The 72089-nt window shown below is 42.0% G+C and overlaps 1 long non-coding RNA gene across 1 annotated transcript; it reads left to right on the top strand.

Moving 5' to 3' along the window:
* Positions 1-35515: 35515 nt before the first annotated feature.
* Positions 35516-62393, top strand: LOC109906875 (uncharacterized). Its single transcript, XR_002257479.2, has 3 exons — positions 35516-35824; positions 61039-61135; positions 61225-62393. It is a non-coding gene; the product is annotated as an uncharacterized LOC109906875 (long non-coding RNA).
* Positions 62394-72089: the final 9696 nt, after the last annotated feature.

Here is a 72089-nt window from a genome sequence, read left to right as displayed (position 1 = left end):
TTGGATTGCTTGCGCTGTAAAGCATATTTTCTAAATCTGACACGACAGGTGGATTAACAAAAGGCTAAGCTGTGTTTTCCTAAGCTGTGTTTTCCTATATTGCACTTGTGATTTCATGAATATGAATATTTTTTGTAATATTATTTGAATGTGGCGCTATGCAATTCATCGGTTGTTGTTGACACTTATCACGCTAAAGGGATGGGTAGCGTCAAGAAGTTAAGAGCAATTAACATACTGTATCTCGTTTTTGACTTGCAGAACAGTTATTTAATCTCTCATCTCTCAGTGTTTTTTACTTTCTATTTTTTACTCTATTGATTAAAAGCTATTAACTTATTGTGGGACCGTAGCGTCCCACCTAGAAACTCCCGGTGAAATTGCAGAGCGTGAAATTCAAACGATTAACTTTCATAAAATCACAAGTTAATACATCAAGATAAAGCTTAACTTCTTCTTAATCCAGCCGCTGTATCAGATTTCAAAAAGGCTTTATGGCGAAAGCACACCATGCGATTATCTGAGGACAGCAACCCGCATACAAAAGCATGAAAAATATATTTCAACCAGGCAGGTGCGCCACGAAAGTCAGACATAGCGATATAATAAATGCCCTACCTTTGGTGATCTTCTTCTGTTGGCACTCCAAAAGGTCCCAGATACATCACAAATGGTCCTTTTGTTTGATAATGTTCTTCTTTATATCCATAAAAACTCAGTTTACCTGGTTCTCTTCAGTCAATAATCCACCTGTCACGTTCTGACCTTTATTTCCTTTGTTTTGTCTTTATTTAGTATAGTCAGGGCGTGAGTTGGGGTGGGCAGTCTATGTGTGTTTTTCTATGTTGGGGTTTTGAGTTCAGCCTAGTATGGTTCTCAATCAGAGGCCGGTGTCGTTAGTTGTCTCTGATTGAGAATCACACTTAGGTAGCCTGGGTTTCACTTTTGAGTTGTGGGTGTTTGTATCCGTGTGAGTGTTTGTTGCCACACGGTACTATTTCGGGTTTCGTTCGTTTCATTGTTTTGTAGTGTTCAGTTTATGTCTTTAAATAAACGTTATGGACACTTACCACACTGTGCATTGGTCCTCCGATCCTTCTCGCTACTCCTCCTCAGAAGAGGAGGAAGAAAGCCATTACACCACCCAGTTTCCCTCCATCAAAATGCATACAAAATGAATCCCAAGCGTTACTAATAAACTTTTCCAAACAAGTCAAACCAGATTTATAATCAAACCTTAGGTACCCTAATACGTAAATAAACAATAACATTTAAGACAGAGAATCGTTATTGTCTTTACTGGAGAAAAATACCAAAGACCGTGCTCTCTTCCACGCGTTTGGAAACACTACAGCCAAAATGGGAGCCACCTAGAAAAACTTCAATTTCTGGCTCATTTTTCCAAACACCAGCATGAAACTCGTTTTAAAGACTGTTGACATCTAGTGGAAGCCCTAGGAACTGCAATGTGGGAGGATTTTGCCTTATAATAAAAGTGACAGCCATTGGAAACAGTGGTAGGCTGAAAATAGTTTTTTTTCTGGGATGGTTTGTCCTCTGGGTTTCACCTGCTATATCAGTTCTGTTATACTCACAGACATAATTATATAGATATCCTGATGATGAGGAACAGGCAGTTTACTTTGGGCACGCTTTTCATCCAGACGTGAAAATACTGCCCCCTACCCAAGAGAGGTTAGCCTGTTTGTTTGGGTGTGTGTGTGTATATATATATATAAAACAATGGCCAGAGTTTTTTCTCCTAAATTACATACCCAAATCTAACTGCCTGTAGCTCAGGCCCTGAAGCAAGGATATGCATATTCTTGGTACCATTTGAAAGGAAACACTTTGAAGTGTTTGGGACTGTGAAAGGAATATAGGACAATATAACACTGGTCCGGTCTGGTTAAAGATAATGTAAAGAAAAAAACAATTGTTCTTTTGTGTTTTTTTGTACAATCATCTTTGAAATTGAAGAGAAAGGCCATAATGTATTATTCCAGCCGAAGTGCAATTTAGATTTTGGCCACGAGATGGCAGCAGTGTATTTGCAAAGTTTTAGACTGATCCAATGAACCATTGTATTTCTGGTAAAATAATTGTATCAAGACTGCCCAAATGTGCCTAATTTATTTGTTAATAATTTTTCATGTTCAAGATTGTGCACTCTCCTCAAACAATAGCATGGTATTATTTCACTGTAATAGCTACTGTAAATTGGAAGCTGCAGTTGGATTAACTAGAATTTAAGCTTTCTGCCAATATCAGATACATCTATGTCCTGGGAAAGTTTCTTGTTAATTACAACCTGTGGGGTGCACAAAGAGATGGTCTTGACCATGGAAACTCAAATACTATTTGCGAAGGACCGGTCACACAAATTTCCTAGGTGGCGATGGATAATGTAATTTAGCAGCATAGTAACAAACCCTCACCTCGCAACCCATTCGACCCCAAACTGTTTACACCCCTCTTGTTGGTGGAAAAACATTTGCAGTTTTAAAGCTAATTTGCCACAATTCTACACATTTTGCAAGGGGCAGAGATTTTCTTTGCCGATGTCCCCCTTTACAGCTAATTTCCTGCAATTCGATGCATTCTTCCATGTCTTATGTGTGTATATATGATACCAGGGGTCGAAGCCCAACCCCCCCCCCTGCCCGTATTGACCTTGGTCTGTGTCCGGATTCGTTCTGCGGTCTATCACTTGAGGGTCTAGCCCGCTTAGTGTTTGCCTAAAGGCATCCAAAGACTCTCAGACCATGAGAAACAAAATTATCTGGACTGATGAAACCAAGATTGAATTGTTTGGTCTGAATGCCAAGCATCACGTCTGGAGGCAACCTGGCACAATCCCTATGGTGAAGCATGGGGGTGGCAGCATAATGCTGTGGGATGTTTTTCAGTGGCAGGGACTGGGAGACTAGTCAGGATCGAGGGAAAGATGAACAGAGCAAAGTACAGAGAAATCCTTGATGAAAACTTGTTGCAGAGAGCTCAGGACCTCAGACTGGGGCAAAGGTTCAACTTCCAACTGGAAAATGACCATAGCCAAGCACATAGCCAAGACAACGCATGAGTGGTTTAGGGACAAGTCTCTGAATGTCCTTGAGAGGCCCAGCCAGAGCCCGGCGATGCTCCCCATCAAACCTGACAGAGCTTGAGAGGATCTGCAGAGAAGAACTAGCCTAATACAGGTGTGCCAAGCTTGTAGCGTCATACCCAAGAAGACTCGAGGCTGTAATTGCTGCCAAAGGTGCTTCAACAAAGAACTGAGTTCAGGGTTTGAATACTTATGTAAATGTGATATTTAAGTGTTTTATTTTTTATACATTTGCCAAACATTCTGAAAAGCTGTTTTTGCTTTGTCATTATGGGATATTGCGTGTAGAATGATGAGTGCAACAAATGATTTAATCAATTTTAGAATAAGGCTGTAACATAACACAATGTGGAAAAAGTCATGGGGACTGAATACTTTCTGAATGCACTGTGCTTAGCAATCATTTGGCGGTTGAGGTCCACATTGATGTGTTTGAAAAAGCTGAAAATGTTTTTGATTATAAATGTGAACTCTCGGGTTGCTAATGCATATAATGTCTGATATCTCAACTGATATCAAGAGGTCAGCTAGAAAAAGCATGTAAAATCAAACCACTCAACCACTCTGCCTATGTCCCCTGGTGAGCCCATGTCAGGCAATCTGTGAGAAGACTGATCCAATTCCCTGTTTTGTTTTTCAGTTTTGTTTGTTTGCTTCATGTCTACAAGCGTCCCTCTCAGTATAGGGCTTTCACTGTAGGAGGGACGACTCTGCCCTTGTTTTCACTTTCTGCTTGAGTGGAAATAATTCTAATTCTTCCTGTTTATTACTACGAAACAAACACATAAACAATCAGATCAACTCTTATGTGGTTGTCCTATGCTTGGGCTTTCTTTGTTGTGTCAAGGAGTTGGTATGAGTTAAGTTAAAGTTACATGACTACAGCATTAGAGATATGCTTTATGAAAAATAGTTACCCTGGGGGTAGTGTGTAATCATTGTCACACACTGTAGTGGAACACATGAAATAACGCCGACAGAGAGGCCTGTCTCAAGTCTAGTCCTTAGGAATCGTTGCAGTATTTTGTTTATTTATTTATTATTTCTTACATTTTTTGCCCAGACAATCTTAAGTGTTATTACATACAGCCGGGAAGTACCAGCACTACGATCAGGAATAGGACTTTCCAGAAGCGGATACTTTGTCCGAACCAGCCAGGGCATTTGAACTAATTCCAGAGGCTGACCCAAAACAATGCCGCCGGAGAAGAGGTAGACGGAGCGGTCTTCTGGTCACACCACCCAACGCTTCCGAGTATATTACTCATTAATGTCCAATCCCTTGATAACAAGGTAAATGAAAATAGGGCGAGGGTTGCTTTCCAGAGAGACATCATGGATTGTAACATACTGTTACACGGAAACATGGTTCTCTCAGAATATGCTATCGGAGTCGATACAGCCACCTGGATTCTTTGTGCATTGCACCGACAGGAATAAACATCTCTCTGGGAAGAAGAAGGGTGGGGGTGTATGTTTCATGATTAACAACTCATGGTGTAATTGTAAGAACATACAGGAACTCAAGTCCTTTTGTTCACCTGAACTAGAATTCCTCATAATCAAATGCCAACTGTATTATCTCCCAAGGGAGATATTCGGTTAATATCACAGCCTTGTTATCCCCCTCAAGCCGATTTCACAACAGCCCTCAAGGAACTTCACTGGACCTTATGCAAACTGGAAACCATATATGCTGACGCTGCATTTATTGTAGCTGGGATTTTAACAAAGCAAATTTGAGAACAAGGTTACCTAAATTATATCAGCTTATTGACTGTAGCACTCGCACTGGGAAAACACTGGATCACTGCTACTCTAACTTCCGCAATGCATACAAGGCCCTCCCCTGCCCTCCTTTCGGCACATCTGACCACGACTCAATTTTGCTCCTCCCTTCCTATAGGCAGAAACTCAAACAGGTTGTACCCGTGCTATTCAACGTTGGTCTGACCAATCAGAGTCCACTGAGGCTCCTGGACTTGGACATGTTCCAGGAGCCTCAGATGGTTCGCGCAATGGTTCGCGCAGATGGTTCGCGCAATGAAAGCGCGAACCATCTCATTTAACTGTGGAAACTGACTATGGCTGAATATGGCTGAATACAAGCAGTGTAGTTATTCCCTCGGCAAGGCAATCAAACAAGCAAAATGTCAGTATAGAGACAAAGTGGAGTCACAATTCAACGGCTCAGACACGAGACCTATGTGGCAGGGTCTACAGACAATCATGGACTACAATAGGAAAACCAGCGTCATTACGGACACCGACGTCTTGCTAAGAGAATTTTACGGATACAGGTATCCTGTGTGTGTGTGTGTGTGTGTATCCTGTGTTCTTTTCTCTCCTTCTCCCCTCACAGGTGAAAATCATCACTCCCCAATCAGTCACCAATCAATCAAACAAACACCATAACCAAAAACAATACTCACAGATGTGGACAAAGTGATATGGAGATGCTCAAACAAAGGATAGCTCAATACATAAAGAGAGAGATAGCGAGACATAGTAGGAGAGCGTGAAACGGAGAGCTCTACAGACATATGGCATTTACAGAGCGATTGATTGAGCTCTCTGTTTCACGCTCTCCTACTATGTCTCGCTATCTCTCACTCTTTATGTATTGAGCTATGAGTTATGTTACGGGTCTCGTTACCATCTCCCCTAGACTGTCGGGGCCAAAAGGGATCTGTCCGGGATGGGTAATTACTGACACCTATTCCGCTCATGCAGATTGTTGTAGTGGTATAGTTCAGTGTTGAGCGTTATAGCTGATGCAACATTAGTGTTTGTTATTTATGTTGGCTCGTAGGTGTAGTATTTAAAGATGGCTACATTTGATTTGAAGTCCTTTTTGGATAACCCTTCGTGGGAGGTTTTTGATAGATGTCGTAGAGTTGATTTAATGACCTTGGCTGACCAGTATTCGTTATTGATTCCGCAGAGTTTAGTTAAAGCTAAATGTTAAATGTTTTGTTGGAAGAGCAGGTGCTTGTGTTACCGCTGCCTGAGCCTACTACTCCTGTAGGGGATGTTGCTCCTCTAAGCCCGGTGGTGTCTGAGAATGAGGTAAGAATGCTGTTCATTGACCATAGCTCAGCATTCAACACCATAATAACCTCCAAGCTCATTATTAACTTGTTATGGCTGCAATCCCGATATCGGGATAAGTGTCATCAACAACCGCTGAATAGCATAGCGCTACATACAATAAATATTACTATAAATATTCATGAAATCACAAGTGCAACATAGGAAAACACAGCTTAGCCTTTTGTTAATCCACCTGTCGTGTCAGAATTAGAAATGATGCGTTTACAGCGAAAGCAATCCAAGCGTTTTGTGTAAGTTATTCGATCGCACGATAAAACATTAAGTACACTTAGCATCAGGTTGCTCGGTCACGAAAATCAGGAAAGCAATCAAATTAATCGTTTACCTTTGATCTTCGTCTCTTTTCACTTACGAGACTCCCAGTTACACAATAAATGTATATATTAGCAACTGCGACTGAGGAGCTGGCCATTTGAATGGGCACCTTTTCATCCAAGCTACTCAATACTAACCCTGCAGCCATAAAAAGTTAAGCTTGAGGCCCTTGGTCTCAACCCTGCCCTGTGCAATTGGGTCCTGGAGTTCCTGACGGGCTGCCCCCAGGTGGTGAAGGTAGGAAACAACATCTCTAGTTTGCTGATCCTCAACACTGGGGCTCCACAAGGGTGCTTACTCAGCCCACTTCTGTACTCCCTGTTCATCCACAACTGCGTCCAACTCAATCATCAAGTGTGCAGATGACACAACAGTAGTAGGCTTGATTACCAACAATGATGAGACAGCCCACAGGGAGGAGGTGAGGGCACTCGGAATGTGGTGTCAGGAAAATAACCTCTCTCACTCAACGTCAACAAAACAAAGGAGATTATTGTGGACTCCAGGAACCAGCAGAGGGCAAACACCCTCATCCACATCGACGGGACAGCAGTGGAGAAGGTGGAACGTTTTTTAATTTCCTCGGTGTACACATCACGGACTAACGGAATTGGTCCACCCACACAGACAGTGTGGTGAATATGTTTACATTTTTTATTTCACCTTTATTAAATTGGCTAGTTAGTTAAAACCCCTCTGGGATAGGGGGATGCAAATGTCCCACTTGGCCAATTGCCAGGGAAAATGCAGAGCGCCAGAATCAAATAAAATTATATAAAAATCAAACTTTCATTAAATCACACATGTAAGATACCAAATTTAAGCTACACTCGTGAATCCAGCCAACATGTCAGATTTCAAAAAGGCGTTTCAGCGAAAGCATAAGAAGCTATCTGATGAGAGCACAACAGTATACAAAGAGAGAAATAATATTTCAACCCTGCAGGCGCGACACAAAACGCAGAAATAAAATATAAATCATGGCTTACCTTTGACGAGCTTCTTTTGTTGGCACTCCAATATGTCCCATTAACATCACAAATAGTCCTTTTGTTCAATTAATTCTGTCTATATATATATATCCAAAATGTCCATTCATTTGGCGTGTTAGATCCAGAAAAACACTGGTTCCAACTTGCTCAACGTGACTACAAAACATCTCAACAGTTACCTGTAAACTTTACCAAAACATTTCAAACTACTTTTGTAATACAACTTTGGGTATTTTTTGAAGTAAATAATCAATAATATTGAAGACGGGATGATATGTGTTCAATACAGGAAGAAAACAAACTGACCCATGCATTCTGGTCATGCGCCTCTAACAAACAGTACACTTGAAGTGACCCTCATTTTGAACAGAGCTACTTCTTCATTACACAAAGGACAAACGTCAACCAATTTCTAAAGACTGGTGATATCCAGTGGAAGTGGTAGGAACTGCAAAGAAGGTCCCTTAGAAATCTGGATTCCCAAGGAAAATCCATTGAAAAGAGAGTGACCTAAAAATTAAAAAAAATCTTTATGTTTTTTCCTCTGGGTTTCGCCTGCAACATAAGTTATGTTATACTCACATACATTATTCAAACAGTTTTAGAAACTTCAGAGTGTTTTCTATCCAAATCTACTAATGATATGCATATCTTATCTTCTGGGGATGAGTAGCAGGCAGTTGAATTTGGGCTTGCATTTCATCTGGACGTGAAATTACGGCCCCCTGTCACCAAGAAGTTAAAGACAATTTAACAGACATAAGCCCATCAAATTGAGTGAACTGAGTTCTATCAGACAGATAGTTAGCAAACCATGCAACTGCGTGCTCCAAAAGACCTACACTCGACAATCTCTGCCTTAGTATAGCATGATCAACTGTATCAAAAGCCTTAGAGAGATCAATAAAAAGTGAGAGACAGTGCTGTTTTTGGTCAAGGGCTTCAGTGATATAATTTAATACCTTCATGGCTGCTGTAATTGTACTATGCTTCTTTCTGAAGCCCGAAAGGTACATTGAAAAAATAGTTCGTTTTTATTTACTATTTTAGCTGTTCACTTACAAGGGTTTCAAGTATTTTCACCAGGGGTGACAGCTTTGAGATAATTATTTAAAAAGAGTTGGATCTCCCCCTTTTAAAAATGGTAGGACAAATGCTGACTTCCAGATCTTTGGCATTTCATTACATTCCAGGGTTAGATTGAACAGATATTTAAGTGGTTCAGCTATGAAACATATTGGTGCACTGTCGGAACTAGAAGCACAAGCATTTCGCCACTCTCGCGATAACATCTGCTAACCGTGTACGAGACCAATAACATTCTCTTTGATTTAGTGAGATTATGCATCTGCCAATGCACTTCAGCCTGATGCAATGGGAAAAAAATGTGTCATTACTGGACACAGTTTGCCTCGCCAGTCACAAACGCAATTCCCAACATTAAATGTGATATTATGATTAAAGTAGGCTGGCCATCCTGATTACAACCAAGATGCATTGGTGATGCAGTGGCGTGCATGTAACCAATATGACCGGTTCCCAATAACCAGTGTACCTTTCCCTCTCAGCCTATGCTAATGTGACTGGTATTGGTTTATTAATGTGTGTGTCGTGGCTCTGTATCGCTGCATGGCTCGATGTGACAATGGGGGCTAACTAAATCTATCAGGCCTAATAAGTAACTGTGGTGAGTGTGATATCAACAACATCCACAGTCTTCTAGTAGGACAAGGCTGTCCAATGACATCAAGACACATCGGCTTCCTGTTAACATCAAGGATGAAAGCAAATAATGAAGTAGAGAGTAGAGTGGGGAGTGAAGGAGGCATAGAGAGAAGAGAGAAGGAAAGTAATTGTATCCTAACAGAGAGGAGGAGAAAGCGAGAACAACAAAGAAAAGGGGCAGATGTAGAGAAAAATAAAGAGAAATTACAGGAACACATCAAAATCGAGCTATTATGCTTTAGCTCTTCTTTTGACCAACAATACATATTACTCAACAACAGAACATTCACATTCCTTTGTTTGGCCTCTTTCTACATGCTTCTGACTTCTGTAAATACCACAGCTTTGCCTGGACACTATTCTCTCTGTTGGTTGGCTTATGATTTTATTAATAATTGGTGAGGGAGACCATTTCATTAAGGTCCATTTATAGGAATCATAATTCTTGTTGCTGAATGATGGTTGTTTTTTAATCATCACCATTATGCTATGAGGAATGAGCTCATTGGCTGTGTGACATTGTAATTTCCGAGATTTTAAGTGACACCTGGGATCTCACTGACCCTCCAAATGGTGCGATCTGGGGACAATAGATGACACTCAGTGACAGCTTGGACCCAGAGTAAAGATCTGATTGAAACATCCTCCTGACACATAAACCACCAGCGCCAATCTACTGGAAAAATACTATTATTCATTTGATTTTATTGTGTTGTTTATTTGTAAATTTCACTTTGTCATATTCCATTGCAAGGGGAAGGTGTTTTGCATTTGTGAAACCATTGTCGGAAAAGTGCTGTAGCTTTGGAACTGGTATATGCTGCTTTTTCAGCATGGATACTTTTATCAGGACCTTTGTGGTTTTCCTTTCACAGACTTTCATATAACTGACCAGAGGAAAAATAATCCTTAACAATCAACAGATTGGAATATGGAAATGTCAGACTTTAACTCTAAGGCAAAGCACTGTGAAAGGAGAGGAAGTGAATATTTGACTGTTTTGTTTCTTTCATAAGGCTTTCCTTTCCGGAATAGGATATCAGAATAGGCATGTGATCTTAATCTCTTTATTATCTTTGAAGGAATTTCACCAACAGGACTTCACAAATAAGCCTAATCTGAAGAAGATTATGGCATTCTGGCCGTGACTGATGGAACTTTGTCCTGTGTTTTTTTTGTCCTGTTTGCATATTCTGGTCTGATTATAAAGCCTGCTATGAACACAAAAGAACACAAGCATGCACACACACACCAAAACGTTAACGAACGTTAACGAACATATTTATTGGTAATTATGCAAAATATTTTTGTGCGTTCACTGTGAAAGTTAGTTATTGTTATATATATATTTCTTGACATGACCAAAAACTCAAGCATACCTTGATAGCTTTTTTTCTAATTTGGTATACAGAAACTAAAGGCCATTAGTAACTTGGTCATAACAATGGCATTGATTGGCCTATAGGGGGAGCTGTTATAAGCAATCTCGCTTAAACCCTCATATCTGTCGCCCCGTTTGAACTAGCGACTTGAAACTTTGTAAAGTGCCTTCAGAAAGTAGAGTGCCTGCAGAAAGAATTCACAGACCTGGACTTTTCCTACATTTTGTTGTCTTATAGCCTGCAGTTCAAATGTATAAAATTGAGATGTTCTGTCACTGACCACCACATATTACCCCATCATGTCAAAGTGGAATTATGTTTTTAAGTATTCAACCCCTTTGTTATGACAAGCCTAAAGAATTTCAGGAGTAAACATGTGCATAACAAGTCGCATAAAAAATTGCACGGAATAACTCTGTGTGCAATAATAGTGTTTAACATAATTTTTGAATGACTACCTCATCTCTGTACCCCACACATAGCATTATCTGTAATGTCCCTCAGTCAAGCAGTGAATTTCAAACACAGATTCAACTATAAAGACCAGGGAGGTTGTCCAGTGTCTCGCAAAGATTGGCACATATTGGTAGATTGGTAGATAGGTAAATAGGTAAATGACAGAGTGAAAAGAAGGAAGACTGTGCAGAATACAAAGCGTTATGTTTGGGTCAAATCCAACACATCACTAAGTACCACTTCTTATTTTCCAGCATGGTGCTAACTGCATCGTGTTATGGGTATGCTTGTCATTTGCAAGGACTAGGGAGTTTTTGGGGATAAATGTAATAGGCAAAATCTTAGTGGAAAACCTGGTTCAGTCTGCTTTCCAACAGACACTTGGAGACAAATTCATCTTTCAGCAGGACAATGACCTGCTTTGAATCAGGCTTTAACAACATAAATCAAGGGGTATGAATTATTTCTGAAGGCACTGTATGTACAGTGGGGAGAACAAGTATTTGATACACTGCCGATTTTGCAGGTTTTCCTACTTACAAAGCATGCAGAGGTCTGTAATTTGTATCATAGGTACACTTCAACTGTGAGAGACGGAATCTTAAACAAAAATCCAGAAAATCACATTGTATGATTTTTAAGTAAATAATTTGCATTTTATTGCATGACATAAGTATTTGATACATCATAAAAGCAGAACTTAATATTTGGTACAGAAACCTTTGTTTGCAATTACAGAGATCATACTTGTCCTGTAGTTCTTGACAAGGTTTGCACACACTGCGGCAGGGATTTTGGCCCACTCCTCCATACAGACCTTCTCCAGATCCTTATGGTTTCGGGGCTGTCGCAGGGCAAAATTGACTTTCAGCTCCCTCCAAAGATTTTCTATTGGGTTCAGGTCTGGAGACTGGCTAGGCCACTCCAGGACCTTGAGATGCTTCTTACAGAGCCACTCCCTATTTGCCCTGGCTGTGTGTTTCGGGTAATTGTCATGCTGGAAGACCCAGCCACGACCCATCTTCAATGCTCTTACTGAGGGAAGGAGGTTGTTGGCAAGATTTCCTCCCCTCAATACGATGCAGTCATCCTGTCCCCTTTGCAGAAAAGCATCCCCAAAGAATGATGTTTCCACCTCCCTGCTTCACGGTTGGGATGGTGTTCTTGGGGTTGTACTCATACTTCTTCTTCTTCCTCCAAACACGGCGAGTGGAGTTTAGACCAAAAAGCTATATTTTTGTCTCATCAGACCACATGACCTTCTCCCCTTCCTCCTCTGGATCATCCAGATGGTCATTGGCAAACTTCAGACGGGCCTGGACATGCGCTGGCTTGAGCAGGGGGACCTTGCGTGCGCTGCAGGATTTTAATCCATGACGGCGTAGTGTGTTACTAATGGTTTCCTTTGAGACTGTGGTCCCAGTTCTCTTCAGGTAATTGACCAGGTCCTACCGTGTAGTTCTGGGCTGATCCCTCACCTTCCTCATGATCATTGTTGCCCCACGAGGTGAGATCTTGCATGGAGCCCCAGATTGACCGTCATCTTGAACTTCTTCCATTTTCTAATAATTGCGCCAACAGTTGTTGCCTTCTCACCAAGCTGCTTGCCTATTGTCCTGTATCCCTTCCCAGCCTTGTGCAGGTCTACAATTTTATCCCTGATGTCCTTACACAGCTCACTGGTCTTGGCCATTGTGGAGAGGTTGGAGTCTGTTTGATTGAGTGTGTGGACAGGTGTCTTTTATACAGGTAACAAGTTCAAACAGGTGCAGTTAATACAGGTAATGAGTGGAGAACAGGAGGGCTTCTTAAGGAAAAACTAACAGGTCTGTGAGAGCCGGAATTCTTACTGGTTGGTAGGTGATAAAATACTTATGTCATGCAATAAAATGCAAATGAATTACTTAAAAATTATACAATGTGATTTTCTGGATTTTTGTTTAAGATTCTGTCTCTCTCAGTTGAAGTGTACCTTTGATAAAAAAATTACAGACCTCTACATGCTTTGTAAGTAGGAAAACCTTCAAAATCGGCAGTGTATCAAATACTTGTTCTCCCCACTATAGGTGTCTTTCCTGAAGCTGAACAAATTTGCCTGAGGGGCCCAATTATGTCCTTTGAAATTCTGGAAAATCTTTGACAAACTTATTTTCCGGAACGATAATAAGACACATTTCAGGATGTAGGCCTATGGTACATACTGCATCTTTCATAGTTTGAGAACAGCTAAGGGATTGGTTAAGAGATTGTAGAGTTATTGATACATCAAGAAATACAATTTTACATGTCCTTTTCAATCCTTTGTAAATCCACTCCACGATGCCCTATAAACTTGAAACTTTTCAGCGTTAGCAAGACAATGCCATTGACAGCTTAAAAAATAAGTTAACTATTAACAATTCACTTTTCCAAATTATTTCTCCTTAATTAAGGATTCACATGTGAGGCCATGTACTAAAAAAGAGTGAGTAGTCTAGTAAACAACCACAGAATTCACAACAAAAAGTGGTAAAAGTTGTAGCCTACAATAAGGAAAAATTTATCTAGTTCTTGGCCGATATCCTACTCTGACTTTGGTGCAGTTCATGTTGTTCTTCACATTACCATCTCTGGTAAACACACTATATCAAATGAAAACAACATATATTTGTCATAAGCACAGGATACAGAAGATGTCAACAGTACAGTGGACTGGTTGCATATTTGCATAGTAGAAATATCAAAAATAGAAAGTGTCCAGATAATAATATTAGATGATGCTTACCCAGACACACTTGTCTGGATTGATGGGTCATGTGAAATAAATGCCCCAGCCACTAAGTGAATGTGTGTTACGGATACAGGTATCCTGTGTCTGTGTGTGTGTGTATCCTATGTTTCTTTTCTCTCCTTCACCCCTCACAGGTGAAAATCATCACTCCCCAATCAGTCAACAATCAATCATCAATCAGAAGACACACCTCCTCCTATTTCCTACCCTATCACAGTTCCTTCCCCATGGTTTAAAAACCCCATCATTTGTTTGCTCTAGAGCTAGCTCAATATCTCTCTGTAAATGCCATATGTCTATAGGTCTCTGTGTTTCACTCTCGCTTTGTGTCTTAACCTCTCTTTTGTTTGAGCTCCTCATAGCACTTTGTCATCACCTGTGAGTATTGTTTTTGGGTATGGTGTTTGTTTGTTGCTGGTGGGAAAAGGGGGAAACCAAGACAAGTCGCCCATGGGCATACACTACCCGTAGGTGAACTTTGTTAAATACACTAGTTAGAACTGGGCGGACCACCCACTGTATTTTTGGTTAGTTAGTTAGCTGTTGCTAAAGTAGGCTAGTCTAGCTTAGGGGTGTTTTTGTATATGTATTGTTTCTTTCCTTGGGTCCAGCTCAGCCCCTTTTCCTGCTCCCCCCATTACTGTGTGTTTATAAATAAACTTTGAGTTTGATGGTAGATTTCAGTTGTCCTGGTTATTTCGTTCACACTTTTACTTTGTCACAATTATAATTTGCATGAGTTATGTTACGGGTCTCACTACCATCCCCCCTAGACTGTCGGGCCAAAAGGGATTCGTAACAATGGGTCTCTACAGAAGGTGTAAATGGTACAGTTACTTGCAATTTAGCAATACCTAAAATATAAAGTGTAAATATATATATATATATATTTTTTTTTTCATTAAAGTGTAAATTCCAGTAGTGAAATAACAGAATAATATACAGTATGTACAAGAACAATATCAATAACAATATTGGTGATAGACAAGGTAGTTATCTGCATGCATTAAGGGGTAAAGTGGCTGAGCAGCAGGATAACAAAAATGTATAGTAGCAATATATAGTATATTCGAAGACCCTGTTTCTGTCCTGCCCTCGACTTTGGTGCAGGGAATGTGATGTCCATCTCCTCTTTGTAGCAAAACTCCCTGATCTTCTCAAAAATATACGTCTGTCTAGTAGTGTCCAGTCCAGGCAGTGCTTGTACAGGTAAACCATCTATGGGAGGAAGGACGTCAGCGTTGCACAGCAGCTGAAACCTGGTCCTGATTTTAGTCCGAACGCTCCTTGGCGACAACCGCTCTAGAACATTGACGCAGTAAAATAGGAAAATAGACAAAAGAGAACCTTGCAACCTTGCATAACATAAATTACCCTCCCAAGTTTAGATAATTACATTTTTACCTTTAACTAGGCAAGTCAGTTAAGAACAAATTCTTATTTTCAATGACAGCCTAGGAACAGTGGGTTAACTGCTTATTCAGGGGCTGAATGACAGATTTGTCAGATTTGCCGCTCAGCAAGGAAGAAGCCACTGCTCCAAAACCGCCATGAAAAAGCCAGGTCTACGGTTTGCAACTGCACATGGGAACAAAGATCACACTTTTTTGAGAAATATCCTCTGGTCTGATGAAACAAAAACAGAACTGTTTGGCCATGATGACCAACGTTATTTTTTAAGGAAAAAGGGGGAGGCATGCAAACCGAAGAACACCATCCCAACAGTGAAGCATGGGGGTGGCAGCATCATGTTGTGGGGGTGCTTTGCTGCAAGAGGGACTGGTGCACTTCACAAAATAGATGACATGAGGACGGAAAATTATGTGGACATATTGAAGCAACATCTCAAGACATCAGTCATCAGGATGTTAAAGCTTGGTCGCAAATGGGTCTTCCAAATGGACTATGACCCCAAGCATACTTCCAAAGTTGTGGCAAAATGGCTTAAGGACAAAAAAGTCAAGGTATTGAAGTGGCCATCACAAAGCCCTGACCTCAGCCTACAAAAATTTGTGGGCAGAATTGAAAAAGCGGGTGTGATATAGGAGGCCTAAAAACCTGACTCAGTTACACCAGCTCTGTTAGGAACATTTAAATGAGATCTATCTAATGCTTGGATATTTTCATCCGAGCACTGTTTAATCTGGGTATAATCATTACAATTGTATTTATTGTTTTGTTGGAGATTAATCCAACATATAATTTGTTAACTTGTTGACAAATTAATAGGCTATTTACTGCATTGCAAAAGTGATATTGAATTGTGTTTGGTTGTCAATGCAACCAAATATCAACATTTGAAGGAGATGTATATTTTGTACCATTGATTTAGTCTGACTTTCATTCCAGTTTGCCTACGAATTAATAATTGATATGTTGGATTTATGTCTCCATCTCAAGTAAAAAAATAGGAATACATCTAATCAAACTTTAAAAGCAATTTAAATAAAGTTTGATTTGATGTAGTCCTATTCTATAATTTAGATTTTGGAGAAATTAATCCAACATATTCATTATTAGCATCAACCAAATCTTGAAAACTTAGGCCCAACGGGTTAGAATCCAAATCTAGAACCTTGTGTAGACACATGTACACATTTGTTCATATTCATTGCTAGTTACTGAGTTATTTTCCCAGTTAGCGGTCAGCAAACAGGGTTTGTATGGTCATGAAAAGTCGAGGGGGCCGTTGCTCGAGGAGAGAGATAGAGACATTGCAGCAGCAGGTAGGCTAGCCTATAAAATCAATCATGATGACTAAATAGCCAGTCCAGCTAGTTATCTCGGTAGTTTACTATTTAGTCATAAGCAGCATGTATTAGTCATTGTCCTGTCCTATGTTCTGCATCTGCCCTGTCCCTGTTTCATACCAACACTTTTCAAGCAGAGAATGTAATTGAGTTGATGCGCTGGCGAACCAGAGTGCGTCATTTGCAGTGAATACATCAAGTAGCCCAAATAGGCCTCCCAATGGACAGTTTTTGTTGGACATTACATTTACTGTTAACATGCCCATCTAGCAATAATATAATGTAAAGTGTTAGCAATCTAACTGATGTGTTTTGAGTTCTCACTTCCTCTGGTGAATTATAGAGCATTATACAGTACTGTAGCTTAGGCCAATATGCACAAAAATAATGTAGCAAAATGAAGCTTTTAAGAGCTGAAAAGGAATCTGATAATTCTGGTTCCTATTTTAACAAGTTGCTCATGGGTAAATCCATTTGAATTCAATCTCTGTTTGACAGCATCCCTTTTGAATTGATAAAAAACCTTCCATATATATTTCCCCATTGTAGAAGTGATCAGAAAAAAAAAAAAAAAATTAAGAGATAAAGGTGCTCAAAGTTAAACTAATTTATGTACCCCACCATACCATGACACATCCATCACTGGAAAATATAAACGGATGAGATTAATACCATTTAAAAGCTTATAAAACAGGGTTGTCAAACTTTTTTATAATGCATGTCATTTTTTACATCATTCTGGGATAATTAAAAATATATATAGCACAAAACACACATCACGGCAAGAGAGACAACAGAACACTGCATAAAGTGAGACCTAAGACAACAACATAGCAAGGCCGCAACACATGACAACACAACATGGTAACAACACAACATGGCAGCAGTACAACATGGTAGCAGCACAAAAAATGGTTCAAACATTATTGGGTAGAATAATAATATGGTACTGATTTTGTATGTCAACGTTATGTCCATATATGTCCTTAAATGTGGTGTGAATATAAGGTCACTGCAATCTTAGATGGCTGCACCACCCTAGTGGGTGGTGCAGCCACTATAGGAAAGATGTCATTGGTACCAGTGGCACCATAGGATGATAGAGCAATAACTATTGATAAAGTGGACTTTGTCTCATGCAAATGAATGTTCGATTTTACGTTTAAATTATGCAGACAAACAACATGAAATATTGTGATTAGTATATCTGTATAATCACATATTGTTGCCCTATTATGTTGTCTGAACATAGTGAAAAGTGGATATTTTATTTTGTAAAATGAGATACCGAATGTCTTGCCGCTTGCGCAGTCAACTTATTACAGCTGTGAGACTATTGAAGTGTTTTGGAATGCTAATGTAGAGTGTACCAAATGAGATTTAAATCGACATCATAATGCTTTCACTAATTGTCCAAAGGAAGAAGTTTCTACATGATAGAGTGCTTGCTTTGTTATCCAACTGGGACCACTCAAATATTTTTCCCACGGGATAGATGGGCCACACAATAACATTTTGCTTAGGGCCCCCAAAAGGCTCGGGCCGGCCCTGGGATCAAAGGTTGTTAACAGCCAACCATCCAATTTCACAGCGACTGCTTCTAACAGACCGAGGGGGACTCCTCCCACCCTATGTTCTGCATATCCTTAGAAACTGTTCTGAACTTAATCAAACCTTAATTAGCTCAATACTTTGGTGAAGGCAAGGCCCTGAAGGTAGCTGACCAAATACTTATTTTCCACCATAATTTGCAGATAAATTCATTAAAAATCCTACAATGTGATTTTCTGGATTTGTTTTTTCATTTTGTCTGTCATAGTTGAAGTGTACCTATAATGAAAATGACAGGCCTCTCTCATCTTCTTAAGTGGGAGAACTTGCACAATTGATGGCTGACTAAATACTTTTTTGCCCCACTGTATGTGCACAGTGGGGATGCTAGAGGGGAGGCATGGTGGATACATACTGAATGGCCTAACAAGACCTGTTGGGTGCATGGGTTTGGGGTTCTGTATGTACTCATGCACGTGCACATGTGAGTGTGTATGTGCAAGTGTGTGTATCCGTATGTTTTATATTTGCATGTGCTTTAGTGTTGTAAGGGTGTACCTCTGGGCACCAGAGAGGATAGTTTGTCCTCGGATATCCTCAGCACCAACTCACTTCAACCTTCAGCCAACTTTCAATCCACCTGCACCCCCTATACCCCTTCCCTCTCCCCATGGTCTGGGAAGGTCTGCACTGCAGTATCCAGGTGCTTGGCAGACATTCAGGCAGGAACGTTGTGGTATTTGTCTTGAATACCGTATGTTAACGGGTCACTCTCCCAGAAATTTCAACAGACCTATGCCAACTTAATGTTACTTTGACAGAGGGCACACACCTTGCCTTTTCAGCATTTTATCAAAGTCAATATGAAGTCATCTTACATGTGAGTACAGTGCCTTCGGAAAGTATTCACACTCCTTGACTTTTTATACATTTTTTTGTGTTACAGCCTGAATATAAAATTTATTAAATTGAGACTTGTTTTGTCACTGGCCTACACACACAAACACCATAAGTTCAAAGTTTTTACAAAATAAGGAACAATTTAAAGATGAAATGTCAATGAGTATTCAACCCCTTTGATATGGCAAGTGTAAATACGTTCAGGAGTAAACATTTGCTTGCAACAAGTCACATAATAAGTTGCATGGACTCACTCTGTGTGCAATACTATTGTTAAAAAAACATGAGCTGCCGCACACCCAGAATTTTTTTTTTGTGTGGAGGTGCTGACTAGAGGCGAGTAAACTATAAACTATCAAAATAAGGAAAGTTATACACTCTATGTATGAACTCCCAGCAATTTAATGGGTATTTACCAATGTTTTGGCATCACTGTGCCTTCCTCAGGGTAATGTTATGAATACTTGAACCAGGTTATATAGACTAACAGTGCAATTAGTGCAACCAATGACAATAGTGATGGGTGTGACTTAATTAAAATGAATTAGTGAAACTGTCAAAAAAAATTATATGGCAAATTAAATATATTACGCTATTGTTATCATATAGAAACATAATGGAATATTGTACATCATATTAGCATCAACATACATTGTTTCATTCAATTTCACATAATAATTTGGTATTTCATTTCAAATGTGTTACATTTAATCTTTTGGTTCAACCTTATTGTATAATGCGGATCATCAAACAGGGGGAACATATTAGGTGTACGCTAATAAGCTGTAGAAAGAACATATACATTTATAAGACTTGTTCATAAAGGAAAAATGTGTTCATAAGAAGGGCCTGAGATCAAAGTCAATATTCAGACCACTAGGGGTCAATGTTTTTAGATAGGATATCCAGTAAGCCTCCCTTTGTAGTAGTAGGATCTCATCTCCTTGGTAGAGCAACATGCTCAATGCCTGTGTATTTGAGGGAGGGGATTGAATGATTAGCTTCAACAAAGTGAGCTGCTACTGGATAGTCAGTGTTCTTACACCTGATTGGGCTGTGGTGTTCAGCTATGCTTTGTTTTAATTGTCTTTTCGCTTGTCCAACGTAGGCTTTTCCACATGAACAGGTGATGAGATAGATTACTCCCTTGGTCTTTCATGAGATGATAGCCCTAACAGGGATATTTCGACCTGTATGTGGGTGTCTTTATAGTGCTATTCCACTGTGGGCATGAGCCACATTTGTAGTTCCCATTTGGGATAGGTGTCAAGAGTGTAGGCTGAGTAGGCATGTCAGATCTCACCAAACTATCTCCAATATTGTGACCACACTTATAGACCACCAGTGGGGGTTCCTTGAAGAGGTGTTCAATTTTTTTGGTCTGATTGCAGAATATGCCAGTGCTTTTTCAGGAATGCTTTCATTTTTTCAGAACCCTTGGTGTACTTAGTGCAAAAGACGGTTGCATTGTTTTTCTTCTTTGGTTGAGTTTTTAGTAATTTCTCTCTTGGTTTTTGAGATATTTTCATTATTGCAGCATCAAGAGTTTTGTCCTTGTAGCCTCATTTTTTTGCTTTGCTGTCAAAATCTGACTGGTTGCCACAGATGTGTTTAACCCTGCATAACTGGCTATATGGTAGACCATTCTTGAGGGGAAGGGGATGCATACTATCCGCACATAGCAAGGCATTGCAATCTGTGGGCTTTGTGTATAAGTCTGTGTGTAATACATCATTCTCTTTGATAGTCCATAAGTCCAGGTAGTTTATTTTTCTCTCACCATTCTACATGGTGAATTTGAGGTATTCAGAGCTCTCGTTTAATAGAGTTTAGAATTAATTTAGCTCCTGCTGACTTCCTTCCCAAAGCACAAAGACATCATCTATGTATCTATTCCGTAGAAGTATTTTAGAAAGTACGGAGTGTGCCTCTGTTTTATAAAGGAGTGCTTCTTCAAATTGTCCCACATACATGTTTGCATAGTTAACAATAATATTGTTTAACATGATTTTTGAATGACTACCTCATCTCTGTACTCCACACATACAATTATCTGTAAGGTCCCTCAGTCTAACAGTGAATTTCAAACACAGATTCAACCACAAAGACCAGGGAGGTTTTCCAATGCCTCCAAAGAGGGCACCTATTGGTAGATACAATTCAATTGAAAAAGCAGACATTGAATATCCCTTTGTGCATGGTGAAGTTAATAATAGCACTTTGGATTTTGCATCAATAAACTCAGTCATTACAAAGATACAGGCGTCCTTCCTAACTCAGATGACAGAGAGGATGGAAACTGCTCAGGGATTTCACCATGAGGCCTATGGTGTCTTTAAAACAGTTACAGAGTTTAACGGCTGTGATAGGAGAAAACTGAGCATGAATCAACAACATTGTAGTAACTCCACAATACTAACCTAATTGACAGTGAAAAACATGCACTAAAGTAATGCTGCAAATAAAGTGGCAAAGCAATACATGTTTTGTCCTGAATACTAAGTGTTTTGTTTGAGGCAAATCCAAAACAACATATTGCTGAGTAACACTCTCCATATTTTCAACATGGGGTGGCTGTGTCATGTTATGGGTATGCTTGTAACCATTAAGGACTCTGGAATTCAGTCTGATTTCCACCAGACACTGGGTGATGAATTCACCTTTCAGCAGGACAATAACCTAAACACAATGCCAAATGTACACTGGAGTTGCTTACCAAGAAGATAGTGAATGTTCCTGAGTGGCCGAGTTACAGTTTTGACTTAAATCTACTTTAAAATCTATGACAAGAACTGAAAATGGTTGTCTAGCAACGATCAGCAACCAATTTGACAGAGTTTGAAGAATTTTGAAAAGAACATGGACAAGTGTTGTGCTCTCCAGGTGTGTAAAGCTCTTAGAGACTTACCCAGAAAGACTCACAGCTGTAATCACTGCCAAAGGTGCTTCTACAAAGTATTGATTCAGCGGAGTGAATACTTATGTAAATGAGATATCTGTATTTAATTTTCAATATATTTGTAAAAATGTCTAAAAACACGTTTTCACTTTGTCATTATAGGGTATTGTGTGTAGATGGGTGAGAAATAAAATACATTTAATCCATTTTTAATACAGGCTGTAATACAACAAAATGTGGAATAAGTCAAGGGGTAAGAATACTTTCTGAAGGCACTGTAAATAGCTAACATTTAACAATAGATTAATATATGGTAGCAGATTATGTCATACACTGCTAATAGACCTGTCTTCATATGCATCAAAGAGGAAAGAGAAAGTGGATAGGGGGTGCTTATATCTACTTTTCTTGCTCTTTAACAATCACTGATAAGAGAGAGAATTGAGAGAGAGCAATGGGGGTGTACAGAGAGAGAGAAGTGGGAGAGACTATTCCCTGTGGGAAGAATTGTCAGTTTCTCCATTGTTCATTTTAGGTGTGCTTAACAGACGTGAGGCCTTTCTTCCCCACCAAGGCTGTGTCAGCCTTCAAACAGCACAAGGGAGCAAAAAATAACATTTCCAGAGGCACCTCCAAAGGCACCTCATACTATGAGGGTTGAGAACTAATCGAACATACTGCCGCTTCTCAATACCAGACAGCACCGTATCTTAGAGACTGGACTGAATAACAAACAAGAAAAAAGGAACAAAATCTCATGTGCAATATTGACCAGTTGACATAAATTTGATATATGGATATGTGTTTGGAAGGGCCAAAAAGTAATAAAAAACTATTATGGTCTAGGCCTTTTGACCCGACAGGAGAAAATCCATGCCAACCCAATCTCTTTGTGGGTGTTATGATCCAGCGAATCGAATGGCATGTGAAATTAAATCAATGGAGTTACTTAACTCTGGAGCAGTGTCAATCCGGTGGGATTGGGGTGCCAGTGGATTTGGGCGGGTGTTCTCTACTACCTAAGAAGATTTAGGTCAAAAGTGCTAATGTGAATAGTTTGGTGAAGCATACTAAGGGAGGCACAGTCACTCTCATTTGAAAGCACATTAGAAGATTGTGTTGATCGTCGACTGTGATCAGGGAGACAGGATAATGTTCAACCTCTGAGGAAAAGGAAAGCTAACAAATTACAATCTTTCTATGGGTATTTCAGACATTTTGTTGATGTTTGTTCTTTTTGTTCATTTTCCAATTGAAGTACTATCCTGAAGGGAATCCTTAATTAACATAATGATCCCTGTAAACAGCTGTTACCATTGCATCCCCCACCTCTGTCATGATATGTCATATTTCACATATTTGCTATTTGATCATATCTTCTTCCATCTCTCAATGGATCAGTTGGGTAGTGTCTTTCAGCAAAGTGCTGAAATGGTGAAATAGCCCTTTCAATGACACTTATCGGCTTGACTAAGAAATGAAACAGACTCTCCAACCAACCATGTGGCATGTCTCTGAGAAATGTAGTGTTTCACCGTGTCAGTGGTGTGTCTCTGCAGACATGGCAATCAGCCTTTCAACAACAGATAACTCATATGTTGCTGCAAACAGCACAGAGGCCAGTCTCCATTCCTCCCATTGATTTGAAGTTCAGGGTTTTGATCTGATATGCCGTGCATTGGTAAGTGTGTGTGTTTGAGTGTGGGTGTGTGTGTGTTTGTCAGTCTGCATGTTCTAAAGAGCGACAGAGAACGTGATGTGTGGTACGTGATGTGTGTGTGTGTGTTAGGCGTAGGGGAGTGGAAAGCTGTCAGGATGCTGAAGTTTGTCATTTTTGCTGACAGGGGCGGCAAACTTTTTATAATTTCTAAGAAAACCAAGCCAGATTGTTGAATTATCAATTCACAGTGGGAAAGAAGGGAAGGAGATGGACGGTGGTGATGAATTGTGCAGTCAAGGCAGAGACAACTGAAGCTGGCCACGTTCACCAGAGGAAGTAGGGAAAAGGAGGTGATAAAATGTATGTTTTTTTTATACCCTCCTCGTGCCCATTCAATCAAACAGTCTCCATCTCAAGCCTGAATTTTTGTTCTTGAAGGCATTGATGTACAGTAAATTATTTCAGCATGATTACACATTTTTCAAGATTCATGTTTTATTGTACAAGTATGACTTTCTTGCAAACTCTAAACCCAACAATGTATTACCAGAAGAAAAAACACACAAGAAATAAGAATAAGAAATATAAAATACACAATAAAGTAAGTAAGCATAATATATACAGGAAGTATTTTTTTAAGTCAGTTCAAATACCTTATTTACATGTGCAAAGATACTGCAGTGATGGAGGTAGATATGTATTTGTGGTATGAGGTCGGGTAAGTTGACTAGGCAACAAGATATAAGATTAACATTAGCAGCAGCTTGCATGTGAGTGGGCGTGCGGGTGTGTAGAGTCAGTAAATATGTATCTGCATATAATCTGTGAGTGAGCAAATGATGGAGTGATTATTTGGGTGTGTGTGTGTGTTCGTGTGACAGTGTGTGTGTGTGCGTGTGTAGGGCCCTGTGAGTGTGCATACTGTAGGTCAATAAAGGTACAAGGTAAACTCAGTCCGTGTAGCTATTTTGTTAGCTATTTATCAGTCGTGTTGCTTGGGGATAGAAGCTGTTCAAGAACACGTTGGTGTCAGACTTGATGCCTTGCGGCAGTAGAGAAAATAGTTGATGGCTTCGGTGGTTGGGGTCTTTGACGATTTTGCTGTTTTTACAAGGTCACCATACTGTACTGTGGGCCTACCGCATCCTACATACATTACCTGTCAAAAGTTTGAACACACCTACTCATTCAAGAGTTTTTTTGTACTACTTTTCTTTTACTATTATCTACATTGTAGAATAATAGTGAAGACATTGTAACGGCGTTCTTCGTTTGTTGAAAGAGAGTCGGACCGAAATGCAGCGTGGTGGTTACTCATGATCTTTAATGAAGGAAAAGTGACGATACATGAAATAATGAAATAAATACAAAAAACAACAAACGGAACGTGAAACTTATTACAGCCTATCTGGTGAACACTACACAGAGACAGGAACAATCACCCACCAAAGACAAAGCGAAACTCAGGCTACCTAAATACGGTTCCCAATCAGAGGCAACGAGAAGCACCTGACTCTGATCGAGAACCGCCTCAGACAGCCAAGCCTACACTCGACACACCCCTAATCAACCACAATCCCAATGCCTACAAAACCCCCCAATACAACAACACAATAACCCATGTCACACCCTGGCCTGAACAAATAATTAAAGAAAACACAAAATACTAAGACCAAGGCGTGACAGAACCCCCCCCCCCAAGGTGCGGACTCCCGGACGCACCTCAAAACCATAGGGAGGGTCCGGGTGGGCGTCTGTCCATGGTGGCGGCTCCGGCTCGGGACGTGGACCCCACTCCATAAATGTCATAGTTCCTCCCCTTCGCGTCCTGGGATAATCCACCCTCGCCGCCGACCATGGCCCTAATATCCTCACCCAGAACCCCACAGAACTGAGGAGCAGCTCGTGACTGAGGGGCATCTCGGGACTGAGGGACAGCTCGGGACTGAGGGGCAGCTCGGGACTGAGGGGCAGCTCGGGACTGAGGCAGCTCGGGACTGAGGGGCAGCTCGGGACTGAGGGGCAGCTCGGGACTGAGGGGCAACCCGGAACTGAGGGGCAGCCCGGAACTGAGGGGCAGCCCAGAACTGAGGGGAAGCCCAGTACTGAGAGGAAGCCCAGTACTGAGATGAAGCTCAGGTAGGTAGTAGGCTCCGGTAGATCCTGGCAGGCTGGCGGATCTGGAAGATTCAGGTTGACTAGCAGATCTGGAAGATTCTGGTTGACTAGCAGATCTGGAAGATTCTGGTTGACTGGCGGATCTAGCTGCTCTATGCAGACTGACAGCTCTGACTGCTCCATGCAGGCTGACAGCTCCTTGCAGACTGGCAGCTCTTTGCAGACTGACAGCTCTGACTGCTCCATGCAGGCTGACAGCTCCATGCAGACTGACCGCTCCTTGCAGACTGACAGCTCCCTGCAGACTGACAGCTCCCTGCAGACTGGCAGCTCCTTGCAGACTGGCAGCTCTGACTGCTCCATGCAGACTGACAGCTCCTTGCAGACTGGCTGCTCCTTGCAGACTGGGAGCTCCTTGCAGACTGGCAGCTCCTTGCAGACTGGCAGCTCCTTGCAGACTGGCGGCTCCTTGCAGACTGACAGCTCCCTGCAGACTGGCAGCTCCTTGCAGACTGACAGCTCTGACTACTCCATGCAGGCTGACAGCTCCTTGCAGACTGACAGCTCCTTGCAGACTGGCAGCTCCTTGCAGACTGACAGCTCCTTGCAGACTGACAGCTCCCTGCAGACTGGCAGCTCCTTGCAGACTGACAGCACCCTGCAGACTGGCAGCTCCTTGCAGACTGACAGCTCCTTGCAGACTGACAGCTCCCTGCAGACTGGCAGCTCCTTGCAGACTGACAGCTCTGACTGCTCCATGCAGGCTGACAGCTCCTTGCAGACTGACAGCTCCTTGCAGACTGGCAGCTCCTTGCAGACTGGCAGCTCCTTGCAGACTGACAGCTCCCTGCAGACTGGCAGCTCCTTGCAGACTGACAGCTCTGACTGCTCCATGCAGGCTGACAGCTCCTTGAAGACTGACAGCTCCTTGCAGACTGGCAGCTCCTTGCAGACTGGCAGCTCTTTGCAGACTGACAGCTCCCTGCAGACTGGCAGGTCCTTGCAGACTGACAGCTCTGACTGCTCCATGCAGGCTGACAGCTCCTTGCAGACTGACAGCTCCTTGCAGACTGGCAGCTCCTTGCAGACTGGCAGCTCCTTGCAGACTGACAGCTCCCTGCAGACTGGCAGCTCCTTGCAGACGGACAGCTCTGACTGCTCCATGCAGGCTGACAGCTCCTTGAAGACCGACAGCTCCTTGCAGACTGGCAGCTCCTTGCAGACTGGCAGCTCCTTGCAGACTGACAGCTCCTTGCAGGCTGACAGCTCCCTGCAGACTGGCAGCTCCTTGCAGACTGACAGCAATGACTGCTCCATGCAGGCTGACAGCTCCTTGCAGACTGGCAGCTCCTTGCAGACTGGCAGCTCCTTGCAGACTGGCAGCTCCTTGCAGACTGACAGCTCCCTGCAGACTGGCAGCTCCTTGCAGACTGACAGCTCTGACTGCTCCATGCAGGCTGACAGCACCCTGCAGACTGGCAGCTCCTTGCAGACTGACAGCTCCTTGCAGACTGGCAGCTCCTTGTAGACTGACAGCTCTGACTGCTCCATGCAGGCTGACAGCACCCTGCAGACTGGCAGCTCAGGCTGCTTCAAACAGGCAGGAGGCTCCGGCAGCGCAGGAGAGGAGGAAAACGCTGGCTGCGCTGTACAGGCGGGAGACTCCGACAGCGCAGGAGAGGAGGAAAACGCTGGCTGCGCTGAACAGGCGGGAGACTCCGACAGCGCAGGAGGGAAGGAAGGCTCTGGCTGTGCTGAACAGGCGGGAGACTCCGACAGAGCAGGAGAGGCGAGGCGCACTGTAGGCCTGATGCGTGGTGCTGGCACTGGTGATACTGGAGCGAGGACACGCACAGGAAGCCTGGTGCGGGTAGCTGCTACCGGAGGACTGGTGTGTGGAGGTGGCACAGGATGTGCAAGGCTAGGGATGTGCACAGGAGGCCTGGTGCGTGAGGCTGGCACCAACTTCAACAGCCGACTAACACGCACCTCAGGATGAGTATGGAGCGCTAACTCAGGTGCCATCAAATCCCCGACACGATCCGTCGGACGAATATGATATCTATAGCACCAAGCTAGCAACTCCCTCATTACTCTCCACTCCACTTTCCCCATTAACTCCTTCATAGTCTCTGCTTCGCTCACCTCTAACACCGGCTCTGGTTCTGGTCTCCTCCTTGGCTCCTCACGATAAACAAGGAGAGTTGGCTCAGGTCCATCTCCTGACTCAGCCACTCTCCCTCTGAGCCCCCCCCCAATACATTTTTTGGGGTGACTCTCGGGTTTCGCTCTGCGCCGCCGTGTCTGTTTCTCCAACTCCATTCGCCTATAGCCTTCTTCGCACTGTTCTAGAGAATCCCATGCGGGCTCCTGCACTCTCTCTGGGTCGGCCGCCCACCTGTCGATTTCTTCCCACGTCGTATACTCCATGCCATTGCTGTCCATAACGTCCTCCTTTCGCTTTTCCTGCGGTCGCTGCCTGTTTCCACGCCGCTCAGTTCGTATGTGGTGGGTGATTCTGTAACGGCGTTCTTCGTTTGTTGAAAGAGAGTCGGACCGAAATGCAGCGTGGTTGTACTCATGATCTTTAATGAAGGAAAAGTGACGATACATGAAATAACGAAATAAATACAAAAAACAACAAACGGAACGTGAAACTTATTACAGCCTATCTGGTGAACACTACACAGAGACAGGAACAATCACCCACCAAAGACAAAGCGAAACTCAGGCTACCTAAATGCGGTTCCCAATCAGAGGCAACGAGAAGCACCTGACTCTGATCGAGAACCGCCTCAGGCAGCCAAGCCTACACTCGACACACCCCTAATCAACCACAATCCCAATGCCTACAAAAAAAACAATACGACAACACAATAACCCATGTCATACCCTGGCCTGAACAAATGAAAACACAAAATACTAAGACCAAGGCGTGACAGACATCAACATTATGAAATAACACATATGAAATGTAGTAACAAAAAAGTGTTAAACAAATCAAAATGTATTTAATATTTTAGATACTTCAAAGTATCCACCCTTTGCATTGAGAACAACTTTGCACAATCTTGGCATTCTCCCAACCAGCTTCAACTGGAATACTTTTCCAACAGTCTTGAAGGAGTTCCCACATATTTTATTATTATTTTGTACCTTTATTTAACCAGGTAGGCCAGTTGAGAACAAGTTTCTCTTTCTCTTTCTCTTTCTCTTTCTCTTTCTCTTCTTCTCTTCGTCAATAACACAAAATAAATGAAAAATAGAAAAATCTTTGTGTAGTGTGTGTAAATACAGAAGAGTAGGGAGGTAGGCAATAAATAGGCCATAGAGGCTAAAGTAATTACAATTTAGCATTAATACTGGAGTGATATATGTGCAGATGATGATGTGCAAGTAGAGATACTGGGGTGCAAATGAGCAAGAGGGAAGGTTAAGTAATAATATGGGGGTGAGGTAGGCAGGTGTGCTATTTACAGATTGGCTGTGTACAGGTACAGTAAGCTGCTCTGACAGCTGATGCTTAAAGTTAGAGAGGGAGATATAAGACTCCAGCTTCAGAGATTTTTTCAATTAATTCCAGTCATTGGCAGCAGAGCACTGGAAGGAAAGGTGGCCAAATGAAGTGTTGCCTTTTTGGATGGCTAGTGAAGTATACCTGCTGGAGCTGGGGTGTTGCTATGGTATATGCATATGCTGAGCACTTGTCTGCTTTTCATTCACTCTGCGGTCCAACTCATCACAAACCATCTCAAATGGGTTGAGGTCGGGTGATTGTGGAGGCCTTGTCATCTGACGCAGCACTCAATCAGTCTCCTTATTGATCAAATAACCTTAAGCAGTCTGCAGATGTGTTGGGTCATTGTGATGTTGAAAAACAAATGATAGTCCCACTAAGCACATACCAGATGGGATGGCATATCACTGCAGAATGCTGTGGTAGCCATGTTGGTTAAGTGTGCCTTGAATTCTAAGTAAATCCGTATTGACTGACCTTCATGTCTCAAAGTAATAGTAGACTCTCATTTCTCTTTGCTTATTTTAGCTGTTCTGGCCATAATATGGACGTATACCACCCCTACCTTGTCACAACACAACTGATTGGCTCAAATGCATTATCAAGGAAATTCCACATATTAACTTTTAACTTGGCACACCTGTTAATTGAAATGCATTCCAGGTGATTACCTCATGAAGCTGGTAGAGAGACTGCAAAGCGTGTACAAAGCTGTCATCAAGGCAAAGGGCTACTTTGAAGAATCTCAAATATAAAATATATTTTGATGTTTCACATTTTTTGTTACTACATGATTCCATATGTGTCATTTCATAGTGTTGATGTCTTCACTATTATTCTACAATGTAGAAAATAGTGAAAATAAAGAAAAACCGTTGAATGAGTAGGTGTGTCAAAACTTTTGACTGGTACTTTACATGTTGTTATTTGATTCATGTCATGCAAAATTGGACACGTCACAAAAATAGAGGCCCCACCTGCTCACCAATTTGGCAGATGATTCCGGAACTAATCAAATGAATCGGTGGATGATTCAGTCTACACATATGCTGAGCAAATCTTGGTGGAGCACATCTGCAAGCATCCTTTTTCTGTAAAATCACATCACGGAGAATCCCGTTAGGTTGAGTCTATGTTTACAGTAGGTCTAAGCTAATACACAGCGTCTATTCTGTAAACACATGTTCAAAAATAGCCTTCACAAAATCCCCAATTGGAAATGCTGATCATTTTAGCATCCACAATGTAATTATCAGAATGGGATTTCTCTCTTTCCTGTTTTTTAATCTAGTGATGCCTTTTTTTGTTTCCTGGAAAACTCTCCCAGGGCTTTCAAATAATTCCTTTTTTTCACAGTTACAAGGATTCTCTATCGTCTGCGTTAATCTGATTTATCCCCATTGTATCATCGGCCTTTGTGTGTATTGTCAGTTAATGAGTTGTGTACAGTGTGTATCTATAATATTCCTCTGTACAGACAGTTTTGCGATATTTCAAAGAGCATTTCTATGATTCAGCTTCTCCTGCACACTAACAAAGACACACTTAGACACATTTGCATTTGAGCTAATCCCAGATGTATAATCAATGCAGAAATACCCCGGCATCAGCAGTATGACGGAATGCAGCACCCCACAGCATACGAGAGCACTGAGCGAGACAACACACAAGGAATTAGAACCTTATTTAAAACAGTGGGGGGGTCACTGCGCTCTATGGATGATTCTGAAGACTCCACTTCAAAGACTCTTCCTTCTCTTCCCTTTTCTTTCCTTCCCTTTGCTTTTCTTGGCCCCAGCAGGGATAGGGAGGCTGCTGCCAAGGCTATGTCAAATGTATTTGTATCCTTGAATGCTAATGCTTTGTCTTTGGGAGCTAACTGTCTTGTGATGTATGGGAACTTCAAAATAGTCTCCCCCACTGTCAGAGTCCTGGTGATCCAGGAGGGACCTGAGGCATGTAGGTACACATGACACAAACGCACACACATGCCTGTGCACATGACACTCACACACACACACATACATACACACACAGACAAACACACACTAAAGAAATATACACACACATTCACAACACTTATTTTCATAGTGGTGTTGTTTTCCAAAATTCCCTAAGCTCCCGGGGGGGGGGGGGGGGGGGGACTACTATCTCTACGAGAGGAACCAAATGGAGATGGGAGTTTAGTGGGACAGAGAGCGTTAGGAACTACATAACACTTGCGGTTCACTGCCACTCTTCTTGGAGACAATTTCCTCACATAGCTGTCACAGCTGCTTGGTTTGCCTGACAGGTGGGCAGCAAGTCACGTCTCAGAGGTGACAGATTGGGTGGTATATGAGAGATGGGAAAGGCTGCTTTATGTTGACTTTATGCACTCAATGGTGAACATGCTTGTGAACAGCTGGTAGAGTGTGTAGGATTGCCATAGGTTCTTATAATCTTTAGCTTTGGTAGTGATGTTATATGTGTTTGAGTGTGTCGGATGACAATGGAAACATACAGTGCTACAGTGCCTTCAGAAAGTATTCACAGCCCTTGACTTTTTCCACATTTTGATGTGTTACAGCCTGAATTTAGCCTTTTACGGCTAGGGGTTCCGCTAGCGGAACGTTTCGACAACATCCGGTGAAATGGCAGAGCGCGAAATTCTAAAGAAATTATTTGAAATGTTTAACTTTCATACATTCACAAGTGCAATACACCAAATTAAAGCTTAACTTCTTGTAAATCTACCCATCGTGTCAGATTTCAAAAAGGCTTTACGGCAAAAGCAAACCCTATTATCTGAGGATGGCATCCCATCAAACAAACACATGACAATCATAATTCAACCTGCCAGGCGCGACACAAAAGTCAGAAATAACGATATAATTCATGCCTTACCTTTGAAGATCTTCTTCTGTTGGCACTCCAATATGTCCATTAAACATCATAAATGTCCTTTTGTTCGATTAATTCCGTCGTTATATCTCTAAAATGTCCATTTATTTCGCACGTTTGATAAAAAAAACACCGGTTCCAACTCGCGCAACATGACTACAAAATATCAAGTTACCTGCAATCATGATCCAAAAATTTCAAATAACTTTCCTAATACAACTTTAGGTATTTTTTTACGTAAATAATCAATAAAATTTAAGAGGGGATAAACTACGTTTAATAGCGGATAAAAACAAAGTGGACCTAGCTTTCAGGCAGCGCGCCCCAACCACAACAGTACACTAGACTCGACCCTCGTTCTGAATAGCCCAACTTCTTAATTTCTCAAAGGAAAAACATCAACCAATTTCTAAAGACTGTTGACATCCAGTGGAAGTGATAGGAATTGCAAGCAAGTGCCTTAGAAATCTAGATACACATAGAAAACTTGTTGAAAACAGTAACCCCAAAAAAAGAAATTCCTGGATGGTTTGTCCTCAGGGTTTTGCATGCCAAATTAGTTATTTTATACTTACAGACATCATTTTAACAGTTTTAAAACCTTTAGAGTGTTTTCTATCCAAATTCAATTACATGCATATCCTAGCTTCTGGGCCTGAGTAGCAGGCAGTTTACTTTGGGCACGCTTTTCATCCAGACGTGAAAATACCGCCCCCTAGCCCGAAGAGGTTTTAAAAATGTTTACGTTTATATTTGTTTGTTACTGGCCTACGCACAATACCCCATAATGTCAAAGTGGAATTATGTGTTTAGAAATGTTTGAAATATATTACAAATTAAAAGCTGAAATGATTCAACCCCTTTGCTATGGCAAGCCTAAATAAGTTCAGGAGTAAAAATGTGCCGAAAAGAGTCACATAATAAGTTGCATGGACTCAATATGTGTGCAATAATAGTGTTTAACATGATTTTTGAATGGGCCTCCCGGGTGGCGCAGTGGTCTGTGCCACCAGAGATTCTGGGTTCGAGCCAAGGCTCTGTCGCAGCCGGCCGAGACCGGGAGGCCCATGGGGCGGCGCACAATTGGCCAAGCGTCGTCCGGGTAAGGGAGCGTTTGGCCGGAAGGGATATCCAGTAGCGACTCCTGTGTTGGGCCAGGCTCAGTGCACGCTGATAAGGTCGCCAGGTGTACGGTGTTTCCCCCGACACATTGGTGCGGCTGGCTTCCGGGTTGGATGTGCATTGTGTGAAGAAGCAGTGCGGCTAGGTTGGGTTGTGTTTCGGAGGACGCATGGCTTTCGTCTCTCCCAAGTCCGTACGGGAGTTGCAGCGATGAGACAAGACTGTAATTACTACCAATTGGATACCACGAAATTGGGGAGAAAAAATTGGGGAGAAAAAAACAACAACAACAAAAAATGATTTTGAGAGACTACCTCATCTCTGCACCCCACGCATACAATTATCTGTAAAGTCTTTCAGTCGAGCAGTGAATTTCAAACATAGATTCAACCATAAAGACCAGGAAGGTTTTCCAATGCCTCGCAAAGAAGGTCACCTATTGGTCGATTGGTAAAAAAAGTCAGACATTGAATATCCCTTTGAGCATGGTAGTTACACTTTGGATGGTGTATCAATACACCTAATCACTACAAAGATACAGGCATCCTTCCTAACTTAGTTTCCAGAGAGGAAGGAAAACACTGTTATTTCACCATGAGGCCAATGATGATTTTAAACAGTTACAGAGTTTAATGACTGTGATAGGAGAAAACTGAGGATGGATCAACAACATTGTAGCTACTCCGCAATACTCAACTAATTGACTAATTAGGTGAAATGAAGGAAGCCTGTACTGAATACAAATATTCCAAAACCTGCATCCTGTTTGCAACAAGAAATATTGCAAAAATGTGGCAAAGCAATACATTCTTTGTCCTGATTACAAAGTGCTATGTTTGGGGCAAATCAAATACAACACATTACTGAGTACCACCCTCAATATTTTCAATCAGAGTGGTGGCTGCATCATGGGTATGCTTGTAATGCACACAGCCAAGACAAAGCAGGAATGGCTTCAGGACAAGACTCTGACTGTCCTTGAGTGGCCCAGACAGAGCCCGGACTTGAACCCGATTGAACCTCTCTGGGGAGACCTGAAAATAGCTGTGCAGCAGCTCTCCCCATCCAAACTGACAGAGCTTGAGAGGATTTGCAGAGAGGAATTGGAGAAACTACCCAAATACAGGTGTGCCAAGCTTGTATTGTCATACCCCAAAAGACTTGAGGTTGTAATCGCTGCCAAAGGTGCTTCAAGAAAGTACTGAGTAAATGGTCTGTATACTTATGCTCCACGGGATGGGTGTCCCTAAACCGGGACGATTGTTTCTACTGTGTGCTAATGTGACTAGAATTACGTTATATACAACAGGAAACTTTCCAGGACATAGGCATGTCTTATATGGGAAGAAAGCTTAAAATATTGTTAAACTAACTGCAGTGTCCAATTAACCATAGCTATTACAGTGAAAAAATACCATGCTATTGTTTGAGGAGATTGTACAACAACAAAAACGTTTTATCACAGTGAATGGTTTGATACATTCACCTCTGAAGGAAAATGTTATATTACCATGGAATTTTTGTATGTTCTCTATAGTTAGGTACTTGAAAATGTATCAATTGACCATTTCGGTATAGTTGGACAAACTCCTGGCAGACTTGATACAAAATATTGTGCGGTAATGTAATTATTCACTGGATCAGTCTAAAACTTTGCACAAACTCTGCTGCCATCTGGTGGCAAAAATCAAAATGACACTTGGCCTCCTATTTGAGGTATGGCCTTTCTCTTGCATTTCAAAGGCGTAAAAAAAATAATTTTAAAAAGTGTTTTTTTGTTTGTGTGACCTTTTACCAGATCGAATGTGTAATATTCTGCTAAATCACATTTCTGCTAACTTCACAGTGTTTAATTTCAAATGGTATCAAGAATATGCATATCTTTTCTACAGGTCCTAGCTACAGGCAGTTAGATTTGTGTATGGTACGATTCTTCAGAGGATATTATGTAAATGTGATATATTCTTTGTTTGTCATTGTTGGATATTGTGTGTAGATTGAGGTAAAACAAATTGCATCAATTTTAGAATAAGGCTATAACGTACCAAAATGTGGAAAAAGTCAAGGACTCCCTTTAAGGGGAACAGACCGGCCTGTTCGGCTGTGCTTCCACCTATCCCCAGTGCTACGTTCATAGTGAATCTGACGTACTGTACTTTGACCTGGCAAGGTGTTTGTTACTTATTCACGAGATGGTCGAGAATGCACCATTATATTAATAAGATACCTTTTTGTGGAAAACTAACATATGCATGAGGCAGCACTGGCTTTGGTTTTTCAAAACAGGAAAAGGGTGAGACTAGTCAGGTGGAAGGGAAGATGGTGGACAAAGACTGGGCAGGAAAATCATTCTGACAGACGGGGAGAAAGCATTGGGAGCCTGCAGCCTCAACTTCAATTCAATTCTATCTTTATTGTCCACAGACAGCAATGTTCGCCATGGTTCTCCAAGCTAGGTTTGAGGTGTGTGCTAGATGTTGCTATTTAATTGTATGTTAATCGTTTCTAACTTCGGGATACAGTGTTTGAAGTTGCATTCAAACACCTGACTTCAGTTTTCGAAGGTGAGTAAGTTGGGCAAAGTGTAAGCTTAGCAGCACAGTCCAGTCCTCCTGTAGCCTTTGGTGTTTTTGTTAACTGAGCTTTGCTTTTTGAGCGCTGAGTTTGAGGCTGGAATGTAGAGGCAGAAGCACATTGTTGCAGGTTTATACATTTCCACTTGCCTAATCCGGCAGACTCATGCCTAACCCTGTTTTAGAAGATTATTGCTTGTGCCTGCTTCCCCCCCCAAAAAAACCCAGACAAACTCTCTCTCTCTCCCAGAGCCAAAACTCCTAGCTTCAGCACTTCTCAGGCTGACCCCCTCCACCCCTTCCTTTGCATCCCTCTGTTTATCCTCTCATGTCACTGCTCTACTTTTGGCTAGGGGGTTAAGGGATGTAGAGCTGTCTGAAGGCTAAACTGAAGGCTAGTCTTTCTTTCTTCTTCTTTTTTACAGACTTGGATCAGTCTTTTTGTCCTCTTTTCGAGTGAATTCCCTTCCTTTTTCTCAATTTCACATATTATGTTAATGTCATTTTTTTCGGCTTACATTTTTTTAGTCTCATCACCTTTGTCTGATGTCTCTATGTTTTTTTTTGTCCCTCACCCTTCTCTCTATTTCCCCCTCTCCACGACTTGGCATTTCTATTGGTTGTTCTACTGACACCTCCATTCATCAATGTCAATCGCCGGTTTTAAATCTGAAGAGAGTAGCACCCATCGATTGCTGATGTGAGGAAAAAAAATGTAGAATGCAAATTTGAGATTGTGCAGGTCGATATAGGAATAATAAGTGTAAACTGGGATCTCTTAATGAATTTGTTACCATTGCACTTAGGACCTCGAATCATGTCTGCATGGAGGAAACATAAGGGCTGGATACATCACCTACCACACCTATCTCCAATTACCTATTACCTGTTTTTCAATAATTCTATCACATTATAGCTATGAATATTTGAACAAGGAGAATGTTTGATGCCAAAGCAGCACTCCCTCTTTTTTTGCATTACCTGATTCTCATTCTCCCTATTCTTCTGGAAACAGAAGCTATTATTGCGAGGATCCTGTCATGCAGAAAATACGTGTGTCTTTGTAATTATACGCTTAGCCCCTATTTTCCTCTTCCAAAAAAAAAAAGTTCTACAGAGCTACAAAGACATAGTTTGAGTTAGAAAATTGCTATGGCCACAGAAGCACTTCTAATTATTTGCATTCCTTCAGAATGTACAATTGGATATGATACAGATTTGGTGCATTTTCTCCTCATACAATAAGCCTCATTGTTGTGTCTGCTAGGCTACTACAGCTCCATTATCATGTTTATTGCTTATCTGAACACACAACATTGTTGAATGTTCCATTTCACCATTATGTGTGTAATATTTCATCAATAATAATTGAATGCATGTCACATTATTACTAGACTGGTGTCATCGCAGCAGGTCTGCAGCATTTCGTTAGCTAAAGGAAGCTCTCCTTTGATTTCTGCTAATGATTCCTAGGGAGCAGATGAGCTGCGCCTGGCTGTGCCGAGCTTTTGATCTGTCTAGCGAGTTTTGTCACCAACGCCACCACTATCACTGGCAGCACAAGGTGCCAGTCCTCTTGGGTTTTCATCAGGCACTAACAGGACCCACCATGGACCTTCATGCATTTTGACACCGTAGCTATGGTGGCAACCTACATATCAATAACTGCACATCACTGGATGATGGTGAATGTGAGTGGAATACAGGATGGTTCCATATTACCCATTGGAGGTGGGTTGTACTGTAGTTCTAGGATATGAATTACACTGCTGGTGTTTTATTGTGTTTTTTGACCTAGCTGTCTCATGAAGCAGTGAGAGAGAAATTGGTCATTGGGTTTATTTGTAGTTAACCAGAGCACAAGCACCGTTGACATCATGTTGGTCGGTGTTATCGGGTGTCCTGATCAAAAGTCGTGCTGTTCTTATCAATGGTGAATTCATTTTCAAGCACTTCCCCTGTCAAATCTAGTGACAACTGTATCATCAGCTAATCTCTTGGCAAGTGGATAAACATTCATTCATTTTATTCAGAGCTAGGTGGAATGGAACCTTAGCCAACTTGCATTGAAGTATGAAGATGGAGAGAGGGAAAGAGAGCAAGGGAGAGAGAGGGTTGGGAGAGTGATAGAGAGAGCGAGCGATAGAGAGACCAAGCTGGTGCATTGCTTGCTGGGAGCAGGTAGAGTATATGGGTCAGCACAGTGAATCATCAGCATTTTCTTCCTCCCAACCTGCCTGAACAAATGGAAAAGGGCCAACCAACATGCTTCTACAAACTACATTATTAAGACTGCTACTCTTTCTTTCTTTCTCTCTCTCTCTCTCTCTCTCTCTCTCTCTCTCTCTCTCTTTCTCTCTCTCTCCCTCTCTCTCTCTCTCTCTCTCTCTCACTCTCTCTTCTTTCTCTCTTCATCCCTTCTCTCTCTCCCTTCTCTCTCTATCCTTGTATTTGTCCGCACTCCGTACGTCTGCATAATGTATTGTACTCTCTCCTCCTCCATCGCTTTCTTTTTCTCTTGCTCTCTCTCTGTATACTGTACACTCTCCTCCCTATTCTATCCATCTCTCTCTCTGTCTCTCTACGATCGATACACACATCTCATTTCATTAGCACAGATGAGTTTTTCTATGCCGAGGGATCTTTCCTTTCCCGATAACACTTTCCTATTTTAATAATGTGAACAACACCAGTAAGGGTTTGGTGCATGGGAAAGTGAAGTGGCTACTTTCAACGTATTCGTTTTTACTCAACCACAACATGAGAGAAACCTATTACTGATTGAACTAAAAAGGGAGAGTTGCTCTAGGAGCACGAGGGTAGGTGGAGTATTGTATTAACAAGCTGTTTTTTAGGGTGAGTTGCACATGCTCTCACATGAGGCGCTCAAGTCCAATGCTACATGTTGTTGTGTGTTTGTTGATGATGTTGCAGTGCTGAGCATGATGTTTTAATTTTAATCACATACAGTATTTGTGACATTAGGGAATAAATGCAATTCATTCCAATGTGGGTGGAATTCAATCACCAGATGCTCTGTAATCATAAAAGGTTGTTAAAAGCTAATACTTATTATTCTATCACGTAGCACTGTGTGTATGTGTGTGTTCTGGTGTGTAAACAAGTAATTTCTAGCATATAAGCAATACCATTGTGTGTGACATTAGTGTAAGAATTCTGCTGAAAGCAGAATTTCTGCACAAGTTAACAAGGTTCATAATTTTCCACACGAAGTCAATGACGTGTACAAAACATTATGAATACCTACTACTTCCACTACATAGACTGACCAGGTGAATCGAGGTAAAAGCTCTGATCCCTTATTGATGTCCCTTGTTAAATCCACTGCAATCAATGTAGACAAAGTGTAGGAGACAGGTTAATTAAAGCAGGATTGTTAAGCCTTGAGACAATTGAGACATGGATTGTGTATGTGTGTGTAACGGATGTGAAACACTAGCTTAGATAGCGGTGGTGCGCGCTAAATAGTGTTTCAATCGGTGACGTCACTTGCTCTGAGACCTTGAAGTAGTGGTTCCCCTTGCTCTGCAAGGGCCGCGGCTTTTGTGGAGGGATGGGTAACGATGCTTCGTGGGTGACTGTTGTTGATGTGTGCAGAGGGGTCCCTGGTTCACGCCCGGGTGTGGGCGAGGGGACGGTCTAAAGTTATACTGTTACATTGATGCTGTTGACCCGGATCACTGGTTGCTGCGGAAAAGGAGGAGGTCAAAAGGGGGGTGAGTGTAACGGATGTGAAACGCTAGTTTAGTTAGTGGTGGTGCGCGCTAAATAGTGTTTCAATCGGTGACCTCACTTGCTCTGATACCTTGAAGTAGTGGTTCCCCTTGCTCTGCTTTTGTGGAGCGATGGCTAGCGATGCTTCGTGGGTGACTGTTGTTGATGTGTGCAGAGGGTCCCTGGTTCAGGGACAGTCTAAAGTTATACTGTTACATGTGCCATTCAGAGGGTGAATGGGCAAGACAAAACATTTAAGTGGTTTTTAAACGGGTATGGAAGTAGGTGCCAGGCGCACCGGTTTGTGTTAAGAACTGGGTTTTTCAAGCTCGACAGTCTCTCGTGTGTATCAAGAGTGGTCAACCACCCAAAGGGTAACTCAATATTAAGGTGTTCTTAATGTTTTGTACACTCAGTGTATGTAACTTATCTTTCTCTCCCACTCCCTCTCTTCATACCTGTATGATGAATTGGCAACACAATATAGACAAGTTCATATCACAAATGTATTTCTACTGAATTTATTAAGAGAACCCTTTCTCTGTTAGTGAGGAAATTCATATTGGTTTGGAAGTGTATATTGGAGAGCCATAGGTTCCACTGTTCTGTTACTGAAGGAGAAAGTTCGTTGGAGACACTCAAATTGAAACTGATAGCAATTTTATTTGTAGCAGTGCAATAAAGCAAAGTATGATAATATAATATACAGAGATAGTGAGCTTCAATTGAACAAGAGGTGGATATCTTGAAATTAAAGGCACTTACACTACCCTACAGTACCTGCTGTAACCCTTTTAGACAGTCCCTGCAGTAAGTGTTTTAGATATTTCTTTGCCCGTTAATATGATAACATTCATTTACATTTTATTCATTGTAAGTGTTTGGCACTCCAATCATATCATTAAGATATAAGATAATGGGTATTTTCTCTCCCCTCCTTTCTTTCGTCTCTGGGTCTTCAACTTTACACATTCAGTTCTGGATTCATTATAAAGCATGTGAACATGAAGCTTCAGTTTTGTATATAAATTATTCTTTAAAAAATCTATCTACCCCAGCTGGGTAGATGAGGAATGGGCCATCGTGAATCACCCTAAAGGTCTCACCCGTCATGGGGTGGGATGAGACGGGTCTCCCCTGCCCTGGCTAAGTGCTCCTGGAGGTTGATGGAGGGCCGCAGTGTTCAAATGTATGACATGGTTTATGCTCCCATCAGAGCCTCTGCCATCAGTCACAGACCTAGTCACAAAGAGTCAAAGGAAGCATAGATGCCTTATCAAACTCCTGATCCTGGTCAGCTTACCACACTGGGCAAAAACTGGTTGAATCAACGCTGTTTCCATGTAATTTCAACCCCCAAAATCTATGTGATGACGGTAAATCAATGAGGAAAACTAATAGGATTTGCAAAAAGTCATCACCCTAAATGGCATTTTTTAAACTAAGAAAAACCACAACTTTTAACCTAATTCCAATGACATGACATTTTTGGTTTAATCAAGATTAGTTTACAACTCAGCCAAATGTAAATCAAAACCAGACTTTGAACTGGCATCTGTGCCCAGTGGAAGATGACTGTGTAATGGAATGAGGAACATGATTATAGAAGGTCCAAGATGGGACTTTGCAAGGGTAGAGAGAGAAGAGATCTGAGGAAGCATTGGAGGCTGGATACTTATTTTATTTCATAATTACATATTACTATTTGCATTAGAATTCAGAGGTTGGATGGCAATGCTCATTTCCACACATTTCAAAATATTTGAGAACTTTCTTCCACCCCTGTCTGGGCCCACTTAATATTACATTATCTTTTTAATGTTCAGACAAACTGGTTTCTGGTCATTTTGAATTACAATCGAAGTGTCCTTATACTCTTACACTGCATGTAGAACTTATACTGTCATTTTATTCAGCTAATACTGTGCTATGCAATGAAACTGAAAAACACTAAATCAGCTGCGTAATTGAATGGGAATAAATACAACATTTACATCTAAAATGTATAAGAACTTCATAGAAATACAAATACTTTCAAATGATTAAATTCGCAAACCAATTATGTATCTATTATTTAAAAAATTATAGTAGTTAATTATTAAATGATATTTAAAGGCCTTAATGTAGAATATGATCCAATCCTGAAAATGACATAGAGAATTTAGAAATAATTTTAGTTTAAGGTGAGCTATAAATTTGCATTACATTTTGATTAAATATTTACTTTGGCCGTTGCCTTTTACAATCAACAGTTTTACCCTCAAATGAACATACAAGTTTTGCACAAGCATATACAATAAATGTGCTTTTTAATACATTGCAGTCATCTTCTTACATTCTGATTCCACTTGGCAAAACTGTATTCTGCTCTCAAAATGTAATACAGACAACTGATATTATTTCCCAAGAAATAGGATTGACATTTTATGTCTACAACTTGCTGTCTATTTCACAGCAGTTCACAGTAGCTTTCCCTTGTAGGTGAGCACAGTGGCCCACAGATATGTACTCATTCTGAGAGTGATAATGCATTCTAAATTCTCCTCTCCCCTGTCATTACCCCTGACACACAGAGCTAGATAATGAATTTTGACTGCTCAATGTGACACTGTCCTTTCCCTTGGCTCTCCGCACGCAGGCTCTATTTATCAGGCGCATATCTGGATGCCCAACAGTGAACTCTGTGGGGCCTCGTGCGGTCAGGGGGCCTGTCTACGCAAACACAGCAGGCGCCATAGTGACACGTAAAAGGGCTGAAAATGAAGATCTGATTCGCTACATAACTATATCTCCAGAGTCCTCCCTCCCTCTATCTCTCCCTCCACTCATCACTCCATCCCCTTCCTTTCCTTGTCGGAGAGCTAGTCTTCCACCTATCTATGTGGTGTGGTGCATTGGGCCCTTGTCATGGGGGGAGTAACAGATATGGGAGACAAGATTCTGTTTTGACAACCAAATTCTGTGTTGCCGCTAAGTTGAAAGATTAATGGAGAGGGACAGGGCAGAGCGCGGAGCACAGAGTCAAAGTGTCAAGTACACAAATGAAATGTAACGCTTGCTAACTCTTCTCATGCAGAGTGTTGGTATATGCCGATATGAGACTTCTGCGTCCCTCATTTTATTCGTATATTATAATATAATGACACATTATAACTGTCAGGAAAGGACAAACATCCTTGTTCTTGTGAATAGGGAAGGGTATTTAACAGATTAAAAAGTCCTAAATATTAATTCATGCCTTTGACCCCGACCACAGAGTATGTGTGTCTGCCACCATAAGCCTGTGGCCCACCAATGTAGCTAGCATCATCCAGTGAAATTAAAACTTGCCAAACTGATTAGATGTCACTGTGATCAAAACAAAATTTGTAATTTTTATCCAACACTTATCTCAAAGGGGAGTCACATTTTAGGAGACAGTGGAAACAGATGGTGAGAGAGGAGATGGTAGAAAAGAGGAGGAGGAGAATGTATTGGTGCAGTATTATGTTAGCTTTGTCTTGGAATGCCAGTGTTTTCCCTACGGAGATCCATTGCGGTTGTCACGATGGCTGGAGAGGGACAGTGGTGGCATGTTAAAAGTTGGTGGTGTACACCATAGAGATGACATATGACATGTGGGGGTCACCTTGTGGTGGAGATGGAGGATTATCAAACACGTAGGATAATACACACTATCCAGCAAAGGGTATATTGGGAGGCTGGAGAGACTGAAAGCCAATCTGAGATAAGACTCACCGTCAGTGGTGTTTAAGGGCCCCTGGCTGGCTCTCCAGGTCACCATGGATGCAATGGAGTGCAAGGCGGCATGTCCCGTCCAGGAGAAAAGATGCAAATAGATGTTTCATTTTTTTTATACCATACCAGTCAAAAGTTTGGACGCACCTACTCATTCAAGGGTTTTTCTATATCTTTCCTATTTTACTACATCAGAACAAGGGACAGATTTCCATCAAGCAAGTGTCTTCTTCTTCATGGTTTACTTTAGTAGGGGTTTCTTTGCAGCAATTTGACCATGAAGGCCTGATTCACGCAGTCTCCTCTGAACGGTTATGTTGAGATGTGTCTGTTAACTGCAAAGCATTTTTTTCTACTCTGTGTGCATTTATTTGGGCTCAATCTGAGGTGCAGCTAACTCTAATAAACTTTTCATCTGCAGCAGAGGTAACTCTGGATCTTCCTTTCCTTTGGCGGTCCTCATGAGAGCCAGTTTCATCATAGCACTTGATGGTTTATATAGCTTTGAATTGACTGACATTTTCCCAGAAACAATGCATACAAAGTGGTATCATTCAGAACTTAGTTGAAATAGTATTTGTTTCTCTGAATATTTCACTTGCTCTTTATCAAGCTTGTCTGGCACAATGGAACCAATTGAGTAACCCCAAAAATGTGAAACCCCACCCATCTGGCATTTCAGTCTGAAAGGAAACAAATACTACTTGAACCCAGCTCTCATATAATTTCACTGTGTCCACAGAATCTGTGAGATTTGCCGGGGGAGTTACCCTACTCTCCATATTGAAGGGGCGCTACAATCCCGGCACCACCTGAGGAATGTGAAACTGATACTCAAGCCCTTTTGATATTTCGGGCAGAGAATTGCCACAAAGTATCAAAAAATAAGTAGCAAATTGTCTCCCAATTTCTGAAATATGTGGGACATGATATTACACCCAATGGCAGGCAGCTGGGTCCAGAGAGATTGCAAGCTATTCTCTCTGTCCCAGAGCAAACCACCAAACACTACTTGATGTCACTGACTGGTATGGCAGGGTACTGTAGGGCTGTCAGAAGGTGAGTGTAGCTGGTGCATGAAGTCAGGCGCAGGAGAGCAAAATGAGTGAGCACCGTACTTTACTCAAAAAATAAAGGCACAAGGTAAAAAAATACACTTGACCAATAACCAACGGTAAATATTACGCACGGGTGAGAACAGCACCCGTCGAAAAAGCCGCCATCATGAACCATACTGAACATAGAAATAATCACGCACAACAAACATGGGGGAAACAGAGGGTTAAATACATGAACATGTAATGGGAAAATGAAAAGCAGGTGAGTAGAAAATAAAGACAAAACCAATGGAAAATGAAAGATGGATCAGCGAGAGCTAGAAGACGGGTGACATCGACCGCCGAACGCCGCCCGAACAAGGAGAGGGACCGACCTCAGCGGAAGTCGTGACAGTACCCCCCCCCTTGACGCGCGGCTCCAGCAGCACGCTGACACTGGCATCGGGGACAACCCGGAGGGCGATGCACAGGGCGATCCGGATAGAGACGGATAGAGACCCGCAGCATCGATGGGTCTAACACGTCCTCCACCGGCACCCAGCATCTCTCCTCTGGACAGTACCCCTTCCACTCCACAAGGTACTGAAGACCCCCCTCAGAAGCCTCGAATCCAGTATGGGATCGAATTGCATACGCCGGAGCCCTCTCGATGTCCAGAGGGGCCAGAGGAACCTCCCGCACCTCAGACTCCTGGAGTGGACCAGCCACCACTGGCCTGAGGAGAGACACATGGAAAGAGGGGTTAATTCAATAATCGAGGGAAGCTGTAACCTGTAACATACCTGTAACATTGTTCAGTCTCCTCAGGACTTTGAATGGCCCCACAAACCGCGAGCCCAGCTTCCGGCAGGGCAGGTGGAGGGGCAGGTTTCAGGTCGAGAGCCAGATCCAGTCCCCCAGTGCAAACACCGGGGCCTCACTATGGTGGAGATCTGATCAGGTTTTCTGGTGCCTCACTCGCTGAAGGTGCACATGAGCGGCGTCCCGTGTCTCCTCAGCGCGCCTAAACCAGTCATCCACAACAGGAGCCTCGATCTGTCTCTGATGCCAAGGCGCCAGAACCGGCTGATACCCCAGTACTCACTGGAAGGGGGAGAGCTTAGTGGAGGAGTGGCGGAGAAAGTTCTGGGCCATCTCTGCCCAGGGCACGAATGCCACCCACTCCTCCGGCCAGTCCTGGCAATGGGACAGCAGAAACCTACCCACATCCTGGTTCACTCTTTCCACTTGCCCGTTACTCTTGGGGTGGAAACCTGAGGTAAGGCTGACCGAGACCCCCAGATGTTTCATGAATGCCCTCCAGACCCTGGAGGACTGGGGACCTCGATCAGATACTATGTCCTCAGGCACCCCGTAGTGCCGGAAGACCTGTGTAAACAGGGCCTCCGCAGTCTGTAGTTTCATAGGGAGACCGGGCAAATGGAGGAGACGACAGGACTTAGAAAATCGATCCACAACAGCCAGGATCGTGGTGTTACCCTGTGATGGAGGAAGATCTGTTAGGAAATCCATCAACAGATGCGACTCCGGCAGTTGTGGAATGGGTAACGGTTGCAACTTCCCTCTAAGCAAGTGCCTAGGGGCCTTACACTGGGCACATACTGAGAAGGAGGAGACATAAACCCTCACGTCCTCAGCTAAAGTGGACCACCAGTACTTCCCACTAAGAGAGCGCACTGTCCGACTGATGCCCGGATGACCAGAGGAGGGTGACGTTTGGCCCCAATAGGTGAAACGGTCACGGACAGCAGATGGAACGTACAGACGCCAAGCTGGATATTGGAGGGGAGTGGGCTCTCTAAGTAACACTCACTCAATGTCTGCGTCCAGCTCCCACACTACTGGTGCCATCAGGCAAGAGGCCGGGATTATGGGAGTGGGACCCATGGGCCGCTCCTCTGTGTCATACATCCGGGACAGTGTGTCTGCCTTCATGTTCTGGGAACCTGGTGTGTAGGATAGGGTGAAAACAAAACGGGTAAAAAAACACGGCCCACCTTGCCTGGCGAGGATTCAGTCTCCTCGCCTCCCAGATGTTCTCCAGATTGCGGTGGTCAGTCCAGATGAGAAAAGGGTGTTAAGCCCCCTCAAGCCAATGTCTCCACGCCTTCAAAGCCTTGACGACAGCCAACAACTCCCGGTCCCCCACATCATAGTTTCGCTCTGCCGGGCAACACTTCTTCGAAAAGAAGACACAGGGCGGAGCTTTGGTGGTGTACCCGAGAGCTGAGAGAGCACATCTCCTATCCCAGCCTCAGACGCGTCAACTTCCACTATGAACGCCAAAGAGGGATTCGGGTGAGCGAGCATGGGAGCCGAGGTAAACAGAGTCCTCAGCTGACCAAAAGCCTTGTCCGCCTCAGCTGACCACTGCAAATGCACCGGTCCCCCCTTTAGCAGTGAGGTAATGGGAACCCGCTACCTGACCAAAGCCCGGGATAAAACTCCGGTAGTAGGTGGAAAACCCTAGAAACCGCTGCACTTCCTTTACCATGGAGGGAGTCGGCCAATTACGCATGGCTGTAATGTGGTCACTCTCCATCTCCACCCCTGACGTGGAAATGTGGTACCCTAGGAAGGAGCAAGACTGTTGGAAAAACAGACATTTCTCAGCCTTGACGTACAGGTCATGCTCCAACAGTCAACCAAGCACCCTGCCCACCAGGAACACATGGCCGGCGTGTGTAGCGGAGTACATCAGAATGTCGTCGATATACACCACTACACCCTATCCGTGCAGGTCCTGGAAAATCTCGTCTACAAAGGCCTGGAAGACTGATGGAGCATTAATCAACCATGATGAGGTACTCATAGTGCCCTGAGGTGGTACTAAATTCCGTCGTCCACTCGTCCCCCTCCTGGATATGCACCAGGTTGTAAGCGCTCCTGAGATCTAATTTTGTGAAGAAGCACACCCTGTGCATTGACTCAATCGCACTGGCTATGAGAGGTAGCGGGTAACCGTGATCTGGTTGATGCTTCGATAGTCAATACATGGGCGCAGGCCTCCATCCTTATTCTTCACAAAGAATTTACTTGGGGAGGCAGGTGAAGTGGAGGGCCGAATGTACCCCTGCTCCAGGGATTCGGAGACAAATGTTTCCGTCTACTCTTGTGACAGGGATACACGTGACTCCTGGGAAGTGCTGCATCTACCAGGAGATTTTTCGCACAATCCCACTGTCGATGGGGTGGTAATTGATTCGCATTCTTGTTCTAGAAGGTGTGAGCCAAATCGGCATATTCAGAGGGTATAGTGGGATGCGCACAGACTTTCCACCGTAGTTGCTCTGACGGAAACACCTAAACACCTCCCCGAGCACTCTCGTGACCACCCCGTTAGAGCCCTCTGTTGCCACGAAATAGTGGGGTCATGTCAGGCCAACCAGGGTATACCCAGCACCACGGGAAATGCAGGAGAATCAATAAGGGAAAAATGATTTGCTCCTTCTGATCCTTCCGCGTCACCATGCCCAGTGTAGCTGTGGCCTGACTAATTAGCCCCGACCCCAATGGTCGACAATCTAGGGCATGAATTGGGAAGGTTATATCCACTGGAACAATAGGAATCCCTAAACTATGGACAAATGATCTGTCAATAAAGTTCCCAGCTGCGCCTGAATCTATGAGCTCCTTATGCTGGGAATGTGGGGAATACTCAGGAAAATGAATATACACAAACATGTGTGCAACAGAGGGCTCTGGGTGAGCCTGATGCTGACTCACCTGGGGTGACACAAGAGTGCCCTGCCTGCTGCCTCGACTCCCAGTGGAACCTCTCCAGCACCGACCGGCCACAGATGGTGCATGGACCGGCCCCTCCTCCGGTCGCCCTACGTGCAGCACCTCCCAGCTCCATGGGCATAGGAGCTGTGGTGCTGGGGGATGGAATTGACAGACACCGATCTGGACGTCCTCGGGTAGCCAGCAGGTTATCCAACCGATGGACAGGTCCACCAGCTGGTCAAAGTTGAGAGTGGTGTCCCTGCAAGCCAACTCCTGATGGACGTCCTCGCTCAAACTACAATGGTAGTGATCGATCAGGGCCCTATCGTACCATCCCACACTGGCGGCCAGGGTTTGAAAGTCCAGAGAGAACTCCTGTGCGCTCCTCGTCCCCGGCCTAAGTTGGACAAGACGCTCACCCTCTGCTCTACCCTCAGGCGGGTGGTCGAAAACTGGATGAAATCTTCAAATTGCTCCAACATCGCTTCTCCTTCCTCCCATACAACATTGGCCCACTCCAGGGCTTTCCCTGAGAGACAGGAGATGAGGACGGACACGCTCTCACGGCCCGAAGGAGCTGGGTGCACGGCTGCCAGGTAGAGCTCCAGCTGGAGTAGGAACCCATGACAATTCAGCAGCCGTCCCATCATACTCCTTCAGCAGATCGAGCTGAATCCAACTACGACCGGGGGAATAGGGGTGAGTAGTGGTGTCCATGGTGGTGATGGTGGAGGCACTGGAGGAACTCCTCTTCTCTCCCAGCTGTCCAGATTCTGCAGGACGCGCGCGATCCATGGCGATGCCGAGATGTTGTGTCATGGCCGCAAGCTGCTGGACTCGCTCTTCGACCCCTAATCCGGGGTTGTCTGCTCCTGCTGACTCCATATGGTTAGGTTCGTAATTCTGTCAGAAGGTGAGTGTAGCTGGTGCATGAAGTCAGGCGCAGGAGAGCAAAATTAGTGAGCAATGTACTTTACTCAAAAACGAAAGGCACAAGGTAAACAAATACACTTGACCAATAACCAACGGTAAATATTATGCACGTGTGAACACAGCACCCGTCGAAAAACCAGCCATCATGAACCGAACTGAACATAGAAATAATCACGCACAACAAACATGGGGGAAACAGAGGATTAAATACATGAACATGCAATGGGATAATGGAAACCAGGTGTGTAGAAAATAATTACATACCAATGGAAAATGAAAGATGGATCAGCGATGGCTAGAAGACCGGTGACGTCGACCGCCGAACGCCACCTGAACAAGGAGAGTGACCAACCTCGGCGGAAGTCGTGGCTGCCTGACGAAGCCAAGGTTGTTCAGCCTCTCTCAGATATAATTTACGGTCACAAGATGCCTATGAATGACAGGATCAAATGGACCCCTGAAGGACTGACTGCCCTGACGGAATGCCTGACCATTCTAAGCTTTTCAATCTGTTTGTGTGAGAATAATGGATTTATGTCTTCTGTGTTGACTCAGGACCATGGGGGGAAACAGAGACCAGTGTGTTACTAGTCTAAGCGATTGGAAAGTGGGGTGAGAGGTTGGTGTGTTGTTTGAGGACGGTGGCTACTGTAGCTGTACTAGCATGTGCTGACATTGTTGCAATGTGTCAACTAACTGTGCATGTGCATGCTCACGCTCTCATCTCACAGGCTAAGACTGCTCATTCGACTCCAGTGAGTCTGCTACACTATTAGAATGTGCTTCTAACCATGCCTCATGTGACCCTGAAAAGGTGCAGTGCTCAATCCAGCAACTTTGTTTCCAACCAAGGAGGACGGAGAGCCACATGACTGTACAGCTCTGGTGGAACTTGTATCTAAACCAAGGTCATATTTGACTGATGTCCCTTTGCAGAATGCTGATTTGGAAATATGTGTAGACGGCACCGCTCAGAGGTCTGAGAAAGGCAACAAGTGGTTCTCCTATGCTGTAACAACAATGGCAACAACACTCAACAGTGCTAAATTACCACCACACCTCTCAGCTCAGGCTGCAGAACTGTTTGCACTCACGAGAGCATGTATATTGGCTGAAGGCCAGTCACCATTTACACAGACAGTAGAAATGCATTTGGTGTGGTACATGATTTTGGAACTCTGTGGAAACAACGTGGCTTCCTCACCTCCACCGGTATAAGACTATTTCTCACTCCAATCTTGTTGATAACCTGTTGAAAGCAATTATTTTTCATAACCATGTGTCAAAGGATGGAGTGGTAGATTTTGTAAATAGGTTTTGGTTTGCACCTGTATTTTCTGTGTTTGCTGAAAAATATTGTGCAAAATGTGTGATTTGTATGAATAACAATGCAGGAAGGGGAACTGCCATGCCTATATCTGCTTATCAACCCCAGAAGGGCCTTTTTGAGCATGTGATGATGGATTTCATTAAGTTGTCAGCCTGTCAGGGTTACAGGTATTGTTTGGCTCTAGTGGATAGCTTCTCTAAGTGGGTGGAGTGTCACACCCTGGCCATAGAGAGGCTTTTTATTCTCTATTTTGGTTAGGCCAGGGTGTGACTAGGGTGGGCATTCTATGTCTTTTTTCTATGTTTTTGTATTTCTTTGCTTTTGGCCGGGTATGGTTCTCAATCAGGGACAGCTCAATCAGGGACATACTTAGGTAGCTCTTGCCCACATGGGTTTTGTAGGTAGTTGTTTTCTGTTTCGTATCTGTACCAGACAGAACATTTTCAGTTATTATTTTTGTCATTTTCGTATTTAGTGTTCAGTTGCTAATAAATTTATTATGAACACGTACCACGCAGCACCTTGTCCTCACCTTCTTCTCTTGAATGCCGTGACATGGAGGCATTTCCATGCAAGCATGCCACAGCAATGGCTGTTGCAAAGAACCTACTGAGGGAAATCATTCCTACGTGGGTCTGCCATCCAAATTAACTTCTTACGGCTGAGATCCTGCTAACGGGATCAATATGACAACAGCGAATGAAAGTGCAGGGCGCCCAAATTCAAACAACAGAATATTTAAAATTCCTCAAACATACAAGTATTTTACACCATTTCATCAGAATGCACACCCAGGAATCCCAGTTCCAGAATAAATGTTTGTTTTGTTCGATAAATCCATCAATTATGTCCAAATACTTCCTTTTTGTTTGCGCGTTTAGTTCACAAATCCAAATTCATGAGGCGCGAGCACTAGGTCCAGACGAAAAGTCAAAAAGTTCCATTACATTTCGTAGAAACATGTCAAACGATGTATAGAGTCAATCTTTCGGATGTTTTTAACATAAATCTTCAATAATGTTTCAACTGGAGAATTAATTTGTCTTTAGAAATGCAATGGAACGCAGCTAACTCTCACGGGCGCGCGCGAGGCTGAGCTCATGGCACCCTGCCAGACCTCTGGTTGAAACAGCTCTCATTCTCTCCCCCTTCACAGTAGCAGCCTCAAACAAGCTTCCAAAGACTGTTGACATCTAGTGGAAGCCTTAGGAAGTGAAATCGGACCAAATTTATACTCTATATTGGATAGGCAAAGAGTTGAAAAACTACAAACCTCAGATTTCCCACTTCCTGGTTGGATTTTTTTCTCACGTTTTTGCCTGTCATCTGACTTCTGTTATACTCACAGACATCATTCAAACAGTTTTAGAAACTTCAGAGTGTTTTCTATCCAAATGTGCTAACAATATGCATATCTTAGCTTCTGGGCCTGAGTAGCAGGCTTGTATTCTGAAAAATTAGAGAGTAAGACCACTCTGAATGAGTGGACCCTATGGTGTCCCAGAGGTTTTTCATGCGCCGGCTGAGAGCGCACCTTACTTGTTTCCCTTTTATATTGACAACGTTATTGTCCGGTTGAAATATTATCGATTATTTAGGCTAAAAACAACCTGAGGATTGATTATAAACATCATTTTGACATGTTTCTACAAACTTTACGAATACTATTTGGATTTTTCGTCTGCCTGTTGTGACTGCATTTGAGCCTGTGGATTACTGAACAAAACGTGCAAACAAAATTGAGGTTTTTGGATATAAAGAGGGACTTTAGGGCTAGGGCAGAATACTGCCCCCTTTGGATGAATTGTGTGCCCATGGTAAACTGACAAAGAAATCTGTCCAAAATTGCTAATATATGCATATAATAATAATTATTGAATAGAAAACACTCTAAAGCTTCTAAAACCGTTCAAATTATGTCTCTATGTAAAGCAGAACTCACAGGGCAGCCATTCTTCCAAACTCTCTCTGTCAGCAGAAAAGTTGGGCCAACTTTGACGTCATCGCCCCCACCCTTCCCAAACAGCTACAGATCTGGGAACAGTTCCTATCTCTTCAGCGCAATGTCCCCTTTCAATGGTGCGCTTCATTGTGAAAATCGCGCGCCCCCTCACCCTTTGGCGGGAAGAAACCTTCGGGTCACGCGAAAATACATGCGCGCGTCGGGTCTTGAGCTCCCTTTGTTCCAAGATTCACCAAACGATGTAGGTTTGTCTGTTCGAGCAGAGAATTGTTTTGCACGTCTAGAACATGCTAAAGCTTGATTCTGCACTTAGTTTGACCAGTTTAGTCGACATATAATATGTAATTTTGAAGTTTTGATGCGCAACCCATAGAATTTTGGGTGCATTTCAGCCGGAATTTGTCGCGTTTGATAACCCAAAGACACATTTGAAAGCCAAACGCAGTTTTTGGTAAGTATGACTTCTTCCACGACTTCTGATCGAAGAACATCAAAGGTAAGGGAATATTTATGTGGTTATTTTGTGTTTCTGTGGACTCCAACATAGCGGAGACATATTGCTAATCTATGAGCACCGTCTCATATTATTGCCAAGTGAACGAATTCTGTAACGTTAAAAATAAATGTAACACAGCTGTTGCATTAAGAAGCAGTGTATCTTTCTAACTATATGTAGAACATGTATATTTAGTCAAAGTTTATGATGTGTATTGCTGTTATCTGGCAGAGTTATCATAATTTCTCCGGACATTCTAGTAGCAGTTTTTGAACATGGCCGTCAATGTAAACAGTGATTTATGGATATAAATTGCATATTATTGAAAAAAACATAAATGTACTGTATAACATGTCCTATTACTGTCATCTGATGAAGATTTTCAAAAGGTTAGTGAATTATTTTTCTTTTAATCCTGCGTTTGTGATTGCATCTTTTGTTCGACAAATATGGCTATTTAAATTAGCCGTATCTTTGGTGGTGGTTTGACATAAATATGTGCTATGTTTTCGCTGTAAAACATTTTAGAAATCTGACTTGCTGGGTAGATGGACAAGGTGTTTATCTTTCATTTGAGCTATTGGACTTGTTAATGTGTGGAGGTTAAATATTTCTAAGAATATCTTTGCATTCTGTGCGCCACTGTTTCAGTTGAGCAGGGGGGGGTGGTACCCCTAGGGGTACGTGGTAGCGTGAACAAGTTTTTAAACAAAACAAACATTTATTGAGTAAATGGGAGTCTTGTGAGTGCAACCATATGAAGATCATCAAAGGTAAGCGATTCATTTTATCGCTATTTCTAACTTAGTATTTTTTTTTCTGTCCTACCCTAGTGGGTTATAACTAGTTTTGTTAATTTGATGCCTTTACTCATAACTAGGTAAATCTACTAGTGACAGCTTATGACAAATGTAATAATTAAGCAATAAGGCCCAAGGTGTATGGCCAATATGCCATGGCTAAGGGCTGTTCCTAATGCACGATGCAACACGGTGTGCCTGGATACAGCTCTTAGAAGTGGTATATTGACAATATATCACAAACCCTCAATGTGCCTTATTGCTGTTATGAAGTGGTTACTAACGTAAAGCTGTACAAATAAATGTTTTGTTATACCCGCGTGGTAAACGCTCTGATATACCACGGCTTTCAGCCAATCAGCATTCAGGGCTCGAACCACTCATTTATAATGTGTTATAAGGACACCTACACTAAAATGCTAACTTTTTTATTTTTTACACAGAAGCATGTTTGTTGTTTAGTTCCATTTAGAGACAGGAAGACATTCCACACAGAGCAGATGAGTTATACAGTAGCTCATTGTAATGCAAGGGTCATCATTTTCCTCACATGCTTAATGATTCACACCCTAGTGAGGTTAATTATACACTAACAACTGAACTAATGGTAGAAAACACCTCCTGTTATGTATGTAGTCTTTTTCCACACCCAGCGATCTCACCATTCTTACAGTATTCAGTTTAGGACAGAATTAACCCTGTCACACGTGGGTGTCCCAGTGGTCCCTGAAGCATACGATCACACCCGTGTGATTAAAACGCTTAGTAGACTGCTTATTGAGACGGGCCAGTTTCGAATGACGCAACAAACAGCATTTTAGGGGCTCCGCAGTGCTTTTTTTCCTTACAGAAACCAAAGGTAATAAGAGAAGACAAGATGAGTTTGTTCTGTTTATAGTATGCATGTTGAAGGGTTGTGTTGTCTACCATCGTTCACATCCCACCATTCACTTCCTGAAGTTCTCAAAAAATTTGTCAACCCTTACTCACCAAATTTTTTTATAGCATCTTTGGTCTGACAAACGATTACGTGAAACCCAGAATGCATTTTATGTCAACAAACAAGGCTCCACACATGGAATTAGCTTAGCTCATCATAATCAGTTCAATCTTCAAAAAATTATTTTGCACACATAATATGTGCCCGTTACAATCTATGCAAGAATCGGAATCCATGATTTATCACCGGAACTTCAAAAACATGTGAATAAAACTGTAAATATATCAATAACTACCACACAAAACATTTTCTGATAGTGATTTACTGATACAAATGGGGCGTCCAGGCAGTCAATCACGTAACCTCTCACTCCCACTCTGAGCCATTCAGTATTGTTGTTTATATGTTTAGCTAGTGAGCTAAGCTGTAGCATTAGCAATGTCTTTCAAAAGGAGAACTCTCACAAATGCAGAAATTCTGGAGATGTTTTAAAATTGAGAAACCATTGAGAAACCTGAATCTGAGGACCCCATGTCCACTGACAAAGTCCCAGTTCCCTTTGAAGATGCTGGTTGTGATGGAGGCAGAATGACAGTGGATGAAGTACAGTTCCTGTGGTAGCTGGAAGGCTGCCAGCTATTTCACCCCTCCTGGCCCTGCTGTTTGCTTTGATGAGTCCCAGTCTGGAGTGCATCGCCCCTTGCCATTTACATCTCAAGTTGTTTCTGACAGAGGAGCTGGTCGGAGACATAGTAGAGGAGACCAATCGCTATGCCTTGGAGCTACAGGAGAAGAGAAAGCCAGGAATGGGGGGTCAACCACACTTAGTGAATTGTATTCCTTCCAACAGTCCTTCTCATGGGGATAGTAAAGAATAACTCCCTATGAGAATTCTGGTGCACAGATCCTATGTTTGTAACTCCCTTCTTTGCCACCCTCTTTTCCCAAGACTGTTCTGCTGCGATGACTGAATTTCATCAACAATTGCTACTGCCATCCTAAATGACCCATTATACAAAATAAGAAATGTCAACAGCTGGCAGTAAAGTGGCATGACAAATGAGACATCCATGTCCTCTCCACTGTCCATACAGCAACCATGTCAGCCACAGGGAAGGTGGACCACCTGACGGGGGAGAGAAAAACCAGACTGTGTGCTAGACGATAACCTCAAAACGGAGGCAGTGGATAAGGCGGACATGATAAACAGCTTTGTGGAATGCACTCAGAAAACGACCAAGTGGTATAAATATATATATATATATTTTTTCATGGTAGCTTCAAAATACAACAAGCCAATACTTCTGATGCAATTAGCATTGTTTTACAGAGCTAATGGAATAATGTAGCTAGCTACATAAGCACGATTGAATATAACAACATAAAGGTTTTGAAATGAGTAACGTTATAAGGAAATGTGTTGGAGTGTTTGTATTGACCAAAATCCCTCAATAGAGAACTGTGTTCAATCAAAAAAAACTACTCCTGACTCGTTTATTCCACCTTTCCGCTTTAGAGTGACGCCAAATTACTTGGTCCTCTCACTGAATATACACAAATATATTTTGCTCCATACACACAGTGAGCTACTATAGAAATTGTATAACACGACATACATAAACTATTTTAATGTAATAAGGCACTTATGGTGCAGGTGTCTGTAGTGACGCCTCTAGCACTGAGACGCTGTGCCATAGACAGTTGCACCACTTAGGAGTCGTAAGGCCAGGGTAGCTTCAAAATACAACACATGCTAATACTTCTCTGACGCAATTAGCATTGTTTTCCAGAGCTAATAGAAGAATGTAGCTAGCTCCCTAAGCATTGAGTAGAACACCATAAAGGTTATGAAATGAGTAACGTTACCTCGCGTGTCCGCGGTAATAAGAAATATACACAAAATGATTATGCTACAGTAGAAACGACATAACACGACATGCAGAAACTATTATCACGTAATAAGTAACTTACTCTGATAGAAACGCACACATTTCCAAAGTTATTATTGGTAACGAAAACAACTATGACTGTGATGCAGGCAACAGACGGAAAATATGTGTGCAGGACGGGAGACTGCACAAACAATTGGGAAGTGTTTGTCCGGGTCAGAAATGTCTAAAAAAGTCATTGGCCCGCAAAAGTAAAAATGACTACTTTTATGTGAATGAATAAGGCGGAACACACCTCAATTCAAAATGTTCTTAGAAATTAAAAAACTTTTTAGAAAATCATTTGAAATTGACAAGTTGAAAACAGCCTATAAATAAAAACAGGCTGCAGTGCGGATTAAATGTACTGTTGCATAACAATCACGTGCCGGAATGGAAAGAACGTTCAAACATCAAGAGCATAAAAAACTCACACTGGGCAACTGTTAGAGAACCCCATTCTGAACCTACCATTGTCACAACCCAAGTAATATCTCCATTCCATGGTCTGCTGAATCCTATCTGGGAATGTCAACATGTGTTAATGACAGAGTCTTCCCAATAGGATGTAGCTGGATATATGGACATGCACTTCTAGTGAGCCCATTAACTCTTTGGGCTGCAATCCCGTTAACGGGATGATATGACAACAGCCAGTGAAAGTGCAGGGTGCCAAATTCAAAACAACAGAAATCTCATCAGAAATGTAGATGTAAATACAAGTTATACACATGGAATTATAGATAAACCTGTCCTTAATGCAACCGCTGTGTCAGATTTTTTTTTTACTTGACGGAAAAAGCAAACCATGCAGTAATCTGAGACGGCGCTTAGAACAATCAAGTCAAATTAGCCGCCAAAAACCATAAATTACATGCTAAATATTCCCTTACCTTTGATGATCTTCATCAGAATGCACTCCAAGGAAACCCAGGTCTACAATCAATGCTTGATTTGTTCGATAATGTCTGTTATTTATGTCCAATTAGCTACTTTTGTTGGTATACTTATCCAAACGCTCATTCTGGTCAGCGTTACGTCGGACAAAAACTTTAAAAAGTTATATTACTGGTCGAAAGAAACATTTCAAACTAAGTACAGAATTAATCATTAGGATGTTTTTATCATTAATCTTCAATAAAGTTCCAACCGGAGTATTCCTTTGTGTCTTCAGGAGCCATGGAACGCAGGTCGCTAATCATGTGAAATGCGCATGACCAGAAAATGGCTGACTGCCAGACACCTGATTCATTCTGCTGTCATTCAGTCCCATAAGACAGTAGAAGCCGCATTCACATTTTTATAGACGCTTGACATCTAGTGGAAGCCCTAGGACGTGAATCTTCATTAATATCTCAAGGGGATGTCAATGGGAACTGTGTTGAGTACATACCAACCACAGATTTCTCACTTCCTGTTTTGATTTGTCCTCAGGTTTTTGCCTGCCATATGAGTTATGTTATACTCACAGACATCATTCAAACATTTTTAGAAACGTCAGAGTGTTTTCTATCCAATACTAATAATACTATGCATATATTAGCAACTGAGACTGAGGAGCAGGCCGTTTACTTTGGGTACCTTATTCATCCAAGCTACTCAATACTGATTACATATCTGATTATGAGGAGCCAAAACTCAATCTTAGGGCTAAGGATACGGAACTAATGGTCTACTCAGTTTGTAGGACATATCCCAAGAAAGGTAGATGTCCATGGTGTTGGAAATCAATGAATGGTAAGGATGGACATTTTCATCATTCTGACCCCTATCTTTGTGCATAGTGCCAGCGTGATTATTGTATGATGAAACTGGCTCTCATGAGGACCGCCACAGGAAAGGAAGATCCAGAGATATCACTACTGCAGAGGATAAGTTCATTAGAGTTACCAGCCTCAGAAATTGCAGGTCAAATAAATGCTTCACAGAGTTCAAGTAACAGACACATCTCAACATCGACTGTTCACAGGAGACTGCGTGAATCAGGCCTTCATGGTCGAATTGCTGCAAAGAAAACACAACGAAAGGACATCAATAATAAGAAGAGACTTGCTTGGGCCAAGAAACAGGAGCAATTGACCTTAGACCTGTGGAAATCTGTCCTTTGGTCTGATGAATCTAAATTTGAGATTTTAGGTTCCAACTGCCATTTCTTTGTGACGCAGAGTAGGTGAACGAATGATCTATGCATGTGTGGTTTACAAACAACAAGAGGGCTTAATTGGAGTCTTCGGAGCCTAGACCTATATAAAATAACTTAACTGGCTGAGGTAGGCTGAGGTAGGCTATGAGGCTTTATTAGGCCTACTTACAATTGCAACTGGTCGAAAATGTAGCATCCTACATAAAACAATAATTTAAAGAAACTCTAAAAGTAATTGGAATGATAGATACAAATGTGTGACACAATAAATAATGTAAACAAGATGCTGTGTTTTTACTTGCAGTAGTGATGGACAACTGGAGGCATTTTGAGAACAGGTTTTCAAACACTTGTTTTTCACAACTGTAGCAGGTGTAGCAGGTGATTCCAAACAAGTTCGATCGGGTTTAAATCAGGAGACCTACATGTAGAGATGAAAAAAATATTTGTAGATATACTGTAGGCCTACTGAAGGTGTTGTAGGTCTTTTATTTAACCTTTATTTAACTATATCAAGGCCTACTTATACTCTGCTGGCGTCATGACCCAGTTTATGCTCTCATATGCAATGCAAACCCAGTCGGCAATGTGTTTTGGGTCATTGTCTGCATTTGGAGAAGAACAAAATACATTTAGCCTAACAGCCAAAATTAGGTACAGTAATAGAAATATACTTGTAAATAGGCCCAAACATAACAAAATATTGCTATAATCCTACCTTGAAAGAAACGATGTGCACCCAGAAACACCTCTCTGACATTTGATTCAGCATATCTCTTGATGATTTATTCCTAAGAGTGAATTATTGTGGAACACATAACAGTCCGTGAATTGTAGGCTACAATATTTATGTACCTTTTGCTTTGTAAATAGCCAAACTTACCATCACAAATAAAATATGAGCCCTGGCGAGAAATTGCCCCCCACACATGGAGTGTGAGCGGATGCTTTGTACTCGGCTTGCTTGATCTTCTTCCTTTTTTGTAGCAATTTTGAGCAAATTGCTCAAAGGCCACGGTTGATTTGTCTGTGAAGATGACATTATTGCATGTATCACCAGCTTTGTTCCATGCCTGGGCCTGCAGGACGCAAAGTTCTTTGCTTGTTTGTGTAAGGATCTGGGTGTAGCTGGTGCAGAGGAGTCAGGCGCAGGACAGCAGAGATGAGTAACAAAGGAAATGTACTCAAAAATCCAAAATACATAAAGTAACACCAAGCCCACAAACATCGGACCGAACTTACAATTAACAAACACGCACAAAAACCATGGGGAAAACAGAGGGTTAAATAATGAACATGTAGTTGGGTAACTGAAACCAGGTGAGTAAAACAAAGACAAAAGAAATGGAAAAGGAAAGTGGATCGGCGATGGCTAGAAGGCCTGTGACGTCGACCGCCGAACGCCGCCCGAACAAGGAAAGGGACCAACTTCGGCGGAAGTCGTGACACTCCGGTGAATCATTGGGTCGAAACTCCAGTACAAAACAAGCAAACACCCATGGTTAATGTTCTGATCATTACAAAAATATATATTTATACACATATATGTAAAACATTTCTTACCGAGCATTTCCATAAATCCACCCAAGTTTCTGCAACTGTCTTCTTACTGTAATTAGAGTGATGTTGATATCGTGCTGTGATGCCAGCACATTACAGATTGCCCTTCCCGATTGCTCATCATCTTCATTCATCAGTGAGTCGATGGCTTGAATAGTCTCGCTGGAAATGAAATAGTGCAGCATACAGTAAAGGCCAGTAGTTGATTTTTTTAAGCATTATTTTTAGCATTACTAGGCCTACATTAAAGTATGGTAGCCTACTGTACCTGTTCATTTTCCTGGGCTTTCGAGTTTGTCTTAAAACATGCATCTGAAGATAGTGTTTGCGAATAGCACAGTCTGTGACCATTTTTTTTCAATGTCTCCAGTAGATTTTCCTTTCCTCCCGAATGCCCTAATCTGCTCACTTAAATGAGTAGAGATCCTGGTCATGGTCCTACAATATAATCAAAGTGAGGACAATCGGCAGTCTGCTGTATATTTATACCCTATTGAAACCTGAAAGTCACACCTTTCCTTACCCCGCACAAAACTCCACCCTTAACACAGTCACCATTCAAATACAAGATGTTAATTAAAAAAGATTGCATTGCGACCAAAGAGAACAGACAAAATGGACTTTGTTTTAATCAAACCAGCTTCTTTCTATGGTGCTAACCATTCCAGGGTTAGGACTGTAACCACCAAAAGGACTTGAAAATGAGCTGGAACTGAGAGGATAGCCAAAACTAAAGGTTTTTGGTTTCAGATAATTTTATATAGAAAAGAGAAGGTATATAGCCTATCAATGTGTAGGCATACTGTATAATAAACTCAATAATTGTGTACTAAAAACGTGAATGTGTTTTTGCAGAGCTTACAATCATGCCGACAACCATCCGTGGAGATCAGTGGACAAAGGGCTGGACAACAGGCTGCACCGAAAAAACGCTTAGGTTGCCAAGAAAGAGGTTAGTTAAGCTAGATTCTTAAAATGTGTACAGCATGTGTGTGTTGGAGTCACTTTTGATTCTTAATTCATCTACCGTTTCTATCATAGGCCACTGTAATAGATGGGGGCTCAGGGCGGTACCACTCTGCTCATCTGATGAAGGTGCTCATGGGTGAGATTAAAACTTTGAAGACCGAGATCAAGTCATTGAAGGCAGACCATCAGAAAGATAAACATTATCTGAGGGCTGAAACACAGGCGACAGCTGATGCATTGGTCCAGAGCCAGGCGGTACTGGCGGAGAGCCACTCCTCATTAGCGGAGAGTCAGGGGGCATTGGCGAAGAGTCAGGTGGAGAATGACGCGTTGAAAAGGGCGAGGAAGGAGATGGAGTCATAATCCATGCCAGGCTTACCAGTGAACCTCCGAGTGGTCATCATTAATACTGTGTCTCAGAAGTTTACGTCCATGACGGATGCAACCCGGAAAAGCATTAAAGACAGAGTTGACGAGTACTTGAGGTCACCGAGAAAGTCTGGACATGGCCTGCTCTCCCTTATATAAGGAATTAGGCCATTTCCTATGTTTACTACAGTATGGACTGTATGCTATGTTTACTTGTCAGACTGCCTAAAAAACAAACATCTTCAAAATGCTTTATTGTCCATATCTAAAAGCAGATACTGTACAGTACTGTATTTCTTCATCAGTATCATTATGCTTTCGTTAATAAAATAATGATAGAAATACTCTTTAAAAATATCCATAACGAATGACTTGTTCAAATATGCCATGATTTTCTTGAGATATGTGTTGACTGAATATAAGCAATTGATGTATGCTTTTTTGACTTTTTCTGAATCACTCTAGGTTAAATGACAACCAAACCTCCAAAATATTTTAAACAAAGTGATAATTATTATTAATTAATTTAGGATTACATCAAAGCCCCTTAGGGTCTGTGAGAATATATAACAGAAAATGCCTGTTAGATATTAATTTAGAGTCCTCCAATCCTCTAAATGTAATTATTGGCGGAGAATCACATCATTGAAAACGTTTTTTTATCGATATACTGTGTGCCTACCATAGGCAAAATAAGTCTCACTAGTGTTGAGTAATGTCTAATGAAGGCAAACAATTTAGAATCCTCCAATCCAATAGCCTACTCCCGACGCCACGTTGTACTGGCTTTATTTACAAATTAGTCAGAATGTGTCACGTTCTGACCATAGTTGTTGTGTTTTCCTTGTTTTAGTGTTGGTCAGGACGTGAGCTGGGTGGGCATTCTATGTTGTGTGTCTAGTTTGTCTTGTTTCTGTGGTTGGCCTGATATGGTTCTCAATCAGAGGCAGGTGTTAGTCATTGTCTCTGATTGGGAACCATATTTAGGTAGCTTGTTTTGTGTTGGGTGTTGTGGGTTGTGGGTGATTGTTTCCTGTCTTTGTGTCTATGCACCAGATAGGACTGTTTTCGGTTTTGGTCCTCTCTTTCCCAGGAAGAAAGCCGTTACAGAATGTCTCACCCCATGTCCAAGAATTGCCTTTTTCTCACACACTAGGTTAAATGAAAACGAAATCTCCAAAATATTGTTACTTTTTAAACAAAGCAATGATTTTTATGAACTGATTTCGAATAATATAAAAGCCCCTTAGGATCTGTGAGAATATCTGAGAATATCTAATGGAAAATGTCCCTTAGATATTAATTTAGAGTCCTCTAATTGTAATTATTGGCGGAGAGTCACGTCATTGAATTTTGTTTAATTTTATATACTGTAGATCTACCATAGGCGAAATGAGTCTCCCTTGTTTTGAGCAATATCTTGTCACGTCTGCTCTCACTCTTCCCTCCGCCTGGTGCTTGAGTGCGCCAGGTTGCCCTGCATCACGCACTCCTGCCATCCATCACGCACACCTGCCTTCCCTCCTCACGCCATCAGCGTTATTGGACTCAAAAGGACTCACTTATCACCTTTTCATTTCCTCCCCTATATTTCTCAGTTCCCCAGCTCTGTTCCCCGCTGCTGCATTGTATTGTTTTTGTCTTTAGCATTAGTTTGCTGATGCTGTTCCTGTCTCATTCCATGTCCGTCTTTATTAAATGTTTTACTCCCCGTACCTGCTTCGTCTCTCCAGCATCATCTCATCTGACATATCTAATGTCTAATTCTGTAGTAGACATCACAACTATGAAATAACACATATGGAATCACAAGAGGGGCGGCGGGTATGCCTTATGATTAACGAGACGTGATGTGATCATAACAACATACAGGAACTCAAGTCTGTCTGTTCACCTGACTTAGAATTCCTCACAATCAAATGTGGACTGCATTATCTACCAAGGGAATTCTCTTCGATTATAATCACAGCCTTATATATTGCCCCCCCCCCAAGCAGACAGATCGATGGCCATGAACAAACTTTATTTGACTCACAAACTGGAAACCACATATCCTGAGGCTGCATTCATTGTAGCTGGGGATTTTAACAAGGCTAATCTGAAAACAAGACTCCCTAAATTGTATCAGCATATCGATCGCGCAACCAGGGCTGGTAAAACCCTAGATCATTGTTATTCTAACTTCCGCGAAGCATATAAGGCCCTCCCCCACCCTCCTTTCGGAAAAGCTGACCACGACTCCATTTTGTTGCTCCCAGCCTACAGACAGAAACTAAAACAAGAAGCTCCCGCGCTCAGGTCTGTTCAACGCTAGTCCGACCAATCTGATTCCACGCTTCAAGACTGCTTCGATCACGTGGATTGGGATATGTTCCGCATTGCGTCCAACAACAACATTGACGAATACGCTGATTCGGTGAGCAAGTTCATTAGAAAGTGCATTGACGATGTCGTACCCATACCAACGATTAAAATATTCCCGAACCAGAAACCGTGGATTGATGGCAGCATTCGTGTGAAACTGAAAGCGCAAACCATTGCTTTTAACCAGTGCAAGGTGACCGGAAACATGACCGAATATAAAACAGTGTAGCTATTCCCTCCACAAGGCAATCAAACAAGTTTTGCGTCAGTATAGAGACGTAGTAGTCGCAATTCAACGGCTCAGACACGAGGTATGTGTCAGGGTCTACAGTCAATCACGGATTACAAAAAGAAAACCAGCCCCGTCGCAGACCAGGATGTCTTGCTCCCAGACAGACTAAATCACTTTTTTGCCCGCTTTGAGGACAATACAGTGCCAATGACATGGCCCGCAACCAAAACCTGCGGAGTCTCCTTCACTGCAGCCGACGTGAGTAAAACATTTAAACGTGTTTAGGCTGCAGGCCCAGACGGCAACCCCAGCCGCGTCCTCAGAGCATGCGCAGACCAGCTGGCTGGTGTGTTTACGGACATATTCAATCAATCCTTATCCCAGTCTGCTGTTCCCACATGCTTCAAGAGGGCCACCATTATCCCTGTTCCCAAGAAACCTAAGGTAACTGACCTAAACGACTACTGCCCCGTAGCACTCACTTCCGTCATTATGAAGTGCTTTGAGAGACTAGTCAAGGACCATATCACCTCCACCCTACCTGACACCCTAGACCCACTCCAATTTGCTTACTGCCCAAATAGGCCCACAGACGACGCAATCGCAACCACACTGCACAGTGCCCTATAACCCATCTGGACAAGAGGAATACCTATGTGAGAATACTGTTCATCGACTGCAGCTCAGCATTTAACACCATAGTACCCTCCAAACTCCTCACAAAGCTCGTTTCCCAATGAGAAGTCAGTGAACAGACAGAGACCTAAAAAAAACATTTTGAACAGTTAGTCCTCGGGGTTTTTCCTGCCACATAAGTTCTGTTATACTCACAGACATGATTCAAATAGTTTTAGAAACGTCAGAGTGTTTTCTATCCAAATCTACTAATAATATGCATATCTTATATTCTTGGCATGAGTAGCAGGAAGTTGAAATTGGGCATGCTATTTATCCAAAAGTGAAAATGCTGCCCCCTATACCTTAAGAAGTTTAAACAATGCTACTTAATATAATGGTTACATACCCTACATTACTCATCTCAAATGTATATACTGTACTCTATCATCTACTGCATCTTTATGTATTACATGTATCACTAGCCACTTTAAACTATGCCACTTTGTTTACATACCCTACATTACTCATCTCATATATATATACTGTACTCAATACCATCTACTGCATCTTGCCTATGCCGTTCTGTACCATCACTCATTCATATATCTTTATGTACATATTCTTTATCCCTTTACACTTGTGTGTATAAGGTAGTAGTTTTGGAATTGTTAGGTTAGTTATTATTGCATTATTATTGCAATACTCTTTGGTTATTATTGCATTCTCGGAACTAGAAGCACAAGCATTTCGCTACACTCGCATTAACATCTGCTAACCATGTGTATGTGACAAATACATTTGATTTGATTTGACATTGTACCGCATCATATTTTCCGTTCCATTCTAACAGAAACACAGACATTTTTTTAGTTTTTCACGGAATAGAAACACCACAATATTAATCAAATCAATTAAGCAAGTACCAGTCAAAAGATTGGCCACACCTACTCATTCCAGGATTTTTCTGTATTTTTACTATTTTTGACATGGTAGAATAATAGTGAAGACATCACAACTATGAAATAATTCATACCATGCATTCTGTAGTACAGACATGGCTTGTTCTCCCTTGTGTAAGGAATTAGGCACTTTCAGATGTTTACGACAGTATTTATTGTAGACTGCACAGTAGCCTAGTAAACAAATAAATGCATTTCGTTAATAAAATAATGATAAAAAATACTCTTTCAAAATGCAGATGATGATTTAGTTATGGATCTAAACGAATCACTATGTGAAATTTAGGAACAAAGTTGTCTAATGAAAGCAAACAATTTATAATCCTCTGATCCTGTAGTCTACTCCCGCTGTCACGTTGTACAGCCCCATAGAAACGATAAGGGTTTTGTTTATCCTTTTTCTCTGAATAGAAACACCGTAATATTAATCTAATTAATTAAGCAAAATTTATCAAAATCAATCCCATGTACTATGTTACTACAAAAAAGGTTTTCAAATCTCTGGCAATGCCAATATGGGATACTAGCAAATGCTTCTCAAAGATGCCCTCAGTTGGTCTAGCTAGCAGTAACAGAAAAAATGTCTGAAAATCAAATGCCCTGCCAAAGAATGCCGAGGCAGCATGCATACTGTGCCGCAGTATGACACAACTTTTGAAGGAGGAACCACTGTCCACATGGTTAGCAGATGTTATTGGGAGAGTAGCAAAATGCTTGTGCTTCTAGATCTGACAGTGCAGCAATATCTAGCAAGTAATCTGACAATTCCACAACAACTATATTTATTATTAGTATTTATGCTGCAGTAGTTTATGTGTCGGGGGGCTGGGGTCAGTTTGTTATATCTGGAGTACTTCTCCTGTCCTATTCGGTGTCCTGTGTGAATCTAAGTGTGCGTTCTCTAATTATCTCCTTCTCTCTTTCTTTCTCTCTCTCGGAGGACCTGAGCCCTAGGACCATGCCCCAGGACTACCTGACATGATGACTCCTTGCTGTCCCCAGTCCACCTGGCCATGCTGCTGTTCCAGTTTCAACTGACCTGAGCCCTAGGACCATGCCCCAGGACTACCTGACATGATGACTCCTTGCTGTCCCCAGTCCACCTGGCCATGCTGCTGCTCCAGTTTCAACTTCCACCTGACTGTGCTGCTGCTCCAGTTTCAACTGTTCTGCCTTATTATTATTCGACCATGCTGGTCATTTATGAACATTTGAACATCTTGGCCATGTTCTGTTATAATCTCCACCCGGCACAGCCAGAAGAGGACTGGACACCCCACATAGCCTGGTTCCTCTCTAGGTGTCTTCCTAGGTATTTGCCTTTCTAGGGAGTTTTTCCTAGCCACCGTGCTTCTACACCTGCATTGCTTGCTGTTTGGGGTTTTAGGCTGGGTTTCTGTACAGCACTTTGAGATATCAGCTGATGTACGAAGGGCTATATAAATACATTTGATTTGATTTGATTTGAACTACCTAATACACACAAATCTAAGTAAAGGAATAGAATAAGTATATAAATAAATGGATGAGCAATGATGCAATAGATGGCATAGGCAAGATGCAATAGATTGTATAAAATACAGTATATTCAGTTGAAGTCGGAAGTTTACATACACTTAGGTTAGAGTCATTAAAACATGTTTTTCAAACACTCCACAAATTTCTTGTTTTAACCAGTTATGCATTAGGGGGCGCTCTTTTAATTTTTGGATAGAAAAACGTTCCCATTTTAAACAAGATATTTTGTCACGAAAAGATGCTCGACTATGCATATAATTGACAGCTTTGGAAAGAAAACACTCTGACGTTTCTAAAACTGCAAAGATATTGTCTGTGAGTGCCACAGAACTAATGCTACAGGAAAAACCAAGATTAAAATTCCATACAGGAAGTACCCCAGATTTTGAATGCGCTGTGTTCCAATGTCTCCTTATATGGCTGTGAATGCGCCAGGAATAAGCCTACACTTTCTGTCGTTTCCTCAAGGTGTCTGCAGCATTGTGACGTATTTGTAGGCATATCATTGGAAGATTGACCATAAGAGACTACATTTACCAGGTGCCCGCATGGTGTCCTCCGTCGAAATTATTGCGCAATCTCCAGCTGCGTGCATTTTTCCATTTGGTTCAGAGGAGAAACCAAACTGCCAGGAATGATTTATCATCGAATAGATATGTGAAAAACACCTTGAGGATTGATTCTAAACAACGTTTGCCATGTTTCTGTCGATATTATGGAGTTAATTTGGAAAAAAGTTCAGAGTTGTAATGACTGAATTTTCGTTTTTTTTTTCTTAGCCAAACGTGATGAACAAAATGAAGTGATTTCTCCTACACAAATAATATTTTTGGAAAAACTGAACATTTCCAAAGTTCTTCAAAGGTAAATGATTTTATTTGAATGCTTTTCTTGTTTTTCTGAAAATGTTGCCTGCTGAATGCTAGGCTTAATGCTATGCTAGCTATCAATACTCTTACACAAATGCTTGCTATGGTTGAAAAGCATATTTAGAAAATCTGAGATGACAGTGTTGTTAACAAAAGGCTAAGCTTGTGAGCCAATATATTTATTTCTTTTCATTTGCGATTTTCATGAATAGTTAACGTTGCGTTATGCTAATGAGCTTGAGGCTATGATTACGCTCCCGGATACGGGATTGCTCGAAGCTAGAGGTTAACAAACTATTATTTTGGCAAGTCGGTTAGGACATCTAATTCGTGCATGACATAAGTAATTTTTCCAACAATTGTTTACAGACAAATGATTTCACTTATAATTCACTGTATCACAATTCCATTGGGTCAGAAGTTGACATACACTAAGTTGACTGTGCCTTTTAACAGGTTGGAAAATTCCCGAAAATGATGTCACGGCTTTAGAAGCTTCTGATAGGCTAATTTACATAATTTGAGTCAAATTGGAGGTGTACCTATTTCAAGGCCTACCTTCAAACTCAGTGCCTCTTTGTTTGACATCTTGGGAAATCAAAAGAAATCAGCCAAGACCTGGTCCTCCACAAGTCTGGTTGATCTTTGGGAGCAAATTCCAAATGCCTTAAAATCTTGGCAAACCCATCCCATTAGCGGGATCATTTTCCTCAACATCCACTGAATTGCAGAGCGCCAAATTCAAATTAAATTACAAAAAATATTTAATTTTCATGAAATCACAAGTGCAATATAGCAAAACACAGTTTAGCTTGTTGTTAATCCACCTGGCGTGTCAGATTTCAAAAAAGCTCTACAGCAAAAGCTATCCAAGCGTTTATGTGAGGACATCTCTCTCAGCAGACAAAACATTACAAACAGCTAGCAGCAAAGTAGATTGGTCATGAAAGTCAGAAAAGCCAGAAAAGCAATACAATGAATGGCTTACCTTTGATGATCTTCGGATGTTTGCACTCACGAGACTCCCAGTGTCACACCCGGACCTTAATATTCTTTGTTTTCTTTGTTATTTTAGTTAGGTCAGGGTGTGACATGGGTGATGTATGTGTTTTGGCTTGTCTAGGGGTTTTGTATGTTTATTGGGGTGTTTCCTATCTAGGTGTTTTGTAAGGCTATGGTTGCCTAGATTGGTTCTCAATTAGAGGCAGCTGTCTATCGTTGTCTCTGATTGGGAACCATATTTAGGCAGCCATATTCTTTGGGTATTTTGTGGGAGATTGTTCCTGTTACCAGAAATCCACAGTCTGGTTGATATCCCTTTAAATGGAGGGAAGGCATGCAATGGAACAGGGAGATTAGTTTCTCTTAGGCACTTCCTTGTTGGATATTCCTCAGGTTTTTGCCTGCAATATCAGTTTTGTTATACTCACAGACAATATTTTGACAGTTGTGGAAACTTTAGAGTGGTTTCTATCCTAATCTGACAATTATATGCATATTCTAGATTCTGGGCCTGAGAAATAGGCAGTTTCATTTGGGTACCTCTTCCATCCAAACATCAATATACTGGCCCCTACACAACAGGTTAAGGTACTGTCACGTTCTGACCTTTATTCCCTTTGTTTTGTATTTATTTAGTATGGTCAGGGCGTGAATTGGGTGGGCAGTCTATGTTTGTTTTTCTATGATTTGGGGATTTGAATGTTTCGGCCTAGTATGGTTCTCAATCAGAGGCAGGTGTCATTAGTTGTCTCTGATTGAGAATCATACTTAGGTAGACTGGGTTGCACTGTTGTTTGTGGGTGATTGTCTATGTTGATTGGTTGTGTCATCACAGTTCTCATTCAGCTTCACGGTCGTTATTTGTTTATTGTTTTTGTATTCAGTGTTCAGTACTTTCTTTAATTAAATATCAAGATGAACACAAACCACGCCGCGTTTTGGTCCACAATTCCTTCAAAAGAAGAATTCCGTGACAGGTACCATTTTCATCTGTACAAACAATAGTACGCACATATAACACCATGGGACAATGCAGCGTCATACCGCTCAGGAAGGAGACTCATTCTGTCTCCTAGAGATGAACGTACTTTGGTGCGAAAAGTACAGATAAATCCCAGAACAACAGCAAAGGTCCTTGTGAAGATGCTGGAGGAAACAGGTACAAAAGTATCTAAATCCACAGTAAAACAAGTCATATATCAACATAATATGAAAGGCCGCTCAGCAAGGAAGAAGGCACTGCTCCAAAAGCACCATAAAAAAGCAAGACTACGGTTTTCAACTGAACAATGGGGAGAAGAATGTACTTCTTGCAGAAATGTCCTCTGGTCTGATGAAACAAAAATAGAACTGTTTGGCCATAATGATCATTGTTATGTTTGAAGGGACAAGGAGGAGGCTTGCAAGCTGAAAAACTCCATCCCATCCATGTTGCTGGGGTGCTTCGCTGCAGGAGGAACTGGTGCACTTCACACAGTAGATGGCATCATGAAGCAGGAAAATTACGTGGAGATATTGAAGTAACATCTCAAGACGTCAGTCAGGAAGTTAAAGCATGGGCGCTAATGGGTCTTTCAAATGGACAATGACCCCAAGCTTACTTCCAAAGTTGTGGCAAAATTGCTTAAGCACAACAAATACAAGGTATTGGAGTGGGCATCACAAAGCCCTGACCTCAATCCTACAGAAAATGTGTGGGCAGAACTGAAAAAGCGTGTGCGAGCAAGGAGGCCTACTAACCTGACTCAGTTACACCAGCTCTGTCAGGAGGAATGGGCCAAAATTCACCGAACTTATTGTGGGAAGCTTGTGGAAGGATGCCCGGAACGTTTTACCCAAGTTAAACAGTTTAAAGGCAATGCAACCAAATACTAATTGAGTTATGTAAACTTCTGACCCACTGGGAATGTGATAAAAGAAATAAAAGCTGAAATAAATAATTTTCTCTACTATTATTCTGACATTTCACATTCTTTTTCAAATAAAGTGGTGATCCTAACTGACCTAAGACAGGGAATATTTACTAGGATTAAATGTCAGGAATTGTGAAAATCTTCATTTAAATGTATTTCGCTAAGGTGTATGTAAACTTCTGACTTCAACTGTACATATGAGATGAGTAATGCAATATATGAAAACCTTATTAAAGTGGCATTATTAAAGTGACTAGTGATCCATTTATTAAAGTGGCCAATTGTTTCAAGACTGTATGTAGGCAGCAGCCTCTGTGTTAGTGATTGCTGTTTAACAGTCTGATTCCCCTGGTGACCTTACCACCCTCTGGAGAGCCTTGCTGTTGTGGGTGGTGCAGTTCCCGTATCAGGCGATGATACAGTCTGACAGGATGCTCTCAATTGTGCATATATAACCGTTTGTGAGGGTTTTAGGTGACAAGCCAAATTTCTTCAGCCTCCTGAGGTTGAAGAGGTGCTGTTGCGCCTTCTTCACAACACTGTCTGTGTGGGTGGACCATTTCAGTTTGTCCATGATGTGTACACCGAGTAACTTTACACCTTCTCAACTGCTGTCCCGTCGATTTGGATAGGGTAGATGCTCCCTCTGCTGTTTCCTATAGTCCATGATCATCTCCTTTGTTTTGCTGATGTTGAGTGAGAGGTTGTTTTGCTGACACTACACTCAGAGAGCCATCACCTCCACCCTATAGGCTTTCTCATCATTGTTGGTAATCAAGCCTACCTCTGTTGTGTTTTCTGCAAACTTGATAATTGAGTTGGAGGCATGCATGGCCATGCAGTGATGGTTGACCAGGAAGTCCAGGAGCGGGCTGAGCATGCACCCTTGTGGGGCCCCAGTGTTGAAGATCAGCGAAGTGGTGATGTTGTTTCATACCTTCACCATGTGGGTGTGGCCCCTCAGGAAGTCCAGGACCCAATTGCACACGGCAGTTTTGACACTAAGTGCCTCAAGCTTAATGATGAGCTCGGAGGTTAATATGGTGTTGAATGCTGAGCTATAGTCAGTGAACAGCATTCTTACACAGGTATT

The sequence above is a fragment of the Oncorhynchus kisutch genome, linkage group LG16 (assembly GCF_002021735.2).
Source record: "Oncorhynchus kisutch isolate 150728-3 linkage group LG16, Okis_V2, whole genome shotgun sequence".
Taxonomy (NCBI): domain Eukaryota; kingdom Metazoa; phylum Chordata; class Actinopteri; order Salmoniformes; family Salmonidae; genus Oncorhynchus; species Oncorhynchus kisutch.
This window is presented reverse-complemented; position numbering and strand designations above follow the sequence as displayed.